Source organism: Zingiber officinale, chromosome 1B, assembly GCF_018446385.1.
Source record: "Zingiber officinale cultivar Zhangliang chromosome 1B, Zo_v1.1, whole genome shotgun sequence".
In the NCBI taxonomy this organism is placed as follows: domain Eukaryota; kingdom Viridiplantae; phylum Streptophyta; class Magnoliopsida; order Zingiberales; family Zingiberaceae; genus Zingiber; species Zingiber officinale.
The window spans coordinates 40,558,236-40,630,324 of NC_055986.1; the positions used below are offsets into that span (position 1 = coordinate 40,558,236).

A 72,089-nucleotide genomic window follows, 5' to 3' on the forward strand; every position below is an offset into this window, starting at 1 on the left:
GAAGCTATGTGAAAGTCCTGGTGAGTGAAGTCAGGCAGATGAGAAATCCCAATGAGTCAAGATACGCAGAGTGAAAGTCCTGGTGAGTGAAACCAGGCAGGGGAAAGTCCCAGCGAGTGAAGCCGGGCAGTTGAAAGACCTAGTGATTAAAGTCAGGCATGAAGAAATCCAGATAGGTCAAGGGTGACCGGACATCTGGTGGAAGGAAGTCCAAGTGGGTCATGGAGGACCGAACACTTGGTACAATATGGTAAATCCAAGTGGGCCAAGGTTGACCGGACACTTGGCGTGAGGAGAAAAAGTCTAGATAGGTCAAAATTTGATCGAACACTTAGCGGTCGTAAGTCCAATAGAAAGTTGGCATGGAACTAGAAAGTTCGGACGTAGTAAACTTCCGAAGGCCATAATTTTTGACTCGGATATTGAAATGAGGTGATCTCAGATGCGAAATGAAGCTCATTTCAAGTTCTATACATTTTTATACTTGCCAATCAATTGGCCAATTGATTAAGGGGTTCAATCCATTGGCTGACGCGATTTTGTGTAAAAATGGTTTGGATCGATTGGGTAATCGATCAAAACTTCCCCAATCGATTGGTCAATCAATTGGGAGAGTTTCTGAGTGAACAGTGAGCTTCTAAATCGATCAGTTGATCGATTGAAATCTCCAATCGATTGGTCGATGATTGGGGGTTGGAAATCACACGATAAAGGCTGAATCGATCGGGCAATGGATTCAGGCGCTTTCCAGAGGGCACAGAGGCGCTCTGAATCGATCAGCCGATCGATTCAAAGCCTCCCCAATCGATTGAGAGTCATTCAATCAATTGAGATCCGATCGTTGCGCAGGTTATAGTCGTTGGAGAGAGTCTTCTTCGCAGAGTTCCTCTCCTGCGCTCATGATTCTTCATCGATTCTTCTCCACCGAGCTCAGTGACACGTACCAGTCCTTGGAAGCTTAGAGATGAGTGTTGTTTCATTCCCAAGCATCTCAAGAGGTGTACTCAAGCAAGAAGAAGAGGAAGCTAAGGTTTCATTGTGTAATCTTGTAAGATTTCTTATGTATTAGCTTCTTGTTTCTCTCTTCTTGTATTTCTTGTGTGTGAGCTTGTACGAGGCTTCTCCGCCTCTGGCTATGACCGAAAAGGAGATATTTTCTTAGTGGAGAAGTGCATCGTGTGTGGATCCTTAGATTAGTCACCTCATCTTGAGGTGGATACCAAGTAAATCTATATGTTAGCATTGGAGCTTGCTTTGAGAGTATTCCGTTGCACATCATCATTGACGAAGCAAGCAACGAGCGTGTGACGAGCTATTCACCCCCCCCCCCCCTCTAGCTACAAATCGACCCTAATAGTGATAACCCTAGGTTATGGAAAGTCCTAGCTGCGGTTAGGCAACAAAGTCCTGGTTCAGGGGACTGGGCGAAGTCTTGGCGGGTCAAAGCCTTTGGGCGAAATCCTAGAGTCGAGAACTCTAGGTGAAAATCCTAGGGGGCGTGAACCAGGTGAAAGTCTGAATAGGTCATGAAGTGGATGTTCAGCATGAAGTCCTGAAGTCTCAGATGCAAAAGGTCAGACAGTCTGGAGGACCGGTTTGGCAAAAGGTAAACTCTCCTAAAAGGAGTAGGTGAGGACATGTTTCCCAAAGAGAAAATAGTATGCATCAATCTGACCTAGAGTTTTAGTGAAACTCAATGTCAGGATCGGGTAGTCCGAAGGCTGTCAAAGATAATCTTTATATATTGTTTTGTCTTTTATTCTAACTCTATTTTGTAGGAAGACTAACATTTGTGCAGGGTTGAATTATGCTGTGTTCGGTCGACGAACTCCTAAGCCAGAAGAGCATATTTCAACTCGCGTTGAAGTGTAGACCGAGGGTTCGATCGACCAAACAGGGAGGTTCAATCAACCAAACAGGGGATAAACTTCAGTTCGGGTTGATCAAACCAAATAAGCCAAGGAGCGTCGAGGGTTCAGTCGACTGAACAACAGGATCGGTCGACTGAACGAAGATCCTATCCGAAACAGCAGCATTTGGATGAGATGCTGGGCAGGTTCAAAAGGTTCGGTTGATCGATCAAAGTCAAATGAAACCTAATCCCGAGACCAGTGAATATGGATCAGGATCAATGTCACGCCCCAGAGGAGTCCCTGCCAAACAAAAATCTGGCAACATCTCCCCTTTACCGGTGACAATCTGAATCATACATACATCCACAAGAATACATCAGCCCACACGACTGGAATATACACAACCACGCAGTTATATACTCAGCCTACTCGGCTGGAACAAAATATCACAACCACGTAGTTATATATATTAAACAACTCACTCGGCTGTACTAAAAACATACAGCGAAAAAACAAAACGAAAGAAAACCCATACAAACCAAACAACAAAGACTGTTAGCCGGCTAGGCTTACACAACACAATAAAATAATACCCGATACCACATAGCAACACTCCAGAACCAAAACTGAAATATACAATGCTAAATCCACCAAATACATAAACCAGATAAAACATAAATGAAACCGGAAACAGTCTTCGGATGTGACATAGGACCGGCAGACAGGATACTCCATGCGACTTTAACCTGAAATAAGAATAAATCAATAGAGTGAGTTCAAGAACTCAGTGGGTATCAATCAGACATGCATAGTAAGATATAACTATCAGTAATAATCATGCAGTATAGTCTCCTGAACAATAACAGATAATGCAAAACTGAACAACAGAAGAAACTGTACTCACTAGGACCTCCTATCCGAACATAAGAGTATGAACCATACCAGCAGATCTAGGGTCGTCAAACCAAATACATTATGTCTCTTGTATGCATGTCAATCATATGCAACTACCAAAATGTAGCATACAAAAATGCAGCAATCACAAGTAATAAATTCAATTCATGCAAATGATGCAAATGACATGGCCACCCCTGACACCAGTCAACCATCTTACACGCGATGGTGAGACCGAGTGGATAGGGTTATGACAACTGTACACTCTGCCATCACTACTCCTAAGTGACCGAATGGACAGGATGTTGTCGAAGTACACCTATCCTCCTACCCCAAACATAGTGGGGGAGCTTAAGCTCTCATCTCTCTGTGTCATAGTCAAGAGGAGGGATCTCTGCCCGCTACCATGCTGTAGTCACACTACCCATGAGCGGACCAGCGAAGCCCTGACAGAGCAAACTGCACACACCCTGCCTAATGTACCACTAACCCATGAGTAGTTGTGTGTGCAGATCATGTAACTGGTGATGTCCTCAACAACAATGGAGCTGACAATCTCTTAGCATGCAATCATGCAATATGGTGCATGACACTAAGTATGTAATTCCTGAAAATACCAGCCTCCTCATAATGTGTACCAAAAGGAAAAACCGAGTCCATAACAATGATTTAGGTACACATGTCAGATAGTAAACCTAGATACACATGCCAAGTAATAAACCTAGGTATACATGCCAAGTAATAACACTAGAGGTACACATGCCAAGTGTATCTAGTAGCTAGACTTGTATCCGATAATACATTGTATGTCACTACGTAAGTACACAATGCAAGATCAAGAGAACATAAGCAATAATGCAGAACAGACAATAATAAGGGTATACTACGGGTATCAAGTAGTGACATACCAAGACATATATAAACATAATCATTACTACTAGATATAACCTACTATGTATATCAAAATGACAATATCAAAAGAGATAAGTCAAAGGTACCTGCCTTTATATGTCGAACATGCTAAGGAATCCCACGTCGAGATGCTCGTCTCAAATTAAAGTCCTGTCAAATCATATAATGTCCAATTTAGCTAATCACATATATAACAACTAGCTAAACCAAAAATCTAGACTAATTAGAGAAAATCCTAATCGAACGATTAACCTCAATTCACCCACATCCATTGATTGAATTAGATTTTACTCATCATTACCAACTCCTTAATGGATCTATGTAACCATCCCGGTTAACATGCTTCAATTATCCAAACAAGATATAAACAAACAATCCAACAAATGAATTCAACTAAACAATGAATCCATAATTCCAATATTTCATCAAACCATTAATCACCTCTCCACCCATTAATTCGTATGTGGAAATCCACCTAATTAAACACAATATCAATTCAATGATTTTTTATTAACGTTCATGTAATCATCTAAATCACCTAAATCAAGCCAATCATCCAATCAACTATTAATCCACTAAATCCAATTAATAAAAGATTATCCCACAACTGAATCAATTTTGATTAACATAATCCACTCTAACAATTTCCCAAATAAATGATTACTAATGAATCCAAATCTACAACTAAATTCTGAATCCATCCATAACTGAAAGTGAAATCAAATCTCCATCATCAACAATTTATAAATTCCAAATCAATCCAAGGTTATCAACTACTAAGCATCACAAATCCTTCTAACTCCACTAATCAATAATTATCCAATCAATTACATATTACAAAATCTCCAATATAATCCGATACAAAACCGTATCCCCCAAATCCATCTCAAAAATGTAACCAAAACTCCATACATAACTTACCTTGAATCAAAGTCCCCAATCCAGATCTAAAACCTTCACATTTCACATGCCCAATGAATTTACAATCCAAGCACCCCTAAACAGAAGAATCTAACATAAGAACCAAAGAGGGCAACCTACAAAAGAAACTAAACCAACAAAGGAGCAATGATCGGATGCATATACCTCATTAGTGATCTGATGGAGCCGCTCCTTGTCAACCAGAGAACCAATCAAGGTAGAAGAGACGAGGTCAAGCTTACTGTCAAAGCAAAGGTAGGTGATCAATGGTATGTTGAAGCTCATTCCGTTAGGGCAGATGACGACAGGCGGAGGTAGGGAGGGAGAAGGGAGAGGAAGGGGAAGAGGTCTCGGTGTCGCAATGGAGAAGAAGCAAGGGGTCGGCTTCGGGTTGAGGAAGATGATTGGGTTGGCGGCGGTGGCTCGGCATCGCGAGAGGGGAGAAAGGAGAGGAAAATCGGGAGAAGAAGGAAGAGAAGTCGGCGTGAGGGAGAGGAGAAAATAAATAACTAAAAAAGATTTTATAATCCTAACTTAGGTTTAATTAATTAAACCCTAAGTTGACTCCTCAATTAACTCCCACTAAATAGATATTCCAAACAAACTTTTCCCAAGCCTATAAATTCATCCCCTTAAACTCGTCATACGAGCTCCAAAAAATTCTCAGAAAATTTCTAAAAATTTCGTTAAGGTTATTCGTCTATTAAAACTTATTATTTTATTATTATTTTATTACGATATTTTACAATCAATTTGGCTATAAAAGGAGCTCTTAACCCAGTACTTCGTAACAACGAATTCTGATAATCATTAGCTTCTGCGCGCTGCTCCGAGAACCTCAATGATGCCCGAACTCTGCTCTGACGACGGAAAGCTCGATCTTTCAGATCCTTAGAAGTTGTTGGTATACTTTTAATTAAGAGTACTTCAATTGTATTACTCTTGTACTTCATATCTGTATTTGTAATTTCTGAATTGATAGTGAATTGTCTAACGAAAGCGATCAATGATCGCGAGCCTTGGAGTAGGAGTCGCCAAAGGCTCCGAACCAAGTAACCAAAAGTGTTAGCACTTGCTTTATTCTATCTTCTTTTCCGCTATGTTTTATTCTATGGTTTGCGAATATGTAAAAAAGCCACGATTGATATTCACCTCCCTCCCCCCTCTAGCATGCATCAATCCTACACCGCCTCTCGATGTTGGGATGTATACTATAAGCCTAGCTTTTGTATGAATGTCTATTTTGAAATATTTTGAAATGAGAATCACTTTGGTCAAATGTTTGTATTTTATATTTATTTATATGTCAATGCAGTTGTCCATTTAATTTATATTATAGATAACATGGTGTGTCATGTCACACAAAAGATCATGTTATCGGTTCCTTATAAATTATAAATAGTAGCTCACAACCAAGATGGATTGGGATAAACCATTGGAATGGTTGTAGTGTAATTTGGTATTAGTCTGTCTTGACTATAAAATTACACTAGTACACTATGTGTGTATTAAACAGGACCATTTGAGGTTGTTTGATTTATACTGACTACATAAAAGAATAGAACCTCTGTTATTATGGATGTATGTCCGCTTAATCCCTATATAATAACAAGCACGTATACTTAGTATTTATTTCTTTAACTTATCAATGGGTGAGATTTATTCGTTAAATCAATAGGCCCGATGAGTTGGGAGATAGTATTATTTATATGGTGTGTTGTTGATTATAGAAGGAAACTGTGTCCTAATTATTTAGGTTGATGATGTCCCCTTAAGGAGCTCATAAGGATTATCATGTAAACCCTGCTGGTAGACTTAGTCCAGCATGATAATAAAGTTGAGGGGTACTACTCTTGGAATTATATGTTAATTAATTAGATTGTTAGTAACTCAATTAATTAACGGACATATGATATCTTAAACATAGGGAGATTAACGCACTCATGATTAGAAGGAGCTCATATTGTAATATGAGATTGGTGCGGTAGTTCAATAATAACCCTTTAGTGATATGGGTTATTATTGATGGACTTGGGTTGGGTGTTCGGGTCGAACACAGAAGCCCAAGCCTATCAGGAGGCCTAAATCAATTCCTTCTCTAGGCTCCTGTTGTAGCCTCTATATAAAGCCTCGCATCCACCCATCCATAACTTGGTTTGGTTTAATTGGGTTTGGTTTAACTGGGTTTGGTTTAACTTGGTTTAGTTTAACTTAACTTGGTTTGATTTAACTTAACTTAGTTTGGTTTAACTTAACTTGGTTTAGTTTAACTTAACTTGGTTTAACTTGGTTATAGAAATAAAGATTTTTTCTAAACAGAATTCGATTATAGAAAGAGAGATTTTTTCTAAACAGAATTCTGTTATTTTTCTTTCTTTGTAACCGACGACAAGCCTATAAAAAGGAGTAGGTGGTGGCTCCTAAAATCTAATTTTCTAATTCTCCACAATCCTCTTCTCTCCTTGTGGTCGGCGCCCCTCTTCCTTTGCTAGGGTCGGCACCCCTCCTCACCTTGCTAGGGTCGCCCCTCCTCACCTTGCTAGGGTCGCCCCTCCTCACCTTGCTAGGGTCGCCCCCCTCCTCTCCTTGCTTAGGGTCGGCGCCCCCCTTCCTCTCCTAGCTAGGGTCGGCGCCCCTTCCTAGCAATCCATTGGTGGTTGGGGCTTTAAGAAGAGGAAGAAGATTAGAATGTGCTCCGTCCTAGAGCCTCCTTATGTAGCCGGTGGTTTGGAAACCGAGAAGAGAAGGAGGGTGGTGTTGTCTTAGTAGATCGTCGCTCACACAATGTCCAAGAAGAGGAGAGGAATATGGCAAAAGATCAAGAGGTCTTTAGCTACAAAGAAAAGGTACAACTAGTTCTTTAATTCTGCTGCATATTTAGTTTTGTTTTCTTTGTATCATTTTTGGAATACCAACACAAGAGGCCAGTGATCTTGTACTTCGATCAAGGTATACTTTGATCATTTAAGAACTTACTTGATTGATCAAACACATGTTTGATCGAACATGTGGGTTGCTAAGAAAAGTTCTGTTCTTGTATAATTTTTTTGTACAGGGAAATTGAAATAGAACGGAATTCCAGCGCCTTCAAGTGGTATTAGAGCAAGTTTTCAGGTTCTGTATGATTGATTTTCGGTTAAATTATGCACTGCTCGTATATAAATTTAGGTCGGATAATAGTAGGATGTGCAAGATAGATTAACTCTGTTGTTGCAGGCATCCTAAGTCCAACTATTATGGCCTTGTGTGTTTGTGTATGATTTGAACCCTCGAGCATGTCGAGGTTGTTGTGTGTGCATGATTGTAATAATTAAATGCGGTCAGTTGCCATATTATTTTTTTACATTCTGTTCAATCTAGATTACATGTAAATTCCTTTGTGGAATATAGGATCGATAAATGTAAAATTTTATTTTTTTTGTTGCGGCTTGTATTCTTGCTATGCGTGGTGCTATTTTGAGGACCGGAGGCGCGGCAGAGAAGGAAGAGAGATAGACGCGACGGCTTGATCCATTTGCAGCACATTGGAGGACAGCGATCCATTGGCGGCATATTGGAGGACAACGTTGGATAAGGCCATAATAGTTGGAAATTTTATTTTCATATTTATTGCCTTTATATGTTGTTTGTGTGTGCTGTGATGTGTGTGTTGTGATGTGCGTGTTGTGATGTGTGTGCATGTTAAAATTCCTCAATTTAAATAACTAAGTAGGAGGAGGATTATTTAAATAAATCTCACGGTCTCCATTACTGGTTTGTAAGTGATGCATTCAAACTTGCGCATTGGCTTTAAGTGTCTTCCTCCATATCGGATGAGTTTATTTGCGGATCACTAGATCAAACTTCCTTTATGGATGATTATAAGAAATTATTTAGATATGTGTGATCTTCTCCATCTGAAGGAGAACAATCCTAATTAATGGACTAAGTATCAAGTAATGATATATACTTGCGCATTTAATAGTATACTCCCCATCAGAGTCACTGCTATTATTTGTGTGACCGAAGATTAACCAATTATTAATTTTATTTATCATAAAGTTAGGTTGACAAGATAATAAAATTAATGGCTAAAACCTCCTCTTATAAATGTTTGAATTAGTATACGTCCACACTATCATGGCATACGAAATTCACGGTGTTTTGAGATGTTGATGAATTTAAATTATATTATTTGAGGAATCAATATTATTTTAAATTCTAAAATTTTGACCAAATATTTTATTTTGTGATTCTTAGGCTTTCAAAATGGCTTTCAATCCTCTTGCTGTTATTTTAAAAGAAAATAAACTTACTGGTCCAAATTATATTGATCAGAAATGAAACTTGAACATTGTCTTAACTGCTGAAGAATACAAGTTTGTACTTCTTGAGGTCTGTCCTAGCATGCCTAATAAGGATTCTAGTGAAGAGGAGATAGAGAGACATAGGAAATGGGTCAAGGCAGATGAGATGGTGCGGTGTTACATTCTAGCTTCTATGTCAAATGTGCTGCAACATCAACATCAGGCCCTACCCACTACCTATGACATGATGCTCAATCTCAAGGAACTCTTCGGATACCAGAATCGGGCTGCCAGGCAGGAGAACAATAAAGGTGTATCTTATTCATTAGTTATTGAAACAAGTTTAGCGGTGTTATCTACTGGTACCTGGTGTGTAGATACAGGAGCCATTGATCATATCTGCAATTCATTGCAAGGGTTCCAGGAAACCCGACGACTATATGAAGGGGAAATCACTGTCTACATGAGAAATGCTACGAGAGTAGCGGCTGTTGCAATGGGAGATGTTTATTTATCTTTTGATAGGAATAAAACTTTGATTTTGAAAAAATATCTTTACGCACCATGTTTTAGAAAGAACTTGATTTCAGTTTCTGAACTATTTATGGATAGATATTCTATTTCTTTTGATGACAAAGTAGTTGTCAAGAAAAATAGGGTGGTTATTTGTTCTGGTGCGTTGGTTGGCAATTTGTATACTTTTAATCCAATAACTCCCACGATGCAACAAATGGAAATTAATAACACATCTTCTAATTCTAATAAGAGAAAGCAACTTTCGGAAATCAACCAAATATATCTTTGGCATCTAAGGTTGGGTCATATTAACTTGAGTAGGATTCAAAGGTTAATAGCCGATGGACCTTTGAGTTCATTGGTAGTGGAAAACTTTCCGACCTGCGAGTCTTTCTTGGAAGAAAAAATGACCAAGAGACCTTTTAAGGTAAAGGGGTATAGTGTCAAAGAAGTATTGGAATTGATTCATTCTGATTTGTGTGGGCCTATGACTATCCAGGCAAGAGGTGGTTTTGAATATTTTGTCTCTTTTATAGATGACTATTCGAGATATGGGTACATTTACTTGATGCGCCACAAGTCTAAGTGTTTTGATAAGTTCTAAGAGTACAATGTTGATGTGGAAAAATGTCATGGTAAAAGTATCAAGACATTACGGTCTGATCGTGGTGGAGAGTACCTCTTAGGAGAGTTTAGGAGTTACTTATCAGAGGTCAAGATTCAATCCCAATTGTCTGCACCTGGTACACCCTAACATAATGGTGTGGCGGAACAGAATGAAGGAATAGGACTCTTATAGAAATGGTTAGATCAATGATGAGTTATTTAGAATTACCAAATTCATTTTGGGGATATGCTCTGGAAATGGTGGAGTACATTCTGAACTTGGTACCTTCTAAGTTAGTACCCTCTACTCCCACAGAATTATGAAATGGGCGTAAGCCTAATTTGAAACACATTCGGATTTGGGGTAGTCCAGCACATGTGCTGAAGGGGGATGCTGATAAGTTAGAATCACGTACAGAAGTTTGCTTATTCGTGGGATATCCTAGAGGAACGAAAGGTGGTTTGTTTTATAGTCCTAAAAATCAGAAGGTCATTGTTAGCACCAATGCCCGATTTTTAGAAGAGGACTATGTAATAAACCACAAGCACATGAGTAAAATTATTCTTAAGGAAATAAGAGAGGACACTTCTACTTTAGTACCAACGGTACAAGATGAGACATCACAAGTAACTACAATACGTGTCACAAATTATGCACAATTACAGGTAGTGTCTCGTCATAGTGGGAGGGTTGTTAAACAACCTGAAAGATTCATGTTTTTGGGAGAGTCTTCAGACTTGATCCCTGGTGAACATGAAGATGATCCCTGGACATATGATGAAGCGCTCCAAGATAAAGATGCAGCATCTTGGCAAAGTGCAATGAACTCTGAAATAATATCTATGCATTCTAATCAGGTCTGGGAGCTTGTAGAACCATCAAATGGTGTAAAAGTCATTGGATGTAAATGGGTCTACAAAAGAAAAAGAGGAACAGACAGGAAGGTGAAAACCTTTAAAGCGAGGCTTGTTGCGAAGGGGTATACTCAGAAAGAGGGAATCGATTGTGAGGAAACCTTTTCATCGGTAGTCATGCTTAAGTCTATCCGGATTCTTTTATCTATTGTTACTTATATGGATTATGAGGTTTGGCAAATGGATGTTAAGACAACTTTTCTTAACTGAAGTCTTGAAGAAAACATCTATATGAAGCAACCAAAGGGATTCATTGCGAAGGGCAAAGAGCATCTTGTATGTAAGCTCAATCGGTCCATTTATGCACTGAAGCAAGCTTCGAGATCTTAGAACATCCGGTTTGATGAAGTGATCCAGTCTTATGGATTCATTTAGTGTCCGGATGAGTCTTGTGTATACAAGAAAAGTGACAGAAATGTGGTTGTATTTCTTGTACTATACTAGATGACATTTTGCTCATTGTCAACAATGTTAAAGTGTTGTCTGACGTAAGGGTCTGAATGTCCAAGCAATTTGATATGAAGGACTTGGGAGAATGTGGACATATTCTTGGGATCAATGTAATAAGGGATCGCAAGAAAAGGATGTTGTGCTTATCCCAAACTTCATATATCAATACTATCCTAGCTCGTTTTAGCATGCAAAACTCCAAGAAAGATTTTATACCTTTTCGGCATGGAGTACCTTTATCTAAAGAGATGTGTCCTAAAACATCAAAGGATATAGAGGAGATGAAGGTAGTTCCTTATGCTTCGGCTGTAGGAAGCTTAATGTATGCGATGCTATGTATGAGACCGGATATCTGTTTTGTCATGGGCATGGTTAGCAGATATCAAAGTAACCCAGGACTGGGACATTGGACTGTCGTAAAGCATATATTTAAGTACCTGAAAAGGACTAGAGATTATATGCTGGTTTACCAGGCAGATGATTTTCTCCCTATGGGTTACACGGATTTGAACTTCTAATCAAATAGGGACAGCAGTAAATCAACCTCGGGGTATGTGTTTACTTTGGGAGGTGGAGCCATAGCATGGAGGAGTATTAAGTAGAAATGTGTCTCAGACTCTACCATGGAAGTTGAGTGTGTGGCAGCCTCTGAGGCAGCTAAAGAAGTTGTATGACTCAGAAACTTCTTGATGGACTTAGATGTAATTCCTGGTTTGCCCAAAGTTATCACAATTTATTGTGACAACAGTGGTGCAGTAGCAAACTCGAAGGAACCATGAGCCCATAAGGCAAATAAACACATTGAGCTTAAGTACCACCTGATACGAGACATCATAAAACGAGGAGAGGTTGTTGTCGCCAAGATTACATCAGCAGATAACCTGGCAGATCCTTTCACTAAGGTCCTTCCGGCGAGAGCTTTTAATAGGCATGTTGAGGGGATGGGAATCAGATGTATGGCAGCATTTATGGTAGCATAGTCTTTTAGTATAAGTGGGAGATTGTTGGGATGTATACTTGGTTTGGTTTAACTGGGTTTGGTTTAACTTGGTTTAGTTTAACTTAACTTGGTTTGGTTTAACTTAACTTGGTTATAGAAAGAAAGATTTTTTCTAAACAGAATTCGATTATAGAAAGAGAGATTTTTTCTAAACAGAATTCTGTTATTTTTTTTTCTTTGTAACTGACGGCAAGCCTATAAAAAGGAGTAGGTGGTGGCTCATAAAACCTAATTTTCTAATTCTCCATATTCCTCTTCTCTCCATGTGGCCGGCGCCCCTCTTCCTTTGCTAGGGTCGCCGCCCCCCCTACATTGCTAGGGTCGCCCCTCCTCACCTTGCTAGGGCCACCCCTTCCTCTCCTTGCAAGGGTCGCCCCCCTCCTCTCCTTGCTTAGGGCCTGCGCCCCCCTTCCTCTCCTAGCTAGGGCTGGCGCCCCTTCCTAGCAATCCATTGGTGGTTGGCGGCTTAAAGAAGAGGAAGAAGATTAGAATGTGCCCCATCCTACAGCCTCCTTTTATAGTCGGCGGTTTGGAAACCGAGAAGAGAAGGAGGGTGGTGTTGTCTTGGTAGATCGTCGCCCACACGACGTCCAAGAAGAGGAAAGGAATACGGTAGAAGTCTTTAGCTACAAAGAAAAGGTACAACTAGTTATTTAATTCCGCTGCGTATCTAGTTTTGTTTTCTTTATATCGTTTTTTGAATACCAACACAAGAAGTCAGCAATCTTGTACTTAGATCAAGGTATGCTTTAATCATTCAAGAACTTGCTTGATTGATCAAACACATGTTTGATCGAACATGCAGGTTGCTAGAAAAAGTTCTGTTCTTGTATAATTTTTTTGTACAGGGAAATTGAAACAGAACGAAATTCCAGCGCCTTCACCCAAAGCCCTCCGGCCTCCGAACCCTCACTGCTCGACAGATCCAGTGCTCCATTCGACCCCACTGATCCAACGCATCTCCGTTCGACTTCGCCGACCCAGATCCAGCGCATCTCTATTCAGCTCCACCAACCCATATCTAGTGCTCCATTCGGCCACGTCGATCTAATGCTCTGCTCACCTCCAGTTAATCCACCTGACACCAGGGGCTCAGCTCCCAAATCCAATGTCTTGCTCATCCCCGCTTAGCCTCAACGACCCAACGCTTCTTCCAAACCCAAATATCCAGTTGCGCAACTCCACAAGATCTCCCACAGTACTAGATATGGATAATGTGACCCCTCTGATATGGTGATGGAATACCCTCCTTGTGAGGATGTAATATCCTGTCAGAACCACATTATCCCCTCTGATAGTCGTGGATGTGACATCCTACTTCTAAATGTTATAAAAGGAGTCCGCCCTTGCGGGCCAAGGTACGCGTACATTTTCACATGCATCGAACTCCTTTGCTCTTTTACTCCTCGTAGGTTCTCTAGACGATTCGGTCTCCCCTACAAGCTCGATGACTTCCTTCTACAATTTCACATGCATCTCCAACAGCCCCACCTTCTTCTCATTCATGATGATTTAGTCGACATTTAAGATAACTCATCGGTGACTCATTCAAGATGGAGTAGAAATGATTTTTATTTGAAGAATTATTAATTACTCAGTGAAAAAGCCAAAAGCTAAAATTTAATTCTCAAAAGTATTGACCATTGTTTAATTGAATAACGGATACAATTACATATTATTTTCAATTTGTTGGTTTTTGTTGTAAATTATTTGCTAAAATAGTTATTCCCCATCTCGTTCAAAATTTATTACCATTTTAAAAAGAATATTAAATATTACTGTAATTACAATAAAAATTAATTTTACAAATCTTAAATTATATTGGCAAAAAATCAAAAGGACGTACGTTTCGCTTTTGAAATTTATCTATGTACAAAATAACTCTAATGATGTTGCTTTGTATAAAAGAGATTCAAGGTGAAATAATTTTTTTTTAAATTATTTTTAACAAAACAGCCTTACATTTTACAAAACCGCTCCAAGGTGTTATTTCTTACACAAGAGGCCTAAGTTGCTGCAGTTTAATACAATGCAACTTTACGATAAAAGCAATTTTGATTAAAAAAAAAATCGAGTCAAAATAAGATGATTTTGTTAATCCCAAATATTCTTCATCGTTGCAAGGTGCAAAGACATAAATCATGTACCGAACCACTTCTACTTCTTAGATACGAGAACATTTAATCCTAAAAAAATAAATCCCGTAAAAATTAATTCTTATGTAATAAAATAATTTTATTATTCAAGTATTAACTCGGCTGTCTTAAATATTGCTCTAAGGCAGCTCCACCTTGGAGTTATTTTGACTCAGTTTTTGTCAAAATTGTTCCAAGACAGATCCACCTTGGAGCAAATTTAACCCAAATTTAATTCAAAGTAGCATCATCTTGGGTTTATTTGTGCCAAGTAAAACAATTTTAAGATGATGGTGTAAACAAGTCAAGTTTTATATTCAAGTTTGACCAATTTCATTTAATGGATCTAGAGAACTCGGAATGATATGAAACTTGATTTTATATATCCGTCGAGTTCTTATAATTATATGCATATTTTCAAACATCAATTTGATTCACTATATTGATCAGAGTAGTAATTTTTTAAACACGAATCAAATTTTCCGAACATATTCATGTTCAAAAAATCACCGCTCTCAATATAATATGTCAAATTGGTATTTGAAAGAATTAATATAATCAGGAGAATTAAAAGAACGCAGATAACCCATGAGCTTAAAATGATATGAAATCAGATTCTATGTATTCGTGTAATTCTCTTGATTATATTCATACCCTCAAATATCAATTTGATACACTATATTGAAAGCAATAATTTTTTAAATACGAATTAAATTTTTTAAAATATATTCGTGTTAAAAAAATTACTGCTCTACATATGAAAATTACCAATCATGAATCCAGATAAGAGCTATCTTGGGCTATAACTTAGTCATTTTTGGATCCGTCCCTGATTACCTCCACTCCATTGAGTGATCACCATATACAAAGAGTAAGCTGAGGGAGGATGAAAAAACAACGAAGTTTTCCTTCCTCCGAGTTTATGAAGTTTCGTTGGTTTTGCATTGCGATGCAAGGGAGAAGACAAATCGGAGAAAAATAGAAAATCAATAGGAAATTCCGCTGATTTGCAATGTGTCACGATAGTAAAAGACGAATACACGACGATGAAGAAGACGGAGGAGAAAGAACAAAAGGCAACCACAAAGGATACGAATTAATTAATTATTTATTTTAATTCAAAAGGATGATCTAGGAAAAGTTTCCACTGAAAATAATTTTAATTGGAGTTAAAAGATAATTAAAATGTAAATTTGAGTGGTCAAGTAATTAAAAGGGTAAGTTGTAAACGATTTAATAATAATAACATTTAATGATTTAAATTTATTAAACTATTTGATTAATTTAAATGGATTAATTATTCATTATAGAAAAGATGATTATATTCATCCAAGCGTTCATCACAATCTATCCCTAAGTTATATAAAGGAGATAAATCTAGAGATATAATCGAGCCGAGCCAAACTCTTGAATATTTGAATTTGGCTCGTTTATAATCAAGTCGAGTTTGAGGTTTATTTAACGAATATATTCATAACTCATGAGCTTATTTAAGCTTTTATCGAGCATAAACAAGCTTAATAAATATAAATTATAAATTTAAATATTTATTAAAAATTAAATTATATATTTAGATAAAATTATAATATTCTTATTAAAATTTATAATTTTATTCTAATAAATAAATTTAATATATTTATATATTTTTTTCATAAGTAGAGTGTAAAATTTATAAATTCAATATCAAAACTATTATTTTTTTCATTTAAAAGTTGATTTATAAGCTTACTAATGAACATGTTCATGAGTTAACGAGTCGAATATTGTGAAGCTTGAACTTGATTTATTTATCTTAATGAATCTCATTAAATGAGTTTAAATGAGTTTTTATCGAATCAAACTTCTAATAGTTCATGAATAGCTTAGTTCATTTATACCCCTAGATAAATTATAGAATAAATTTATAATCGATCCACAAATTAACTAGAAGGTGGGAAGGATTTAGTTTCCCAAAAATATGTTATTTAAGATTATAGTAAAATGTTAAGTTATTTTTTTTTATATAGATTCGGGTTCTCAACCAGCTCGGTATTAGACAAATCTTATAGCATAATTATGCACATAGGTGAGTACAATTGTCTTTTTCTATCTCCTTAAATTATTTTATGTATAAATAATTAAATGGCTTATAGCTAGTATCATTATTAAAAAAAAAGGGTATAAAATTGATATTAAATATTAAAATGAGCTAAAAGTTAAAATGGTTACTTTATAATTTCTTTCGTCACACTTTTAATGTTTAAAATCAAATATGGATACAGATTAAGACGATCCTAAATTATATTCAGTCCAACTCTAATTGTTACCTTCATTCTTGAAATGGCATTAGAAGCATTGGATGTAATCAGAAAAAATAATCATTCCGAGTCTATCAATCAATTTTAATTAATTTTCATCAAAATTGACTGATAGATATAGAGAACTTAGAATAATGATATGAAATTAAATTATATATGTTCGTCTAATTCACCTGATTTATACATGTTTTCAAATATCAATTTTGTTGGTGCAACCTTAGGTCAAGGTTGACTTGGTTGACCTGACTCGAGTTGACCTGACTCGAGTTGTGTTTTGATGTTTGACGAGAAGAGAGTTGTATTCTTGATATTTGACAAGAATAGGTGTTCGGGAGATTGTAGGTGCAACCTTAGGTCAAGGTTGACCTGGTTGACCTGATTCGGGAAAAGTCCAAGCAGGGAGCTTGGCATTGGAAAAGTCCAAGTATGGAGACTTGGCATTGGAAAAGTCCAAGCAGGGAGCTTGGCACGCGAAAAGTCCAAGTATGGAGACTTGGCACGGGAAAAGTCCTGGTGAGTGAAGCCAGGCAGTGGAAAAGTCCTAACTGGGATGTTAGGCAGTTGGAAAGTCCTGGTGAGTGAAGCCAGGCAGTGAGAAAGTCCTAACTGGGATGTTAGGCAGTGTGGAAAGTCCTGGTGAGTGAAACCAGGCAGTGGGAAAGTCCTAACTGGGATGTTAGGCAGTGGGAAAGTCCTAACTGAGATGTTAGGCAGTTGGAAAGTCCTGGTGAGTGAAACCAGGCAAGGAAAAATCCAGATGGATCAGGGATGATCGGACTTCTGGTGTTGAAAAGTCTAAGTGGGTCAAAGGGATTGACCGGACACTTAGCGGGGAGTGCTAGCAGGTCAAGGGAGTGACCGGATGCTAGACATGATGTACCAACAGGTCAAGGTTGATCGGATGTTGGTGTGGAAGCCTTAGGTTTAGGGCTGAAAAGTTTGGATCGGGCTGCAGACCGATCCAATGATACATGGCTCATCTGATCGGTCTGGTGACCGATCAGTGACCGATCAGTATGCTACTGATGGTTATCTGATCGGTCTGGAGACCGATCAGAAGGAGATCAGTGGCAGCGGAAAAAGAAGCCTGATCGGTCCGTAGACCGATCAGGAGGTTCCCTGATCGGTCTGTGGACCGATCAGGGACGGAACAGAAGCATAGGCTTCTTCCCTGATTGGTCTGCAGACCGATCAGGATGTTGCCTGATCGGTCCACAGACCGATCAGGGCTTCGATCGCGACACCTGATCGGTCTGGGGACCGATCAGGTGACAAACAGAAGCTTCATATGTCAAGGCTGATCGGTCTACAGACCGATCAGGGTTCTAGCCGTTGCGACGCAACGGCTAGTTTCTTCGTTGTTTCTTCTTCGCAGGTATAAAGGGGCTGAGGGCTTCTACAGGGCTCTTTCTTCTTCCTTCTGGAAGTTCTCTCCTGCCTGAAGCTTCTGCTTCTTCTGGTGCTCCGAGCTTTGCTGAGCTCAACCGCTGCTGAAGCTTCGCGTGAGCTTCCCCGACAGTTTTCTCGACTGGCTTGCTGTTGCATCTGTCCGTGGAGTTGCTACTTCATCCGGGACCTCAGTCGACGAGAAGGCAAGCTTGTTTGTTTTACATTCATTTTGTTCTTGCTATTCTCTTGTACTCTTAGCTTGCTGTTGCAAGTGATTGTGGCGAGGTTTCTCCACCCACAAGGAGTTGATATTAGCCGGTTCTCCGGGGACTCATCCACCGACGGATTGATAGGGCTCGTCCACCTTACGGACACGCCGAGGAGTAGGAGTATCATCTCCGAACCTCGTACATCGCTGTGTTAAGGTTTGATTTTCTTCTCTTTCGTTTCTTTGTTGTATTTTCCGCTGCGCTAACCTAATCGTAGGAAGAAACGCGATCGATTTGGGGCGGCTATTCACACCCCCCTCTCTAGCCGAGTACGAAGGATCCTAACAAGTGGTATCAGAGCGAGGCCGCTCTTCATCGGATCAACACCCGTGGGAGCAAAGCTAGAGAATGGATCTCTATGGAGAAGACGTCACCATTCCACCCTTCTACGAATGCGGCGACTTCGCGTATTGGAAGGTAAGGATGAAGTACTTTCTTATGACTAACATAATGAATTGGTTTTGTGTACAAGAAGGTTTTACCCCTCCGGTGGATAAGGAAGGAAAACCACTTGAGAAGAAGGAGTGGACCAAAGAACAAATTCACAAATCCGAAATCAACAATGGTCAAGACTTGATAATTTGGAAAAGGCTCTTAAAAACATGGAGAAGTCATCTCTAGGGTTTAAGGGTCAAAAACCAATGTCCAAGGACAAGAAAGGTTTGGGTCACAAACCTAAGTCCCAATTGGTCAAGCCCACTTATCATAATGTTCCATTCGATTATGGAACAAAACCTAGGGCTAGGAAGACCACCAAGGTCACAAGGGGAGTCACCCCTAGAGTTGATCTTGATGAGACCCAAATGACCAAGGCGTTAAAGCCTAAGAGGGTCATTAGGAGGGTTGCTAGGGAAGTTATCCCTAGTGAATTTTTAGTGAACCCAATGAGCTCAAGTAGGTATTGGGTTCCTAGGAGCATTTTCTCTACCCCATAGATGGGTTAGAGAGTGTCAACTCCAATAAGAAGGGTAGTTAACCCAACTTTGAGGAAATTGACACTCAAGGAGCATTTTCAAGGTTTTTGGGAACCTTTGAAAATGAAATGGAATAATCTTTATCATTCACTCCTTGGAAGAGTAAAGTGTGCCAAAGTGAGAATATATTAATCTTACTTTAAATTGACACAATTTGGAAAAACCTAGAGAAATATCAAATTGGGATTTTGATATTCTCTTAGGTAATCAAGGCAATCCGGGCCTTAATTTAGAAGTGCTACTCTTGTAAAATTTTAAATGATATAAATCAAACAAGAGATCAAGAAATGCCAATTTGGGTTTTGACATTTTCTTGGAGCACTTTGGGCAATCTAGGATTAGAATTTAAGTTAACTAAGTAATTAAGGATACTTAGAGAGGTAATCTAGGTATATTATTTGTGTTAACTTACCATGGTTGTTTGCCATATGCCATGTCATGACATCATATTTAATTTATGATCATTTGAAATGTCATGATAATGCTTAGGTTATTATATGTCATGCTCTAGTCAAGTTTCATACTTTATGCCATGACATCATGACATTGGCACATGTTTTTACTTATGATATCATTATATGCCATGTCATCATCTCTTGCATTATAAGCAATGAAATTGATTTAAGGACAAACATATAATTTGATATTGAGATCAAATTGATGTTTAGAAAATGCATGAGAACTTAGCCTAAGTTGACCTTAACCCATATCTCACATCAAATTGACTTGAATGTGGTTTGATACACCTTAGATGTGTGTGAGATATTAGGATCATGAGTTAGGATCAAGGTGCATAGTCATTGTACCTAGATGACCCTAATTCAAGAAATTAAGGATCATAGGGAAAGCTTGTGTACAAGTCATGTACATCTAGCCCTAAGATTATGGTCCTAAATTCAAATGGTTTTAAAAGCATTTTAAAATTGATTTGAAAAACCTTGATGAAGCTTTCCTAGTGATAGCATTCATCATTGAACATTATGATACAAAGTTGAGTTAAACTTGAACTATTTCAAAGTTTTTGAACTTTGTATCAAGATTGAAAAATGGAAGTTATTTTCATAGAAAACTATTTTTCCATGATAGTGTATGATATGAGGGATGTATCCTCAAAATTTTGCGATTTTTGGAATTTTCTGGAGTTTATTAGGAGTTTCTGAATTTCCGGAAAAGGGAAATCAGAAATCTCTGATTTCAGAGTGTGGATCGGTCACTGGACCGATCCAGGGAAGTCCTGATCGGTCTGGTGACCGATCAGTGACGATCCAGAAAGCCTGGATCGGTCTGGGGACCGATCCAGGGGGTTTCTGATCGGTCTGGGGACCGATCAGGGCGTGCCAAAATTTCTGATTTTTCAGCTGTTGGTCTGAAATTTCAGCTGGAAGTTGGGTTTTGTGGATTTAGGTTTGAAACTCTCCAAGACATTGTTGGTGCAATGGTCAAGGGGGAGTTGACCTTTAGGGGGAGTTTTTACCTAATTGTCAAGGGGGAGTTGACTTTTAGGGGGAGTTTTTACTCCTTAAGACTTTTGAGGATTAGTGATATGGGATTATCACTAAGTTGATTTGTTGAGTATAGTATCAAAGGGAAAATTAAGAGTTTCAATGAAAGGTATGGGACTTTCATTAGGAAGAAACTCTTGACCTTGATACCCTCCTTTTCCTTTTTGATGTGTGTCAAAAAGGGGAGAATGTTCATTGGAGAGTTATTGGAGAACCCAAGTTAGGTTATCGGGTTAACCTAAGCTAGGGGAAGAATGTCAAGGAATGTTCAAGGAAGAACATTGGAATTCTTTTTGATGTGTGTCAAAAAGGGGGAGAATTATTGAAGAACCCAAGTTAGGTTATCGGGTTAACCTAAGGGGAGAATGTCCGGAGAATGTTCAAGAAAAGAACATTGGACATTGGAAGATGGTTGGAAAACCCAAGTTAGGTTATCGGGTTAACCTAAGGGGAGAATGTCCGGAGAATGTTCAAGAAAAGAACATTGGACATTGGAAGATGGTTGGAAAACCTAAGTTAGGTTATCGGGTTAACCTAACTTGATTTTGGATTTTGTCAAACATCAAAAAGGGGGAGATTGTTGGTGCAACCTTAGGTCAAGGTTGACTTGGTTGACCTGACTCGAGTTGACCTGACTCGAGTTGTGTTTTGATGTTTGACGATGTTTGACGAGAAGAGAGTTGTATTCTTGATGTTTGACAAGAATAGGTGTTCGGGAGATTGTAGGTGCAACCTTAGGTCAAGGTTGACCTGGTTGACCTTGTTGGTGCAACCTTAGGTCAAGGTTGACACTGGTTGACCTGACTCGAGTTGACTTGACTCGAGTTGTATTTTGATGTTTGACTTAGGAAGATTGTTGGTGCAACCTTAGGTCAAGATTGACCTAGTTGAGTTGTAGTTTGATGTTTGACACTCGTGGAAAGAGTTGTATTCTTGATATGGGACAAGAATAGATGTTTGGGAGATTATTGGTGCAACCGTAGGTCAAGGTTGACCTGGTTGACCTGATTCGGGAAAAAGTCCAAGTATGGAGACTTGGCAACAGAAAAGTCCAAACAGGGAGCTTGGCACTGGAAAAGTCCAAGTATGGAGACTTGGCACTGGAAAAGTCCAAGCAGGGAGCTTGGCACAATGGGAAAGTCCTAACTGGGATGTTAGGCAGTTGGAAAGTCCTGGTGAGTGAAGCCAGGCAGTGGGAAAGTCCTAACTGGGATGTTAGGCAGTGTGGAAAGTCCTGGTGAGTGAAGCCAGGCAGTGGGAAAGTCCTAACTGGGATGTTAGGCAGTGTGGAAATCCTGGTGAGTGAAGCCAGGTGAGAGTCCTGGTGAGTGAAGCCAGGCAAGGGAAAATCCAGATGGATCAGGGATGATCGAACTTCTGGTGTTGGAAAATCCAAGTAGGTCAAAGGAATTGACCGGACACTTGGTGGGGAGTCTTAGCAGGTCAAGGGAGTGACCAGATGCTAAGCATGATGAACCAATAGGTCAAGGTTGACCGGATATTGGTTTGGACTTGGTTTGGGCAAAAACCAAGCTCTGGATCGGTCTTCCTGATCGGTCTGGTGACCGATCAGATTCCACTCAGTAGCATATTGTGGAGTTCCTGATCGGTCCACAGACCGATCAGGCAATGATCAGAAGCGGAGAAAAGAAGCTCCTGATCGGTCCAGGGACCGATCAGGTGTATGCCTGATCGGTCTCCACGACCGATCAGGAGACGAGTGCGATAGAGCTGGGAGAGCTGGGATCGGTCTGGGGACCGATCAGGACAGAGCCTGATCGGTCCACAGACCGATCAGTGACGATCCACTCTTCCCTGATCGGTCTGCAGACCGATCAGGGTTCTAGCCGTTGCGACGCAACGGCTAGTTTCTTCGCTGTTTCTTCTTCGCAGGTATAAAGGATCGAGGGCATCTTCTGTGCGTTGTCTTCCTTCTTCCTTCTTCCTGTTCTAAGTGCTGCTGTGCTTGAGCTTTGTTGAGCTCCTCCGAAGCTTCGCGTGAGCTTCATTCCACGACTGGATCAGCTACTGCTGAGTTGCTTGTTGGCATCCGTCCGTGAAGTTGTTGCTTCATCTAGGACTTCAGTCGACGACGAGAAGGCAAGCTAGTGTTGTTGCATTCATATTGTCTTGTATTTCTTGTTGTATCTCGTGTACTCTTTGCTTGCTGTTGCAAGATCTTGTGGCGAGGTTTCTCCACCCACAAGGAGTTGATATTAGCCGGTTCTCCGGGGACTCATCCACCGACGGATTGATAGGGCTCGTCCACCTTACGGACACGCCGAGGAGTAGGAGTATCATCTCCGAACCTCGTTACATCCTTGCGTTTGAGGTATGTTTTCTTCTCCTTAGTTTCTTCCTTGTATTTCCGCTGCAACTAACCTAATCGTAGGAAGAAACGCGAAAGTTTGGGGTCGGCTATTCACACCCCCCTCTCTAGCCGTACAAAGGATCCTAACAGACCTGATTCGGGAAAAGTCCAAGCAGGGAGCTTGGCATTGGAAAAGTCCAAGTATGGAGACTTGGCATTGGAAAAGTCCAAGCAGGGAGCTTGGCACGCGAAAAGTCCAAGTATGGAGACTTGGCACGGGAAAAGTCCTGGTGAGTGAAGCCAGGCAGTGGAAAAGTCCTAACTGGGATGTTAGGCAGTTGGAAAGTCCTGGTGAGTGAAGCCAGGCAGTGAGAAAGTCCTAACTGGGATGTTAGGCAGTGTGGAAAGTCCTGGTGAGTGAAACCAGGCAGTGGGAAAGTCCTAACTGGGATGTTAGGCAGTGGGAAAGTCCTAACTGAGATGTTAGGCAGTTGGAAAGTCCTGGTGAGTGAAACCAGGCAAGGAAAAATCCAGATGGATCAGGGATGATCGGACTTCTGGTGTTGAAAAGTCTAAGTGGGTCAAAGGGATTGACCGGACACTTAGCGGGGAGTGCTAGCGGGGAGTGCCAGCAGGTCAAGGTTGATCGGATGTTGGTGTGGAAGCCTTAGGTTTAGGGCTGAAAAGTTCGGCGCCGAACGAGATGGGATGAGGCGTCCTTGCAGTGACCGTCGTCGATCATGTTGCTGGCGATCTCCAGCGAAGAGCGTGAGAAGGAGAGATCGATGGCGGCGGAAAGAAGCCCGATCGGCCGTCCTCTCTGGCGCTGCGAACGATGCTTTCGATAAGCACCAACAACCCTGATTGGTCTCAGATGTCCAAGATGCCCTCCCCTTTCCTCCAAATCGCTCCTCTGCCCCTTAATGACATCCGCATCGTCGAGGATGATCGGTGCCCGATCGAGGTTCTAACCGTTGCGGCGCGGCTAGTTTCTTCGTTGTTTCTTCTTCGCGGTATAAAGGGGAGGGCTTCTGCAGGCTCTTTCTTCTTCCTTCGAAGTTCTCTCTGCAAGCTATCGCTTCTGCTGCTCTAGAGCTTTGTTGAGCTCGCTGCCGAAGCTTCGCGTGAGCTTCCCGACTCGAACGGCTTGCTGTTGCATCTGTCCGTGGAGTTGCTACTTCATCCGGGACCTCAGTCGACGAGAAGGCAAGCTTGTTTGTTTTACATTCATTTTGTTCTTGCTATTCTCTTGTACTCTTAGCTTGCTGTTGCAAGTGATTGTGGCGAGGTTTCTCCACCCACAAGGAGTTGATATTAACCGGTTCTCCGGGGACTCATCCACCGACGGATTGATAGGGCTCGTCCACCTTACGGACACGCCGAGGAGTAGGAGTATCATCTCCGAACCTCGTACATCGCTGTGTTAAGGTTTGATTTTCTTCTCTTTCGTTTCTTTGTTGTATTTTCCGCTGCGCTAACCTAATCGTAGGAAGAAACGCGATCGATTTGGGGCGGCTATTCACACCCCCCTCTCTAGCCGAGTACGAAGGATCCTAACAAATTTAACCCACTACATTGAGAGTAAAAAATTTTAAAGCTGAATCATAGTCATTGATAAAAAAAATTTAACCCACTAATTAAATGGATTATATATAGTATCATTATTTAAAAAAAGGGTATAAAATTGATATTAAATATGAGTTAATATTGAGATTTACTATTAAAATGAGCTAAAAGTTAAAATGGTTACTTTATAATTTCTTTCGTCACACTTTAGATGTTTAAAACCAAATATGGATTCAGATTAAGGCAGCCCTAAGTTATATTCAGTTGAAATAACATTGGAGGCATTGGATATAATCAGAAAAAATAATCATTCCGAGTCTATCAATCAATTTTAACAAATTTTGATCGAAATTAACTGATAAATATAAAGAATTTAGAATAATGATATGAAATTATATTATATGTGTTCATCTAATTCTTCTGATTTATTTATGTTCTCAAATATCAATTTAATTCACTATATTAAAAGTAAAAAATTTTAAAGTTGATTCATAGATATTGATAAAAAAAAATAAACATTCAATCATAATCATGGATAAAAAAATAATCAAATAATCTCAACTATTAAAAATAAAAAAAAAATACTCATTTATCCTCAACGAATAGAACCGTTGGCCGATGGTTCCAACTGTCGGAACCACTCGTTTCCAACATTCAAAAGAAAAAAAAAAACAAAACTTGAACCGGCGTTTAATTGTCGGTTCGGCAATTATTTTAAACTAGAACTATAACCATCCAGGCAAAGAGCCGGGCCGGTTACGATTTTTGACTCAAAACTGAGTCAACAAATGCCCAACCCGTGGATCCGGTTACGGGCTAGGAATGGTCTAATTTTAGGTAAAAATTATGGACAAGATATTACTTTGATAGATTAAAAAGTAGTTCCTTTTAACGATAGAGCTAAATAAGGATATTTTTTTTATTTTCTTCTAATTATATTAAACATAGCTCCGTTATTGGTTTTCTGCTGCTGCTGCTTTTAACTTGTTGTGTTATCCTAACCTGTAAAATGAGGTGATTAAGTTGGGCATGACTCGAGAGTATAGATATAAAATATACCATATCCATAGTTGATTCTAATAATATTTCTATACTGATGTAGTGTTGTTGTATCTATCACAAAAAATGTAATATTTCTATATTCTATGTTCCTTATCTAAAGTTAATTCTAACAATAGTTGGTTTTCGTCTGGACAAAATCCAGAAGGGCCTTTTTATAACGTATAAGGGACGTCTTAATTTATTATCAAAACAAGATGTCCCATCTCTGAAAAATAATATAACTGTTATTCACTAATTTCACTATACATGCGGTTTATTCCTATTATTATACTCGTAACCCATTATTATAACAATTATACCAACTATAATTTTATAATTATTATATAATTATAATAACTATATTTTCATAACTAATATAAACTACAAAATCATAGTTATTATAACTAAGAATGACGAGTTAAGATGTGATGAAGAATTTTTAGATTTATACTCGTAGTGTCTTTTATTAATTATACTAAACTAGACATTTCTAATATATAAATATCCTTTTGTCAAACTCTCTAAGTTATTAATACAAAGAGCTCTTTAATCAAGTCTTATTTTTCATTTTAAAAGAATTACATAAAAATCAAATTAACTTTTTGGGAAAATTTTCATTGGATTACTTTCACGAACCGAACTCAGATTAATTTTAATTTATCAGAAACAAACTTAAAAATACACACGCCAAATTAATTTCTCAACCCAAACTCGAATTAGTTTATGAGAAACAACCACAAAAATGCACAAGCCTTAGATTAAAAAAACATCAATTAAAGCCTTTTTGAAGGTTACAAAGAACTTAATCCTCTTTATGAAAGTTTTTTTTCTATGTTGTACCAACTGTGGCTATTATAATTGTGTAACCATTAGGATGACGCAACTACTACAACGCGACCCCTACTACGCGATCCCGATTGAAGATTTACACAAAATTATAAGAGAGAGATGAGTGTCAAATGCATGCATCCGAAGCAGGATAAATGTACAAGAGTTGGGTACCCTTTTATAATAAATCAAAATAAGACGCCCTTCGCCGACGTTGAAAACAGAGTGTCCTTTTGATTTTGATTTTTGACCTTTTCTTTTCCTACTAGGACACATACTTCTCTCAAATCATCCTTCTTCAGTGACATCGACCTCACGGCTCATCCAAATGATAAATAATGATATTTTTATCACATGAGGTCGTGACATTGAACCGCAAGACTATCGGGACATAAATCCCCGGACCCTGTGCAACTCACCCCACCACCATTTATCCTCTCGGCTGCCGTGATTTACCCCCCTCGTGATGACCGGAGGTCGGGTGCGGCGGAGACGAGCGATTTTGCCTTTTGCCACGTCATTCTTCAGTGACATCGTACATTAAGGAAGGAATCCGGACATGGCCTCTAAAAGTTGAATGAGCAAAAGGGTGGGTAGACTGATACACCTCAAACCATGTCTTCAACTAATGTAAGACTTAGTATTTAGCAGAAGCTTAATGACTATTGAAACCAACAGCAATCTCCCTCTACTATTAGAGTAGCACTTTTATGGTTTAACCAGAATAGCTTCTGCAGATTAGCCAAAACCTTCACCACATTGCCTAGTCAGCAAGGAGAGGAAGATAGATTGTCTTGCCATGAAGCATCTATGGGTTCTCCAAATGAGACGGGGTATATATATGCTGGTTCGAATATGTGACTCATTTGCGGAATTACTGAGTAAACAGGATAGAGTTTATGAGTAGAAGCCCAAATTTCCCCAAAAACTTAGTCACTTATAGATTGTGCTCAAGGCAAGACTATAATCTAGGATGAGATAGAACATTAATCATCAAAGATCATCATATCGGTAGGACATGAGCTATTTTAGTTCACAGTCTCCAGGTGCAATGCTCAGTTAGAGGTTTATGACTTGGTTAGAATTTGCTCACTGGAATGAAAAATTATAGAAAGGACCCCTTCTTGAACCTCTATGAGTCCATCTATGACTGTTCATCTTCACTTGTGCATTTCACTCTTTGATTTGTTAATTGATTTTCACAATCAAACCATATGAATGCGATGCACTAAAATTGAAAATGAGCAATTATGGATCAGACAAATCTAACAATTCACCAATGATTGGTTAGACACAACGATTTTAGAAAATAAATGGAGAGAAAAATAATAATTGATAATCCTGACTTTTCAATGCAAGAACGGGCAATGAAGTTAATGCAAAGCAACTGATGATTAAACGACACACCTTACTACACAATTCCACAGTTCAAAGTCATCTACCACTTAATCATTCTACATAGGGGAACAAGGATTCAAATGCATAAGAAAGACAATGAGGCATAAGCATGAGCCAGAAAATTGGGGGGAAAGAGCTAAAATTTTCATTTTGGTACCGTCATCGCTGACTTTACTTCTCGGACGAGTTTGGACCCCTCTTCTTCCCGAATCCAACAACTGCAATCAACAGAAAGAATAACAAGAAAACATCAGGATCTACCCCAATGTCAAAAGGTGAAGGCGGGAGAAAACATTCCATGGAAAAAGATAAGATTACCGGCAGTCACGAAGCGGCGGTTGTACTGCATGCGCTTGTGGGCTCTTCCACGGGGCTTCTTCTTCTTGTCCTGCTTCGCCACCTTCGGCGTCTGACCTCGGACCTTCCCCGCGCGAGCCAAAGAACCGTGCACCTTACCTAAATCCCATAAAAATAAACGCGACCAGTCGTATCCAAGAGGGAGGAAACGAATTGCAATTGGACAGAGAAATTTTGATAACTAACCCATGGCGGCGTGCGGCGAACTGGAGGCGGCAGCGACGGCAACGAAGAATCCTCCTCTCCCACGATCCAAAACTAGGGTTTCGGGAAGATTGTGCCGCGTGCTATTTATACCCTCCACGATACGGGCCGGCCCATTTTGTTCGCTGTGCTCGGTTCGATCCAACCAGAAGGCGAAGCACTTAATTAAATTCCTTAATTTTTAAAAAAATATATATATAAAATCTTATAATTATTTTTATTTTATTCAGCTTGTGGGAATCAGATTCACTCCTGCTCAAAGTTATCAACATTCGGAGAACTTTTAATATTGATTATTAAAAAAATAATTTAAAATAATAATTTAAAAAAAAATTGAGTTGATTCCATATCTTCCTTACAATTTGTAATGATGTGAAATAAGATAAATTATATGATTAATTTATAGCCAATTGTTAACTAATTAGAAGATGGAAAGAATTTTTTTCTTGAGAATATCTTACTATTTTATTAAAAATCTTCCTCCTTTACAAACTAACTTTGTGAAGCCTAAAATAAATTTATGTTAATATCCTTTTTTCTATTTACACTAAAAATAATTTCAAGATTTATTAGTAATTCCACAAGCGAAACAATCAGTGATCGAGAGTTCGAGACTCAGCTGCGACATATTATTATGAATTTTTCTCATCATTAATTTTCTTTGGTTGATTTATATAAAAAAAATATAGTTCTCTTTAGTCCTGTATCTTAGAATTGACAACACTATGATCAAAGAAACTTCTATAAATATTTTTAAAAAATATACTTTTTTTAATTTTTTTACTAAGATAAGTATAATATTAAATTAAATTATTTTTTTCATAGGGAAGTCGTAAGGATGACACTCGACACTCAAAAATCCAAAAAGTCAGGTACTTTACCCTAATGACTCTACTTTAGTATTTTAATGTGCAAAATTGATCACTAGTGTGTGTAGAGTGTGTGTAGAAAATTGATATCTATTATATTATAGTAAATATGTCACCTTCTAATTAACTAGGCATCTTGAAAACTACTTTTAATATTTTTTTTAGTTGATATATATATATTTATATGTCGATTAATTCTAGAGACGATCAACTAGACTCTAGATGATTCATCAATCCAATATTCTTAGATCAATAAATCATTAAAAAAATCATCTATTAATTCATCATCTAACCAAAGATTCAATTCGTAATATCTAAAAAATTAGTAAACATCCTCTCATTGGAACTCTATCCGCGTTTTGTTCTTCTTTGGAGCGGTGGTTAACACATCAACATCTTATCTCAAGCAAATGCTAAAATTATCCTAATAAAGATTTCTAAGTTCCTCTCCACCTCTCATTTGAAAATTCAGCTTAGGTCTCCCATTGTACAAGAACTATTTATCGAAATAATTTGTCTACATTGGCAAGTTCATTAACCATTTAAAAGAAAAACATCCTCAAATTATAAATCTCACACTTGAAATTCTCCGTTACTAAGAATTATTTTAGTTGTTCTTTCTATTTTAGGGATACAGTGGAGTGGATGGGGGTGGGGGCAAAGAAGAGGAAACATCCTTTTTCGTACCACTTGATTTAAGCACCATTGTCGTCAAAATTTTTGTCGTACATACGGGTAACTTTCACATTTTGAGTGCCATGTAACCTTGCTTTTACTTGCAACTTGATCATCAAACATAAACGATCAAACTAACCATAACACTCGATGAACTATTGGGTATCTAATCAATCATCTTGTTTGAGCAAAGAGAGTTAAAATTTATGATTTGTCTTTTTTCATGTGATCCAGAGACAAACTGTGAGGTACGTCAGAGATCAAAGGAAAGTTAAAGTTTTGGTCCACATGAGTTAAATCTTAGGGGGTGTTTGGTTGATGGGTTTGGGAACAAGGGAATGGAATGATAGTAAAAGATAGTATTTGGATTGTGGGTTTGGAAATGACATTTTGGGAATGATTACTAGATTTATGGGAATCAACCAAACTCATATAACTGATGGATTTCATTTCCATTCCTATTCTCATTCCATTCTATTATCAAACTCATACCCATAGTCATTTCCATCATTTAACCAAACGCCCCCTTAATTTATGGGTACAAAAATCAAACGAGCATCTTTTTTTATTTGAATCGTCGAAGGATTGTCTTCTTTGATATTTTTTTTTAATCAAAAGGACGCTCTTTCTCATCAGTTCCCTTTAAAAAATTATATAGGCATTTATCAAGTATCGATTTTGACTTTTTAATAAGTCGATTTTAAATTTAAACTACAAATCGGTAAATCAATTGTGTGAATATTATAAGTTTGTATTATAGTAATTATAATTTCGTAACTGTTAAAAAATTATAGTAGTTACGATTTTATAACTGTAACAACGTTAATATTATTTAATAGGATAAGTTCGTGTTGAAACAACTAGAATTTCATAGTTATTATAATGTGAATGTTAAGTGAATTAGTTAAGTCCGAGCCGAGCTCGAGCTTTATTTAACAAATATATTCATGACTCACGAGCTTATTCGAGCTTTTATCGAGCCTAAATGAGTTTAATAAATATAAATTATAAATTTAAATATTGATTAAAAATTAAATTATATATTTATAGAAAATTATAATATTCTTATAAAAATTTATAATTTTATTCTAATAAATAAATTTAATATATTTGTCTATATATTTTATAAGTAGGGTGTAAAATCTATAAATTCAATATCAAAATTATTTTTTTTATTTAAGAGTTGATTTGTTAGGAGCATGTTCACGAGTCAACGAGTCGAATATTGTGAATTTTGAACTTGGTTTGTTTATCTTAATGAGCCTCATTAAACGAGCTCAAACGAGCTTTTATCGAATCGAGTTTCGAATAGCTCATGAGCGATTTGATTCATTTATATCCCTAATATCAACTATGATTGTGTAACTATTACAACTAGAGGTTTAAATGAACCAAATGTTCGTGAATAAGCTTACTATTCAGTTTGATAAGAGTTTATTTATGTTCGTTCAATATAAACAAGATCAATTAAATAAACAAGCTTGAACAACTCATTAAACTAAACAAACAAACTTGAACACATATGTGTTCAGCTCGTTAATATTAGTAAACAACGTTCGTGAACAATATTCATGAACCATATTTATAATAAAACTCATGCTAAATAAATAAATAAATTTGAATTATCAAACTCAATAACCAATCAAGCAAGTAAAAATTTAAAACAATCACATAATTTTGAATTGAGAGCTCGATAACATCTAAATGAACCAAGTTCAAGCCAAGCTTGAATTGAGAGCTCGATAACATCTAAATAAACCAAGCTTAAGCTAAATTTCAAACAAGCTCAAGCTTATAAAAAAATAATCAAGCCAAATTTGAACAATCATTTCAAAGGCTTAATTCATTTTAAGCTCAATTCGGCTTGGTTCGATTACTTTATTAAAGAAGTTTGAACATCCGAAAACTTAGCTAGGCTTGTTTTCTACCCTAGTTACAATACGAATTATAGCAATATAAAAATATAACTACTACAACATGAATATTATTGAACATACTAAGTCTGTCTAATGGATTCTGAATTTAAATTTGAAATCCATCCATAAAAAAAATAAAAATAGGTTAGGATAATTATATAATTTCATAGAGGGATTGATGAGGTGAGGATGTTTTTTTGATAACAAAAATGATGATTCTATTTTTTTTTAAAAAAAAGGATATTTCTTTGAGTTTGGCCCTAATTTATAAGTACATGTGGGTTCACTAGGAAGAGAATGTTATTTGGAGCTTGTGAAAAACAGAGAGCTTGTGTTGCTCCACCCAATCATTGTAACCTAATCTCAAGCCCATCAATAATTTAGTGTCATCAATTGTAGAGACACATCAATTTGTGAATTCCCTTCCTTACACGCACAAAGGAAGGGAGTGAGTTATTATTAGGTTGAATTATTTTATGAACACATTTTAAATAATATAAAAAATATATTTAAAAAATAAAAATTATTTTGAGCTCCTTTGTCTACCTACCTTGTTTCTTGTTCTTCATGTGCAGCCAAAGACAATGAGAACATGTTCGTGGACAAATGCTGAGAAGTTTGCCTGGTTTTTCCACATGATCCACACTGCATTCCACGCCTTGTATCAACCACCGCTTCCTCCTACTCCCCTTCCTCCCACTTCTTCGACAAGCGGAGAGAGAGGGAGAGAGTGAGAGAGAGAGCCATGAGGCAGGAGCTCGGCAAGGCCTCGTCCAATGCTCTGCCTGCATCTAGAACAAGAATCTCCGCAACGGAGTCCAGGAATCCGAGAGCAGACTCCGCGAACAGGGCCTTGCCCCGTCCGAAGCCGGCTGCGAAGACAGTGAGCCGAAGCAGCGCCGACAGAGACAGAAGAGGTTCAGCATTCGGCGGCGGGGGAACTGGAGCTAATGGCGACGCCGGGGTGGAAGAGTTGGAGAGGAGACTTGGTGAGCGCGAGAAGTTGCTGGGGGACTCGCGGGCAGAGGTGCTGGCGCTCAGAGCTCAGGTCGAGAAGTTGCAGGTTTTGAATGCTGAATTGAAGTTGGAGAACAAGAATTTGGCTGATGGCCTGACTGTTGCTGAAGCAAAGATCAAATCTTTGGAGCACAAGTGTGATCAGGTTTGTAGAAAGATCTCATTTTCTTTTCCACCGAGGGTGTAATTGATGTGTCTGTTCCTTGTTCCCAACGAGTGCAGGCAAATTCAATCACCATATCTGGTGTCGCTAGACAGCCGCCGCCGCCGCCGCCACCACCACCGCCACCACCAGCAGGGGTTCAGTGTGGCTTGGGAAAGGCGAAGACAGTGCACAAGGCTTCTGCACTAGTTGAACTGTACAATTCATTAACCAAGAGAGATGGAAAGCAAGGCTCCATGGCTACAGATATCGCGCGCATCAGCATTGTCGGGGAGCTTCGAAATCGATCGGCTTATCTACTAGCTGTAAGTGCCTTCCTTATTTGAAGGACTTATGTGAAAGTAATGAAACACCAAGTGTTTGCTTTTATGTTTCCACAGATTAAATCAGATGTTGAAACAAAAAGGCACCTCATCAACCATCTCATAGAGAAGGTGCAATCAGCCTCTTTCACTAATATGGAAGAAGCCCTATCTTTCGTTGATTGGTTTGATGGGCAGCTTTCTACTTTGGTATTGCTCGTAAACAAATTCGTATTCACATTAGCTAGATTAGACGAATGTGTAAAGTTGCCAACTTTGCCATACCATTTGTAATGGTTTCAGGCTGATGAGAGTGCTGTTCTGAAGCATTTTGACTGGCCTGAAAAGAAAGCCGATGCTCTGAGAGAAGCAGCATATGAGTTCCGTGCTCTAAAGTCGCTCGAAGACGAAGCTTCTTGTTTCAAGGATGATGACTCCTTAGCATGTGAGACCACCCTAAAAAGGATTTCAAGCTTTCTAGTTAAGTGAGTATTCAATCTTTAAGTTTATTGATGTTTTTAATGTTTGTGTCCATTGCAACTGATCTAATCTCATCCATGATTTCCCCGAAAGGTTGGAGCGAAACACTAGTAGGTTGATTAAGTTGAGAGCTACAAGTATGCTTTTGTATAGGGAGTGCAAAATTCCAACAGATTGGATGCTTGATTCCGGGATGGTTAGCAAGGTAGACTATATATTGCATCTATCGCTTGGAGTTCTATGTATTTATGATACTTCATTACGATGAATTCTAGTCGATTGGCGAGTTATATTTTTTCTTTTGCGAATCATTGTTAAGTCCATAAACAGGCAAATTGAAGAGATGCTATGCAGGAAGTATAATGTGCTGTTTGTTACAGATGAAGCAAGTTTCTGTAATGCTTGCAAAAGTCTACATGAGGAAAGTGTCACTGGAGCTAGAATCGACTCGACATGCTGAAAGGGAATCAGCACAGGAGGCACTTCTCTTTGAAGGGGTGCGTTTTGCTTATCGAGCACATCAGGCAAGTCATTCGACTTCGAACTCTATCTGTTGTTATATGTGATTCCTCAAAATAAACAGGTTGATTGATAACGGTCTTCACGGTTCCTTGTGTTGCTCAACAGTTTGCAGGAGGTCTGGACTCGGAAACCATGCTCATCTTCGAGGAGTTAAAAAAGCGAGTCGAATCGCAAGGTAGAGGACATTAGATCGACCTGATTCAAGTCTGATAGTGAAAAGAGAAGTTGCAGAGGTTCCTCTGTGAGAACAATCTTCATCCAATTTCATGTATGAACTTGTAGTTAAGTGTGTATATTGACTTCGACCAAGAAAGACTGTAGTATCTATCGAATTGCATCGTTAAAAATTTCATTGAAAGTGATATTGATGCAGAAATCATCAACAAGGATGATAGCATCTATCCAATCAAGGATCAACCAATTGAAGATGAAGAGTGGTAGTCATTTTAGTACCTTTATTACACAAAAGGCAAAAGAGGAAATTTGAAGCTAGAACGGTTGTAATGATCCATATATTTAGAGAAATCCACTGATTTAGATCGATCACATCGCGGTTTCTTCGCTAAGATCCGTTTCAATAGATCAAAGCTCAAAATAGCAACGCTGCAACGCAGAGCTCGCGCCGTTAAATGGATGGAGCCGCCGGGGACGCTGACGGTCTCCACGGCGGAGCGATGCGGGCAAAAGCTCGGAGCTTGAACAGCCGGCGGTGGCCGGAGACTGAGGGGAGCTGGGAAGGTGAAAACTCGCTGGCGCCAAGTATGGCCCAGGAAGAGCTTCAATCTCGCCGTCCATTAAGCAGGTGGTTCCGCTTTGAGATCGGCGGGGTGCGTGATGAACGGTCGATGGACGGCGCGGATGCGCACCCAACCGTCGCCCGTCCGACGCCGAGGTGCTAATTAATATTTTGCCGAAAGCAAGGGATTCTATGATTGACCAATAAAAATCGTTTTTTTTTTAAACTTCCTCCTCGTTTTCTCCCCCCTCTTCTCGCAGTCGCTACTTGGACTGGGAATCGAGATCGCAGCATGATCAAAGAAGAAGAAGGTACTCTCGTCAGCGATTTGATCGGTTTCCTCATCAAAGATTTGCATTCTCCTCTTTCTCCTTGTCCTAATCTGTTCCTCTCTCGTCTTCGCCTCTTCTGCTTCCGGTAATCTCGTGCAAGAAATCTCCACCGTGCTCAAACCCTAGCCTGGATATCCCTCGATCCGCTCTTTTCCTAGGTTTGTCCTAGTCGATCTTCGTTTAGTTGAGGCCGAGGTCGTACCATGGGGTCAGTGACTTCCTGAACAACAAGTTTCATTTGAGAGCTCAATTTGGCTATCGTCAAGGTTATTGCTACTGTTATCCAATACTCGGTTCAGTTTTCTTGGATGCATATGCTTCAATCTATGGTTCATGATTTCAGGTTCACTTCTTGCTGCTGTTCATCTTTCGATGGCTCCTGCCCTATTTGTCATCGCTTCATTTCCATGCACAATTGGAGCCATAGCGCTCGCGGTGCTGCACATATACAGACACCTCTTGAATTATACCAAGCCTGTTTACCAACGGTACATAGTGCGCATCATCTTCATGGTACCGGTATGCTGTTTGATAAATTGTTTCTCAATTGCTGTTGTGATAGGTCATATTGATGATATGAAAATTCGTCTCCTTCGATTCCTTGTTTCTTCTCTTTTATATGGCGTTTTGAGGAAACAGTGATGGACTTTCCTCTTAAACTCAGGTTCTGCTGCATTTCAGTTTTCATGAATTTTACCATATCACATATAGGTCGCCAAGCACAGTTGATGTAGAACTGTGAAATTTGGATATTGTGATTCTACTGTTCCTTTTTTCTTTATGTACTCTGCATTTATTCATTCTAAAACCTTTACAAATGAGGGATGCGGCCTAGATCAATCATCTGAGAATGTTAATTTGAATTTAAGAATTACTTGATGCATAAATGCTTGATTCTATTGTTTTCTTAAATATAGAATCATTGTTCTCCTAGTTTTCTACTGCCCTATACAGAAGCAGGTTGCCATTATATATGTTCTTGTTTGTCCTTTGAGCCATGAATTTAAATTCCACATGCCTTAAACGAGTAATGTGCCCATGGTCATATGTACAAGACTGGTAGTGTAGGAAGGCATATCAGTGTATGAATGTTTTTGTGGAGGCTGTGATTGAGTGGTAGGACATAACTAGAACTGAAGTTGGGGTTTGATAGTCATATTTATATCTTTTATGCCTATTGATTTAGAATGTTTTTGTAGCTATATGGTGATATGCACAACTTCACTTCATCTCACAATATAAGCGTTGTTTAGTGGTTTGTTGAAAACAATTTGAAGTAGGTTTTCATATAATTATTAGTATTATGAAAAGGCATGTCAACTTTAATGGATGTCAAGCTCATACACCCATGCACATGTGAATCTAACTATTTCCCGTTAAGTGCATGTGAACTAAATGTTCAATTCGATTTGGTAATCAAAGCATATTAAAGTTTCAGTGTTATTTTGTCTTGGTTAAATTGTAAATCAAAACAAACCAAACCAAACCAGAAAACCAATTTGTCTTTTTAAATTAGTAAAAGTTAATAAAAATATATTTGTTATTGTAATTTATTTTGGAAAAAAAAAAACTAGTTTTATAAAGTGCATGTCAAAAATTGATAATATGAAAACTAAAGTTACTATATTGTTTTTATGGAAAAATAATCTGGCCCATGAAGAGTTAAAATTCAATATAAAAGATTTAAAAATGTTATGTTTGGATGCAAATTAGATTCAATCCCAAGTCACCCAAACTGATCCACCAATTTTTGTCCAGTTTCAATCACTTTACATGTCAATTCAGTTCGATGGAATGAACAAGCCTACTGTTAATGTTCAATTAGTTCACCTAGAATAAGTATATTGGGTTCGAACCAAGTTTATATTTTTATGAATTGATTCGGTGACATTTAAAGAAATATTGAACTTTTGGAGAAGATAATACGGTATTGTTTGTATAGTGAAATTATGAAGAATTATAAAATGAGAAATCTAGAGATCCCATGGTCACACACACACACACACAAACCATACTTAAGTTTTTATTAGCAGTTCAAAACAAAGAAGAGATCACATCTCAATCAGGCATAACAAAGAATTTTATTCCAAAAACTTGAGCTACAAGTTGAGCTAGATAAAAAAAGATTGAAAATCAGATTACAAGTTAATAACTACAAAGAGACGTGTTTAAGATGGTATGAACATAAATTTAGATGACCAATAAATACTTCAGTTAAGTGATGTGAATTATAACAATACTCACATTAAACGAGGATGACCAAATAAGACTTGGTTAGCAATGATAAAATAGGATAAAATTTATTTAAATATTGAAGACATGGTTAACAATGATAAGATATGATGCAATTTATTTAAATATAGATGATGATATAAAACTCCGCCCATGACAAAAGGGTTGATTTATAGACGTAATATAGAGAATGAGGAGCAATGGACGATGGTCTATGCCGGAATCAACCCTCGCCGCTACTAAGTGGAGGCGAAGAGGGGTGGTGGTGAAAAGGTGAAGAAATGTTAGCGAAGAGAGGACAGCGATAAAGAATGGAGAAATAAAAAATTGGGAAAACGAGGTCACTGGAAGGACGCTATTGGTCGTCAACGATGAAGATGGAAGAAGCCGGTAGCGGGCGGGGCTGGAGAGAAGATGGTCGCTTGGCTTCCATTAGGACTATTGGAGAACAAATTGTATTTGGACACTAGAATTTATTTTTCATAATTTATGGGCCAAACATCCCGTGCAAGTGATGATTAGGATGTTATTTGTTAGGTAGCTGGAGAAAAAAAATAGTAGAAGACAAAGGTAGAAAAAAAAATAGATTTTATACGTTGAAAGAAAAGAGAGAAAAAAAAAGATTATTATCCAATCTAGTCTATCTAGATGAAGTAAAATTTAACTAAAAATAAATCATAAAAAGAGAAGTAGGATTTTGTGTTAGGTAACATCTACGATTGCATTTTTACATGCGTTATATTTTTACTTGAAACTAAGCACTAAAGTAGCGGCAACAAATTAAAATGAAAGTGATTGAAAAACTTAAAAATAGATAATTAAATTATACCTTTTTTAATTTCATATTTAAGTATTATCTTAAAATACCTTCGACATTCGCATTTATTATAAATTCATTGCGTCTTCTACCAACATCTGACTTATCCATTAAAATAAAATAAAATAAAATAATAATAAAAAAATAAAATAATAATAAAAAAATAAAATAATAAAAAAATAAAATAAGGACACTAAATTTTTTTTTTAACTTCTAACTTATCCATATACATTATGAACTTCCATTATTGAGCTTTATTTAATTTATTAAATAAAAATCTCAAACGATCATATATATGCTTTTAATCTTTAACACATTTATGAAAAATCTACTGAGAACAAGTAATCAAACACGAGCAATATCAATGGGTCGTAGTTAAATGAATATTATGATTTTTTATTTTATCTTATGATAGAAGACCAATGAATATTAAGTAGAGATGGCAACGGGTTCGGATTGGGGTGGGTTTGGCCAAACCCGTGACCCGCACCGCCTCCCTTTGGACCTGCCTAGCCCCGCCTTGTGAACCCTGCGGGGCGGGTCCGGGTTAGACCCTCTAGACCCGCCATATTTTTTTTTGAAATACAAAATAAATTTTTTTAAAAAAGAATCAAACATTAAATTTATTTTCAACATTTATATTAATAATATTTTGTAACCAAAAAATATTATCACAAATTAAAATCTATCAATTTTGATTCAATTAAAAATTAATTATCAATTTTTATTCAATTAATAATTAATAAAAAATTATACGGGGTGGGTCCGGGGCGGGTCTGGTTAAACCCGTGACCTGCCCCGGACCCACCTGAGACCCGTTTAGGTGGGTTTAAACTTGCCCCGTTGGGAGGAGTTTACTATGGGTCCGGGTTTCAACCCGGCCCATTGCCATCCCTAATATTAAGAAATTCAATATGCGTCTGGTTTTTGAGATAACACAAGTGTAGTGTGTACAATTTTGTTGACATGTCTCACAAAAGTTAAAACCTCTTTGCATTGGAGATGCCTTAGAACCCTAGTTTTTGAGATAGCATAAGTGCAGTGTATACAGTGCTATGTCCAACTACCTAATCCATGCCTACGTACGACGCTACACACAATCCACATCAAACTTGGGTTTGAACCAATTTATATTTTTTATGAATTGATTAAGTGATAGTTAAAGAAATATTGATCTTTTGGAGAAGATAACACAATATTGTTTATATAGTGAAATTATGAAGAATTATAAAATGAGAAATCTAGAGAACCCATGGGGGCACACACACAAAAAAAAACCATACTTAAATTTTTATTAGTAGTTCAAAACAAGAAGACATCACATCTCAATCAAGCATAACAAAGAATTTTGTTACAAAAACTTTGCAATCTAATAAGTTATTGGAAATGAACAAGCCACAAGTTGATCTAGATAAACAAGATTGAACTCGTAACCAAGGATTATAAAGAATCAGATTATAAGTTAATAATTACAATGATATTGGTACGCATTGGAATTTTATGTCATTTTTAGGTAAATCTCCAAGAGACGTATTTAAGATGATATAAACATATATTTACATAACTAATAAATGCTCATGATGTGAAACTATAATAAATACTCACATGAAACGAGGAAGACCAAAGAAGATTTGGTTAGCAATGATAAAATAGGATAAAATTTATTTAGATATAGAAGACTTGGTTAGTAATTATAAAATATAATAAAATTTATTTAAATATAGATAAAAATATAAAACTCCGTCCATGCCAGAAGGATTCATTATAGACGTAATATAGAGAATGGGGAGCAAAGGACGATGGTCCATGCTAGAATCAACCCTAGCCGCCACTAAGTGGAGGAGAAGAGGGGTGGTGGTAAAAAGGTGAAGAAATGTTAGTGAAGAGGAAAGCGATAAAGAATGAAGAAACACAAACCTGGGAAAACGAGGTCACCGGAAGGACGCTATTGTTCATCGGCGATGAAGCTGTGGGAAGCCGGCAACCGACGGAGTTGGACAGAAGATGGTTGCTTGGCTTCCACTAGGACTACTGGAGAACAAACTGACTTTAGACTCTAGAGTTTAATTTTTATAATTTATGGTTCAAACATATTGTGCGAGCAATGATTAGGATGTTATTTGTTTGGTAGCTTAGCTGGAGAAAAAAGTAGTAGATGATAAAGGAAAAATTAGAAAAAAAACTAGATTTTATACGTTGAAAGAAAAGACAGAGATTATTCGATCCGGATAAATTTCACTAAAAATAAATTAGAAAAAGAAAATTAGAATTTTGTGTTGTGTAACATCTACGATTGCATTTTTATATGTGTTATATTTTTACAAAAAAACCTAGCTCTAAAGTAGTGGCGACATATTAAAATGAAATTGATTGAAAAGCTTAAAAATAAATAATTAAATTATACCTTTTTAAATTCATATTTTAGTAATATCTTTAAAAAACTTTCAACATTTGCATTTATTATAAATTCATTTCACCTTCCACCAACATTTGACTTATCCATAAACATAAAATAAAATAAAATAGGGACACTGAAGTTTATTATTATTTTTCACTTCAGACTTATCCCATATACATTATGAACTTTCATTATTGAGCTTTATTTAATTTGTTAAATAAAAATCTCAAACAATTATATGTATGCTTTTAATCTTAACACATTTATAGAAATCTACTCAAGAACAAGTAATCAAACACAAGCAATATCAACGTTCGGGTCGCAGTTAAATGAATATTATGATTTTTATTTTATGATAGAAGACTAATGAATATTAAGAAATTCAATATGCATATGGTTTTTGAGATAACACAAGTGTAGTTTGTACAATGGGAGTTTACATGCCAACATTTTTGTTAACATGCATATAAAACCTCTCTGCATTAGAGTTTCCTTTAGAACCCATGCCTACATACAACGCTATACACAATCCACATCAAACTTGGATTCGAACCAAGTTTATATTTTTATGAACTGATTCAGTGATAGTTAAAGAAATATTGATCTTTTTTGGAGAAGATAATACAATATTGTTCATATAGTGAAATTATGAAGAATATAAAATGAGAAATCTCGAGATCTCATGGCCACACACACAAAAATTACTAGACTTAAATTTTTATTAGTAGTTCAAAACAGGAAGAGATCACATCTTAATAAGGCATAACAAAGAATTTTATTCTAAAAACTTTGTAACCTAATAAGTTATAGGAAATGAATGAGCCAAAAGTTGATCTAGATAAAAAAAAGATTGAATTGGTAACTAAGGATCATAAGAAATCGGACTATAAGTTAATAGTACAATGATATTGATATGCGCTGAAATTTATGTCATTTTTAAAGGTAAAACTTTGAGAGACATGTTTAAGATGGGATGAATATGTATTTAGATGAGCAATAAATACTTTAGTTAGGTAATGTGAAACTATAACAAATATTCACATTAAACAAGAAAGACCAAAGAAGACTTGGTTAGTAATGATAAAATAGGATAAAATTTATTTAAATATAGAAGACTTGGTTAACAATGATAAAATATGATATATTTTTTTTAAATATAGATGATGATATAAAACTCTGCTCATGAGAGAAGGGTTGATTTATAGACATAATATAGAAAATGAGGAGTAGAGGACTATGGTCCGTGCCGGAATCAACTTCGGCCGCCACTAAGTGAAGGCGAAGAGGTGCGGTGGTGAAAAGGTGAAGAAATGTTAGCGAAGAGAGGAAAGCGATAAAGAATGAAGAAATAGAAACCTGGGAAAATGAGGTCACCAGAAGGACACCATTGTTCGTCGGTGATGAAGCTGCAGGAAGCCGGTAGCGAGCGGAGTTGGAGAGAAGATGGTCGCTTGGCTTCCACTAGGACTATAGGAGAAGGAGAACAAACTGTACTTCGAACACTAGAGTTTAATTTTTATAATTTATGAGTCAAACATCCTGTGTGAGCGATGATTAGGATGTTATATGTTAGGTAGCTTAGTTAGAGAAAAAAAGTTGTAGAAGACAAAGGAAAAATTAGAAAAAAATAGATTTTATAAGTTGAAAGAAAAGAGAAAGAGAAAAGATTTCTATCAAATCGGCTAAATCAGAAAAAGAAAAGAAGAATTTTATATTAGATAACATCTATGATTGCATTTTTATATGCGTTATATTTTTACCTTAAACTGAGCACTAAAGTAGCAACGACATATTAAAATGAAATTGATTGAAAAGCTTAAAAATAAATAATTAAATTATATCTTTTTTAATTTTGTATTATCTTAAAAGAACTTTGACATTTGCATTTATCATAAATTCATTGCACCTTCCGCCAACATTGGACTTATCCATAAAAATAAAATAAAATAGGGACACTAAAGTCTAATTTTATTTTTTAATTTAATTTTTATTTTTTAACTTGTGGCTTATCCATATACATTATGAGCTCCCATTATTGAGCTTTATTTAATCTATTAATTCAAATCTCGAATGATCATATATATGCTTTTAATCATAACACATTTAGGAAAATCTACTCACGAATAAGTAATCAAACACATGCAATATCAACAATCTCGAACGATCGTATATATGCTTTTAATCATAACACATTTAGGAAAATCTACTCACGAATAAGTAATCAAACACAAGCAATATCAACGGTCAGGTCGCAGCTAAATGAATATTATGATTTTTATTTTATTATAGAAGATCAATAATATTAAGAAATTCAATATGTGCTTGTTTTTTGAGATAGCACAAGTGTAGTGTGTACAATGGGAGGTGACATGTCAACATGTTTGTTGACATGTCACACAACAATTAAAGCCTCTCTAATGCCCTTAGAATCCTAGTTTTTGAGATAGCACAAGTGCAGTGTGTATAGTGTTATGCCAAACTACCTAATCCATGCGTACGTACGACACTACACACAATCCACATCAAACTTGGGTTCAAGCCAAGTTTATATTTTTATGAATTGATTTAGTGACAGTTAAAGAAATATTGAGCTTTTGGAGAAGATAATACAATATTGTTTATATTTTGAAATTATGAAGAATTATAAAATGAGAAATCTAGAGAACCCATGGGCACACACACGCACACAAAACCCATACTTAAATTTTTATTAGTAGTTCAAAACAAGAAGAGATCACATCTCAATCAGGCATCACAGAGAATTTTATTCCAAAAACTTTGTAATTTAATAAGTTTTAGGAAATGAATGAGCCACAAGTTGATCTAGATAAAAAAGATTAACTTGTAACCCAGGATCATAAGGAATCAGATTATAATTTAATAACTACTCTGATATTGGTATGCGCTAGAAATTTGTCATTTTTGAGGTAAAACTCCGAGAGTTGTGTTTAATATGGTACAAATATGTATTTAGATAATCAATAAATGTTCTAGTTAGTTGATGTAAAACTATAACAAATAATCACATTAAACGAGAAAGACCATAGAAGACTTGGTTAACAATAATAAAATAGGATACAATTTATTTAAATATAGATGATAATATAAAATCCTGCCCATGATGAATTACCTCATCATGGCCGGTCCCAAGCCCGAATAAAGGAAGAGGGTTCCGTTAGGTTGCTAGCTATCGTTAAACTAAGATCAATGTTCCATGAAAGGATCTATTAAACTATTATTCTAATGTTAGGTTATTTCTTGGAAGGAACGTGTTGCAGGGTAATGCCTCGGCGAGGACCGCTACATCTCCACAACCGGGTGTAGTGTTAAATATGTAAGAGTTTGCATTGCAAAGTCCGATTGTAACATATCGGCAAGGATCGCTATATCTTTATAAGAACTTGGGATTGTGTTAAATAGGCAAGAGTTCTCATACTATAGGTTGAATAAGAACAAATATTATATAAAAACTAATAGTCTAAGATTTGCAACATGGAACATAGGAACTCTCACTGGTAAAAAAAATGGAAGTAGTATATATGATGATTAGGAGAAAAATTATTATTTTGTGCGTACAAGAGACAAAATGGATAGGCGAAAAGATAAAGATGATAGAGAACTCGGGTTTTAAGTTATGATACACATGAAAATTAAATAAAAAATAGAGTGGGTATTGTTGTAGATAGGTCGTTAAAGGATAAAGTTGTAGGAGTAGTTAGAAAAAGAGATAGAATTATAGCTCTATAGTAGTGGCGAAAGAAACTATGAATATAATTAGCATATATGCACCTCAAGTAATATTAAATAAAGATATCAAATTAAGATTTTGGGACAACCTAGATTAAGTATTACAAAACATTCCACAAAATTAAATGATTTTAATAAGAGATGATCTAAATGAGCATGTCAGAGTAAAATGAGGAACATGAGAGGGGGCATGAGGGTTATAAGTTTAGAACAAGAAATGAAAAAAGAAAAACTATATTGGATTTTGTGATAGCAAAGGACCTTATACTTGCTAATATGTTTTTTAAGAAAAGAGAACACTTGGTCACATTCAAAAGTGGAAATAATAAATTGCAAATTGACTTTCTTATAGTTAGGAAGAGGGATAGAAAGATTTATAAAGATTGTAAGGTCATCCCGTAAGAAAGTTTAACTATCCAATATAAGTTAGTAGTGTTGGATATACGCATCAATCATAATATCAATAAAAGGAAAATATACATGGCTCCTAAAATTAAGCTGTGTAAGTTAAAGGATAGGAAACAAAACATATTTAAGGAGAGGTAGGAGTACAAGCATTAGGTGAAATATATGGTGACTCTAATATGACATGAGATAAGATGGTATGTATCAAAATTGAAAATAGTAGCCAAGAGTGTGCTTGGTAAGTCAAAGGGGCATGCACCACCAAGTAAGGAATCTTAGTAGTGGAATGAGAAAGTGTAGGAGAAAGTGAAGGAAAAATGAACATCCAATAAAAAATTATATATTTGTAAGAACGAGGAAAACTTAAAAAAATATATTATAGTCAAGAAAGAGGCTAAGAAAATAGTGAATAAATAAAAGAATGAAATTTTGAATGGTTATATCGAAAATTAAATACAAAAGAAGGGGAAAGAAATATTTATAGAATATCTTAAGTGAGAGAGAGGAAGACAATAGATCTTATCCAAATAAGATGTATTAAAGATGAATATAATATGCTACTGAGAAATAAAAGAGTGGTGAAAGAAGTATTTTCTTCAACTTTTAAATGATGGTTTAAGTGACAAACTTAGTTAATTTAAGTAGGTAAAATGAGTATAGAAATTTAAATTTTTTTCGTAAAATTCAAACTTCAATAGTAGAACAAGCTTTAAATAAGATGCAAAATGGAAAAGCCGTTGGACCAGATGATATTTCGATAGAGGTATGGAAGTGCGTAGGGAAATAAGGTATTGAATTACTTACAAATTATTTAACTAGATATTGAAAACGAAAAAAATGTGTGATCAATGGAGGGTTAGTACTTTAGTTCCCTTATATAAGAACAAAGGAGATTTATAAAATTGTACAAACTATAGGGGTATTAAACTAATGAGTCATACTATGAAACTTTAGGACAGAGTATTAGAAATAAAATTAAGGTGACTACGATGATTGAAAATTAATTTGTGTTCATATCTGGAAGGTCGACGATAGAAGTTATATATCTTCTTAGGCAACTAATTGAAATTATTGGAAGCAAAAGCAAGATCTACACATGGTATTTATTGATTTAGAAAAAGCTTATGATATAGTCCCAAGAGAAATTATACAGAGAATTCTAGTAAAGAGAGGTGTTAGCGTAACATATATTGAACTAATAAAGGATATGTATGAAAATGTAATGACCAGATTGAAAACTTCAAGCAGATTAACTGAAGCATTTCCCATAAAGATAGGATTACATCAAGAATCAACTCTAAGTCCCTATCTTTGTACATTATTCATAGACGAACTCACTTGATACATTTAAGACTAAGTACCGTGGTGTATGTTATTTGCAAATGATATTGTTTGGTAGATGAGACACATGAAGGAGTAAATGCTAAACTAAAATCTTTGTGGAAAACACTAGAAGTGAAAGATTTTAAGCTTAGTAGAGTAAAGATAGAATATGAAATTTAAGTTTAGTAATATTAGACGTAATGAGATAATCGTTAATATAGGAGATGACGAGTTATTTGGAACTAAGAGCTTTAAGTATTTAGGATCATTTTTGTAAAATGATGGAGGGATTGAGGGAAATGTCTTACATAAAAGACAAGCAGGATGGTTGAAATGAAGGAGAGCGTTTGATGTTTTATGTGATTGAAAAGTATCTCAGACTACAAAACGACGGTTAGACCTGTTATGTTATATGACACTGAATGTTGGAATATGATTCGAGCACATGAGCAGAAGATGAGAGTTGCAGAGATGAAGATATTAAGATGGATGTTTGGACATACGAGGATGAGCAGAATAAATGAGAGCATTAGAGAGAAAGTCAAAATTGCATCTATTGAGTGAAACTATGAGAGATGTATTTAAGATGGTACAAACATATACTCAGATGACCAATAAATGATCCAGTAAGGCGATGTGAAACTTGACAAATACATACATCAAATGAGGATGAGGAAGACCAAAAACTTAATTAGCAACAATACAACAAGATAAAATTTATTTAAGTATAGATGATAATATAGTAGGGAATAGAACCGAATGACGTAGAAGAATCCATATAGCTGACCCACCTAGCGGGATAAAACTTGGTTCTTGTTGTTGTATAAATGATGATATAATAGGGGATAGAGCCTAATGACGTAGAAGGATCCATAAAGTTGATTCCACTTAGTGAGATAAGACTTGGTGGTTGTTATTGTTGTATTAAATAAGTAAGACCAAAGAAAATTTGGTGAGCAACGATAAAACAGAAATGATGATATAATAGGGGATAAAGTTCAATAATATAGAAGGATCCATATAGTTGATCCCACCTAGTGAGATAAGGTTTGATTTGGTGGTTGTAGTATTCATTTAATGTTTGACGTAAACTGCTTTTCAACAACTTATTAATTATGGTTTTCTAATTATAATTAATTTTAAATTACTTTTCTTATGAAGTTGCATAAGCACCCCACATATTTCTCATACCAAATGTATACACATTTTAATGTTTCCCCCTCAATTTAGTATAGTTTGGTGGTCTTTTTCTCTGTTATGGAGTCTATACACATGAGGTGTTTGAGTTCATGGTTACACAAACCAAGGAAATGCAATGGAAGACCAACGTGTTCAACTAAGTTGGCAAAAAAAGTTCTTGAGAAAAAACATACAAAAATGATTTAATAGATTTAATGTTTTTTGCGACATCAACATATGTTTCTTTGTCATTTATTATAGCAAATGTACTGTTCTTTAACTAACTTGCCCAATCTCATCTTGGCAGATCTATGCTCTGATGTCATTCTTGTCTCTAGTCCTTCCTGATAATTCCATTTACTTCAATTCTATTCGAGAAGTGTAAGTAAATAGGTTTTTAAAACTGTCTTTAAAGCTAAGTAGAAGTTAAATGAATTGTGATTGCATTATAGTACTGTGATAATATTTCATTCAGATCAGCTTTTTTTTAGATACAAAACTTATTTTAGCGATATGGAGTTGGTAAAATTTTGTTTTAACTATAATCAAATGTTACAGATACGAAGCTTGGGTCATATATAACTTCCTGTCACTCTGTTTAGCATGGGTGGGAGGTCCTGGTGCAGTCGTTTCAAGTTTAAGTGGTCAATCTTTAAAGCCATCATGGTGCCTCATGACATGTTGTTTCCATGCTATTCCTCTCGATGGGTCTGTTCTCTGTGTCTGTCATTTATGTAATGTTCATTTTAAAAAAGTTCAGATAACTTATCAAGTTGATAAATCTTCTTCATGGCACTATACTAAACTTCTCTTTTTCAAGTTGAAAATGTAATTTGCTCATTTCTTTTGTTATTCATCCTCGAACAAACTTTGTTCAACAGCCGTTTTATAAGAAGGTGCAAGCAAGGTGGTTTGCAGTTTGTGATCTTGAAGCCTATTCTAGTTGTAATTACATTCATGCTCTATGCAAAAGGAAAATACGAAGATGGAAACTTCAGTGTGGATCAGTCTTACCTTTACATTACAATAATCTACACTGTATCATACTCTATGGCACTGTATGCCCTAGCGTTGTTCTATGTCGCGTGTAGAGATCTGCTGTGGCGTTTCAATCCAGTTCCAAAGTTCATCATAATCAAGTCTGTCGTTTTCCTCACTTACTGGCAGGTAGGTTGTATTATTCTCTTTTAATGATCTACTACTATAAATGAACTTATCGATATATCCTTTGTGCAGGGTGTCTTGGTGTTTCTAGCGGCGAAGTCTGGGTTCATAAAGAGTGCTGAAGAAGCTGCAGATCTTCAGAACTTTGTGTTATGTGTCGAGATGCTTGCAGCCGCTGTTGGTCACTTCTATGCATTTCCTTGCAAAGAATATGCAGGTGCTGACGTTGGTGTTTCTGGTGATTTCATGGCGAACCTTTTTCATGCCCTCAAGTTCAACGACTTCTATCATGACACAGTTCACCAGGTAATTTCTCATGAAACTTTATGGTTTGTTAACCTTAATCTTGGTTTCACATATCACAACCCGATGCTGCATGATATTCTGATCAATTTTTCTTTATGCAGTTTGCCCCTACGTATCATGAGTATGTCCTGTATAATCACACCGAGGGCGATGAAGAACCAAAAAAATTTCAATCGCATACATTTGTCCCGACAGAGCCAGAGATGGATGTCTCCAAAAAGAACAAACAAATTTACCCAGAGAAGTTGGAGGTTATTGAGTTGTCAGCTAGCCCTGCAATATCAAGTTCATTGCAAGATCGAATCGACTTGGAAGCAATCAAATCCTCATTGCACGAAGAAAATGCTGCTTCTTCTGCATCCCTATGATCTTTCAGTCTTACTTGATACCGAGTCGTCGGATTGCCCTGCCAATGTTCCCGCAGCCAGTAACCCAAACCATCAGTGATTCGTAGAACATGTGAAAGCTGAAACTTATCAAATTGAAAGTTCTGGAGTGAGCTTTCAAAGATGGAGCAGGCATCGCTTTACTCCTCGAATGATTCCATACTTGTAATGGTGCTTGAGATTACTTTGCAATCGACCCTAGTTAGGGTTGCGAACGCCAAACTGACTACAGCTTCCATACGTTTCTCTTATTCTTTTCGCCCCGAAAGTTTTTCCATGATCTATAGAATTTTATTTTGATGGAAATTAGATGATTAATGAAGTGAGATGATAATTCTCATGTGAAATGTGAGATGACATTATAATCTTTCCTTACAGATTAGTTAAATATTTTATATAATGACATTTATGAGGCTTGCCTCGGAGAAGCCCTGTGCCGTCGAGTATCTCTGGGCTCCTTACGACCTCTACCAGTCCTCGTCGTCTGTCTTGGAAGAGTGAGTAATCAAGCACGGAGCAGCGATTGCCGGAGGAGGAAAGCAAGTACGTGAGAAAGAACATATCAGAAGAGCAGAACAAAACAAAAACAGAGCAGAACGGAGTAAAGTATATGATCTTTAGATATGTAAAAGGAAGGAAATTGAATTTCCTTTTTTTTTCCTTTTATTTGTTTTCCTTAACAAATGACATTAGAGCTGTATCTAATTTGCAAGATATACGAAGCAAAATAAAATTAATCATCTTTAACTTAAATAAACAAGTTAACTAAGTTTTCGAGTGTTTAAGTTTGTTGGACAAAATAGTCGAGCTAAGCCAAATTTAAAAGAACTAACTTATTAAAATAATTGTTTAACTTTGGCTTGAATTATATTTTTTATAATCTTAAGTTTGGTTCAGAGTTAATTTAAACTTGATTCGTTTAAAAATTATCGAGCTCTGCATTGAAATTTATTTGATTATTTGAAACTTTTAAATTTGATAATTTAAAATTATTTATAAATATTAATAAATTGAACATATATCTTTTCAAATTTATTTAATTATTTATTTGATTATTTGAAAATTTTAAATTTGATAATTTAAAATTATTTATGAATATTAATAAATTGAACATATATCTTTTCAAATTTATTTATTTAATTTAATGAGTTATTTAAATTTATTTATTTAATTTTATATTACAAAGACGAACATTAAATTTCATTTATTTACGGCCTTATATGTATATATATTTGAAAATACAAGTACTAAAGATTTTCTTCGCAGTACCTCAAAGTCTCAAACAATAAGCAGCTTCATCCCGCCACAATTTTTTACATTCCCAAATCATTGAGGTTCTTGTTGTAGCTTACTGGTGTTTTTTTCCCTTGTGATACTCGTCAAAGGCACTCTCCTCCATTCAAGGCGGCACTCTCCTCCATTCAAGACGTTAGAGAGAGAGAGAGAGAGAGAGAGAGTGTGCATGTTCATTGATTGTAGCTATAAATGGTAGCATAGGCTGTCAAGGCAGGCAGAGAGGTGCAAAGAGGAAGGTGAATTTATTGCATATTTCCCTTCAAGGCAGCAGTAATTCCAAGGAATGTATGATTCTCCAATAAATCTCTCTAAACCCACAAAACTTCCATCAGAATCAATCTTCCTCATCACCATGGAGATTGCTAACTCGCAAAGGCGATATGTGGACTTCACCTCGACTCTCTTCAACGAGGTGTGCACCTTTGCTTTCTTCTAGTTTCTTTTGAGGTTTGATTTGCTGGTAAACCCTAAAGTTTAGGGTTTTGGTGTGTGGGAACAACAACAACAACAAAAAGGGTTATTTGGACAGCCAGTTCACTCAGCTACAACAGCTGCAGGACGAGAGCAACCCTGAGTTTGTCCTTGAGGTCGTGACTCTCTTCTTCGAGGACTCTGAGAAGCTCCTCGATGAGCTAACCAGGACCCTGTGAGTCACCTGCTCTGAAACCCTAGTCCTGTTCCATGAGCTTGGTGCTCAAACTCACCCTTGTTCAATCTTCTCTTCTCTCCAGAGACCAGAAGACTGTGGACTTCAAGAAAGTGGATGCCCATGTTCACCAGTTGAAAGGCAGCAGTGCCAGGTTATCATCTAACTTGTTCCTTTCCCTCTGCTTGACATGCATATTGGCCATGCACCTGAGTGACAGATCTGGATTTGAACTTGTAGCATTGGTGCTCAAAGAGTCAAAAATGTGTGTGTGGCCTTTCGAAACTTTTGCGAGGAGATGAACAGGGAAGGGTTAGTATCCATGGTGTCTCAATTTGGTCCATCTACATGTTGTTGATGCTTCTTTACTTATCACTCTGCTGCAGATGCCTCAGGTGCCTGAGGCAAGTGAAGAATGAGTACTTCCTGGTGAAGAGCAAGCTGAAAACCTTCTTCGCGGTACGACCTGAAACTCTTTGTTCGCAGCCGGCCAGCATATGTATCATACTGATAATTTGGCCTAAACTGTTTCTTGAATTGCAGTTGGAGCAGAAGATTGTGGCTGTTGGTGGATCAATCCCAATGATGTGGTAGTGGAAGTAGAAATAGAAGAAGAAGAAGAAAATGGCAAGCGAGTTGTTGAGATGTGTTTCCTTGTGGTGTTATGTGTGATCGCTTTGCTCTTTTGTAGTTTTCATTTGGGCCACTATTGTGAGTCCTTGAAACATCTTCTCCTTTGAGAGGAACTTTATTATTTTATTGTTCCTTGAGTACTTTACTACTGCATCACACCTGAGAGGGTGTCATTTTGATTTGAAACTATATGATGCATCTTAGTTTTGGTGTTTTCATATTCATTTAATGATGTTCTTGCACGAGAGAAGCAATGGAGATTGCTTGAATCTCGTAATTTGTTGTTGAAGAACAGGTTGATGTCCCTCTTATTAATATAAGTGGGATGTTGGATTCATTGCATGCTTGTTTAACTCGCTATCGTATCTTGAGATTGTTTGCGATAGATTGATGCAATGACTTTGGGTGGAGAATCAATAGATACTATAAATGATAACTTTTGTTTGCGAGTTGTTGGCGACAATTGTCCTCTGACATCGTAGCGAAGCCTTGGTCCTTGTCGATGTTTGCACTTGACCAATTCTTCCCACCTCAATACTCTATTTGCCTCAAAAATAATATTCATTATGTAGGATCGTAGACACACGAGAGGAAGGTAAATTATGTGTATTTTAAAAATTAATTTTTTCCATTTTATAAAAATTAAGTGTACAACGGAATAAAACTTAATAAAAAAAATATAACTAAAAAAGTGAAAGCAATACGGTCGATTTATTTGATTTGGAGTTTTCGGTGACTCATATTCCAAAACTCAGGTCCCTTAGATCTATCGATGGGTAATCAGTTAATATTCTCTATCGGTAAACTCCCGGTAGCGTAATTGACGATGGAGAGGAAGACGAAAAGCGCGAGAATGACGATGGTGAAAAGAACCAAGAGCTTGAGGTTAGGATTCGGGAATAAAGAGTTTCGTATAAGAATTTCTACGGAGGAAATATTTTCGCAGCCAATTCAAAATTCGTGACAAAATTTATCACGAATTCAAACGAATTCAAAATTCGTGCCAAAATTTGTCATGAATTTTTAAATTTGTGATAAATTTTATCGTGCTTACTGTGAATTACAAATTCATAGCAAAATTTAGAGATGTTGAAATTATAATAAATTTTGAAATTAAACGGACATGCTACATCCCATATTTTTCCCCTTAGGAAGGAATATGAGGTCAAGCGCTTTAGGCCCGACCGACCTTTTACCTGGTCAGCCATATGATAGATTGTCCAGCGGAATGGAGCTGCACTCTGATAGTTTTGATCAGTACTCGATTGTCTGTATAATAATTGGTAGGAAATTGAATCCTAAAATCTGGAAGCCCGATCGGGTTTGTTCAGAGATTTGTAAGAATTAGGGTGGTCGACCCTTATGCTAACCAAACCTATGGTTGTTTGATTGTGAGGTAGATTAGATATCCCTTAAACTCGGTCCTGTTAAATAATTAGACATGTTATCTTTCCAGTTCAAGAGTAAAACCCTAAAACTCATTTCTTTTGACCGACTTAAGGGTTGGTCAACCTTTTTCCGAAGACTTGTAATCTAGTCGAGCTAACCTTGAGAGGCTCAATACTGGGCTAGTTAACAAAGCCAGGTAGGGCTCATTCTCTCCCCGTGATTTTGACTGTCACGCCACCTTGACTTTGACCGTCACGTTATTTTCTAAGTCGGCTCGTTATATCTTGTATCACCAACTAAGGATCTTCTCTTTACTTATTTCACAATTAGATTTCTCTTGCATTTTAATACATCCACGTGTATAATATGATGCCCCAAGAATTAATGTTCGTCCATTGCTTGGAATATGAGGAGAAACTACAGAAAGGATTTTATCATCTTACTGGATTGAATTATTGTTTGTTTGTTTTCAAGAACCACATGAAAATACGATATACCAAGAAGCATTCATTTAGTCCTTCCAGTTATCCAAATAATTATAGAAGACCACACAATGTTGAAGAATCTCGTATCTCATACAGGGAAAGTCGAGATTTTCAATTCATCTTGGACCTAGGTAATGGTTCGACCCTTCTACCTCAAGTGCGCTAAACTGGACAGATCTTTCACCTTCGACATTCCAGTCTCTGCTTTCTTCACTCCTAGCCTCAAGTTCTATGCACTCCTTGAGCCCGTTCACAACGTCGACTATCATTGGCCTATCGACAGAGGTATCTGCTGTGGACTGCATTGCAAGATCTGTTGTTACTGAATGCTCCGCGAAATCTATTGTCAACTACAGCATCGATGTGCCCTGTGGCAATATAGATGCCATATATTGAACAATGTGAACCTTACTTCTGATGGACTGTATGGCTCGTTGGCCAGTGATTAGCTCCAAGACCAAAAGGACACCACTCCAAAGCTATATATGTCACTCTTCTCCGTAAGCTGGTGAGTTATATGGAACCTCATACAATGACTAACAGTAAGTCTCGAATATTCGAAGATGATCATAAAGATCTTATATTGTCAAAGAATCGCCAAAACCAAACAAATTAAGGTATGAAAATGCTCAAACTGTTTTGCCTCCAACGTAGTTACAATAATGTAAAAAAAGCCAATCTCTGTAACAGTTCGTTCTGAAACCAAGTAGTATTTTGCTACAATTTGAATGAATTTTATCTCTTTATTGTATTACAATAATGAAGTGAAATTGAATGGTTGAAAACGTAACAAAAGGGACAAATTTCAAGCAATTCTTGCTAGTTGACAAAATATCTAGTACTTCTATAGCAGAATTGTAAGAATTCAGAGTTTATCTACAAATTTGAAAGCCTACCCTAGTGCATGTGTTGCCATTTGTTAGAAATATCTACACAATTTGTAATCAAACAAAACAATTCGAATTTATCATGGACATGGATATGTCAAATTCATAATGACGAATGAAAGTTTGGATATACTGGATGACTGCCCTAAGATACAAATGACTGCATTTCCATCAAGAATGATTGTCAAGTGTGCTGAATAGTTTTGTTCCCACTTGGGACCCTTGAGAATAAAGGGTTGTTATAGAAAGAAAAGACAAGTGGTTGTAAAAGAATATCTAAAGATCCAAAGATTTTTCCCTTTCATAATTCAACTTTAATTTAAAATCTGAAAAAAAAAAAAGAAGGCCTTATTAGAACTTCTCTACCTCCGTTGGAAAATTTTATGATTTTCAATCAAAGAAAAAGTGTAAGAACATCGCTATTTTTAATCGATCATTAATTCAAGGCGGGCGACATCTGTGCTATGGCTGAATGATTTAGACATCTCATGGTTTGTTAGTTTGACCTCAAGGTTTTCACCTAAAAGAATATTGTAGGTCTTCAAATCTCTATGTATTATAGGTGACAGGCATCCTCGGTGGAGAGAGTTAAGTCCTGTATTATTTTTGAAGCAAAAAAGAAACAAGGACATCATAAAAGTTGTCCGAAGATATATATAAAGACAGAGAAGAATAATATCATTGAAGACCTTGAGCAACTTCCAATGCAATCATTAGAGTCACCCATATCTTGACCATTTGCACTAATAATTAGTAGTCATCCATGATTTATTTCTTTCGTGTTGGCCTAGGGACGGATTGGTAGGGCCGCTGAGGGTGAGTGAATCACCTTTTGCCATATTAGAGGCTCTTCAACTCGTCCCCTCGGATGAGTATATTGGCTAGCGCATGAGGTGTTGTCACAATGAGGTCTAGGGTTCAAATCTCGATAAAGCCGAGGTAAATATCTCTCTTATGTGCTAGTCACTATTCCAAAGGCTAGTAGTCGCCCGTGATTTATCTTCTCCGTGTTGACCTTGGGATGGATTGACGAGAACACTGGGGATAAATGTATTCATCTTTTACCACAATTAGAGGCTCTCCAACTTGGTTCTAGATAAATTGTCCCTTCACGTGTCATATCATCACCAAAATCCACATCATGTTGAGAGAGAAGATCCAAGTGCCTAGTCACTAAATGCTATTATACTTCGTCTTATTGCTACAACATTTGAGAATTTTTAGCATCTTTTGCAGAGGAAAACCTAGTTGGAAAGGTTGGTCAAAATAAAGATTTTTTGTCTTTAGTTGTCTCCCGAGGTCATAGGTTCACAGATTCACATGACCATATTAAAAATAATGATGATAGAAAATGTTCCAACATGATGTTATAATGTAATGAGACAAGTTACCACTTCCATGGTATAACTCTCCATATTTCTGATCAATGCCTGTTTTACCTAGATAAAAACCATCCATGTCAAGACATAATAAAAACATAAAATCTTCAGAAACGTTTTTTGTAATTTAATTTATGCATGCAATGTTCTTGGATATTCAATTTGCATATTCAAAATCCATCCACTTTTCTAATAGAATCAATTGCTTCTATTCTACCAAAGCATAATACTTCTACATCAATCTTTAAGCTCGAATTCACAATCTGACCAGTTAATATTACCTTCAATTACGAGGTCGTAAGCCAGAGAACTGGTATGGTAAGTTAGAGAACTGGTATGATATGCAGCTTCCTACTTTTAACCTTCATTAGTTTGTGTTTGCTAACTTTACCTGTTATTTACTTCTGAAGTTGATGCTCTTGTTATGCATATTTATTTTGTACTTCTGAGATTGGAGGAACTAATCTGTTAGAGTCTAGGTAAGTGATGCATCACCAAATGCATACATAAAAGTGGCAGAACCAACCTAGCTAATTTATGTTATATATGATACATAAGGGGGGCAATTATGATTCTTCCTATAATAATAATATTTAGAGATCTCTATGGGGGAAAATTCTATGGAAGGTGTCTTCTTTACCTTCAAGTTACACGCATGTTCATCACATGACTCAGAGGCATCAAGCAAAGCAAAAGAATCTGATATGTTTCCAATCAATCCACTAGAAGACATGTTTCTGCAGTAAAAAGGTGCAGCTTGGCTAGCAAACTAATAACAAAAAACTCATATTCCCATTCTGTGTGTTCAAGAATGTTTTGTTTTAGTTCTCAAATCTCAATGCATTTTGACTCACATGAATATGACCACATATGCAGCTAGGTTGGTAAAATAATATCAAGAAACTCATATTACCATTTTGGCGTATATTCGAGAAAGTTTTGGTAGTTTCAATGCATTTTGACATGAATACGACCTTTAGGCCTTAAAGGTGGATCGCCCTGCCAATTTTTCTTAACCAGATATTCTACTTTGATTCCTATCATGGCCTCAAGTAGTTACCCCCAAATCTAATGGTTAGGACTCAATCAAAATTTCATATTGAAAAGATTTAAAAAAGATCATAGATTTAAAAGGATATAAGTTATCTCCATTGGCATGAGGTCTTTTGGAAAAAAAATTCAAAAGCAAAGTCATGAAGGCCTAGACCCAAAGTAAATAATATCATATCATTGTGCAGATATATGAATATCCTTTTACACAACAAATGGTATTAGAGTCATGGTCCAAACCAGATACTATGTGAGACGGCCTTGAACGAAGTTGAGGGTAAGTCCAGAGCAAGTCAGGATGACCAGACGCGGATGTTTGCGGGGAGGCCCAGAGTGGGCTAGGGACACCGGATGCAGATGCTCGTAGAGAGGCTCGGAGCAGGTTAGGGTGACCGGATGTGGATGCTCATAAGGAGATCCGGAGCAGATCAGGGTGACCGGAGGGGAGAGCCTAAAAGTAAAGTCATGAGAGTCTAGACCCAAAGCGGACAATATCATCCCATTGTGGAGATATGTGGGCATCCTTTGGGCACAACAAATGATATCAGAGCTATGGTCCATACCAGATGTTATGTGGGGCACCCTTGAACGAAGTTGAGGGTAAGTCCGGATCAGGTCAGGTTGACCGGATGCTTGTAGGAAGGCTCGGAGCAAGGTCAGGATGACCGGATGCTCGCGGGGAGGCTCAGACTAGGCTAAGGTGACTAGATGCTCGTGGGGAGGTCCGAAGCGGGTCAAAAGTGACCGGATGTTCCCAGAGAGGTTCGGAGCAGGTTAGGGTGATCGGATGCTCGCGAGAGGTTCGAACCATGAGAATAATTGTGGTCCTTCGTTTGAGGGGAGGATTGTTGGGATTCAATTAAAGTTTCATGTTGGAAATATTAAAAAAGATCCTAGGTTTAAAAAGGATGTAAGTTGTCTCCATTGGCATGAGGCCTTTTAGGGAGAGCCCAAGAACAAAGACATGAGGGTCTAGGCCCAAAGTGAACAATATCATGTCATTATGGAGATATGTGGACATCCTTTGGGCACAAAAAATGATATCAGAGTCATGGTCTAGACCAGATGCTATGTGGGGGGCCTTGAATGAAGTTGAGGGTAAGTCCGGACAAGGTCAGGTTGACCGGATGCTCGCGGGGTGGCCCGGAGTAGGTCAAGGTAATCGAATGCTCATGGGGAGGTCTGTAGTAGGTCAAGAGTGACTAGATACTCACTAGGAGCCTCAGAGTGGGTCAGGGTGACCTGATGCGGATGCTTGCGGGGAGGCCTAGAGCAGGTCAGGGTGACCAGATACTCACGGGGAGGCTTAAAGCAGGTCAAGAGTGACCGGATGCTCGCGGGAGACCTGGACCATGAGAGTAATTATGATCCTTCATTTGAGGGGAGGATTGCTGGGATTCAATTAAAGTCCCACATTGGAAAAATTTGAAAAAGATCATGGGTTTAAAAGGATGTAAGTTATCTCCATTGGCACGAAATCTTTTGGGGAGAGCCCAAGAGCAAAGTCATGAGGGCCTAGGTGTAACACCCACCCTTCTCACTACTCCCTAAGGGTGACCGTTACTTAACTACTATAGATTCTTACTTACTAATATAAAAATCTGTACTTAATTTTTACCAGAAAATTTAAAATTTCGGCAGAGTATATGCAGTACAACAGGACTAAAGAACAATACAATACTCAAAACATGAACATGCACATATATCTCACAATAACAGAAACATATAAAACTATAACTCCATGCAAACACCAAACGTACATACTTACTATACTGAATTCATCTAAGCATACAATTTAACACAAAAATAATCTCAAATGACATGGAACTTAAAATACAATCTCCAATGTTTCTAAATCACTAAAACACGGAAACTTAATGATGCCCCAAGTCTCTCCCATAGTCCTGACATCACACATCCATCTGCACCTCCTTGTCGCCTTCCTTTGCTATAAGTTTCCTTTTTCTTTATCTGCAGTAAGAGGAAATGCAAACTATAAGTAAAATTGCTTAGTAAGCGCTATCTATCTCACAAAACATGAGTATGCATGTAAACTGAAAGAAATCTAGAAACTGAATGCTCAAAAAGTATAGAACGTGCATACAGGTTTCCAACAATTTTGTACCAGTGTCATCCTAGGCATGCATCCATATTGCTTCATGAAAATCAAAATGTTACTGCTTGAACACGAAAACAATAACAACAATTGTCATATCGTTACTTGCTTAATTAATTTACACTACCTCATATTCATTGCCTAATAGCTCAGAATGCCCGGATTTCATAGCAACTCAAGGGAAAACTACTCATGTCCTTCCACAGCATAAAAGAAAGATCCGAATTGCACATAAAGGTCCAAAATCTCGGGCTTGAATCACACAACAAGACTTAAGCCGAAATACCAAAGCTTTAAATCTGAAAACTAGGGTTCTATGGCTACTCCAATCTTTACAGCAATAAGGGAGAAAATCACGGAACAACTCTTACTGCAGGTGAGGAAGCTACTTACATTCGTGTTCTTGAACTCATCACCCGGAGAAGAAGGCCTCTAGGGTTTGCGGAGAGCTTGGAAACCAAACCTCCTCCTCGTGCCTACGAATTCGCTCGACGAGAGGATCACGACGGTGAAGAAGATCCTCGGAGATCACCCTCGCCGGCCGCCGGAGACGTGCTTGCTTCCTGCTGCGTTTTCGCCCGAGACGAGAAGCGCCGATGCGCTGCGAGAGAGAAAGGTGAGGTAATTAGGTCACGGGAATAAACTAAGCTCTCCCTTAATAACTCTCATATCCTATTACCAACTACTTCTTAAATAAAAGTCGCTCTTTCCTTAATCAGCAACGTTCGCTTGGACACTTGGTCAGCCGGATTCGCTTAAGATTTGGTTCGGCCAGAGGTCTCGGGTTCGAACCTCGGCCAAACCTATTTATTTTTTGAAACTTCCTCCTTTTGGTAAAAATACCAAACGAACTTCAAAAATTGCATAAAAATACTCTAAAAATTTCTAAAAATCTCTAGAATATTTCTATAATATTTCTAAGTATTAATAAGGACTTTTAAAACTTAAGAACAGGAAATTTTGGGTCGTTACAATCCCCCATACCTTATAAAAAGTTCATCCTCGAACTTAGAATAATTCTACATATTTCTGTCTCATACTGTCCTCATGCTCCCAAGTGACTTCCTCATACTTCTAGTTCTGCCAGATGACCTTCACTAGTGACACTTCTTTGTTTCTTAGTCTCTTGACTGCTCTGTCCACTATCTGTGTAGGTCTACTCTCATAGCAAAGATCCTCTTGGATTTGCACTGTCTGAGGCTGAATCACTTGGCCAGGGTCGTGAATATACTTCTTTAGCATAGAGACATGAAACACGTTATGTATTGCTGACATGTCTTGTGGTAAGTCCAGCTTGTAAGCTATTTTCCCAATTCTTTCCATGATCAGGTAAGGTCCTACGTAGCGAGGAATTAATTTGTCATTCTTGTCAAATCTCATCACTCCCTTCATAGGAGCGACTTTGAGAAAAACTGAATCCCCTACTTGGAACTCAAGTGGCCTACGGCGTATGTCAGCATAACTTTTCTGTCTACTCTGGGCAGTCTCAATCCTCTGTCTGATCTTCTGGATAGCCTGAGTGGTCTCATCTATCATCTCTGTCTGGATGCCCAGCTCTACTTCCATTTCTTTTCTTTCACCTGCTTCTTGTCAGTAAATGGGTGATATACACTTCCTGCCATACAACGCCTCATAAGGTGTCATCTTGATGGTGGCCTGATAGCTATTGTTGTAGGTAAACTTAGCTAAGCATAGATACTTGCACCAATTTCCCTTGAAATCTAGTGCACAAGCCCTGAGCATATCCTCTAAGATCTGATTTACTCGCTCTGTCTGTCCATCAGTCTGAGGATGGAAGGCTGTGCTGAACTTGAGTTTGGTGCCTAGTGCGTTCTGAACACACCCCCAAAAATGAGAGGTGAAACGCCCATCTCTATCAGAAATAATAGATTTAGAAACTCCGTGAAGTCTGATCATCTCCTTAACATATAGCTGTGCCAACTGCTCTATAGAGTGGGACACCTTGATGGCTAGAAAATGGGTAGACTTGGTCAATCTGTCTACTATTACCCATATTGCATCATATCCGTTCGTGGTTCTTGGAAGACCTATTATAAAGTCCATGGATATGTCTTCCCACTTCCATTCTGGTATAGGGAGAGGTTGTAACATTCCTCCTGGTCTCTGGTGCTCTGCCTTGACTCTTTGGCATGTCAGGCAGGTACTGACATACTTTGCAACATCTCTTTTGAGTCCAGACCACAAGAATCTCTGTTTCACATCCTGATACATCTTGGTGGAACCAGGATGCATGGAGTAAGGTGTACTATGAGCTTCTTCTAAAATTTTCTTTCTCAGTTCTTCATCATTAGGGACACAAAGGCGGCTCCCCTGATAAAGAATTCCACTGTCCGATATTCGAAATTCTGGATTTTTCCCTTTTTGTACCCCTTGCTCGATCTTTTGGATATCTGTATCTTCACTTTGCTTTCTCTGTATATCCTCAAGCAGGGTTGACTCTAAGGCCAATGCAGAGAGTTGCCCATAAATAATTTCCATTCCAAAATCTGACAACTCCTTCTGCAATGGCAGGGCTAATGATGACAAAGACATCAGGGATGCACTGGATTTTCTGCTTAGTGCATCTGCCACTTTGTTAGCTTTGCCTGGGTGGTAGAGGATTTCATAGTCATAGTCTTTGACCAACTCCAGCCACCTACGCTGTCTCATGTTTAAGTTTTTATGGGTGAAGAAATACTTTAAACTCTGATGGTCTGTGAAGATTCTGCACTGGAATCAGGGATGCACTGGATTTTCTGCTTAGTGCATCTGCCACTTTGTTAGCTTTGCCTGGGTGGTAGAGGATTTCATAGTCATAGTCTTTGACCAACTCCAGCCACCTACGCTGTCTCATGTTTAAGTTTTTATGGGTGAAGAAATACTTTAAACTCTGATGGTCTGTGAAGATTCTGCACTGGAATCCATACAAGTAGTGTCACCAGAGTTTCAGTGCAAAGACCACAGCTGCCAGCTCAAGATCATGAGTGGGGTAGTTCTTCTCATAGTCTTTGAGTTGTCTAGAAGCATAAGCTATAACTTTTCCTTCTTGTATGAGTACAGCTCCTAGGCCCATCTTGGAAGCATCACTGTAGATGTCAAAATTCTTGTCACTCTCTGGAACAGTCAGAATAGGAGCACTAGTCAATCTCTTCTTCAATACTTGGAAACTTTGCTCACATTTGTCTGACCATTCAAACTTCTTGTTCTTCCTGGTTAAGGCCGTTAGTGGAGAAACTATCCTGGAAAAGTCCTCCATGAATTTTCTGTAGTACCCAGCTAAACCAAGGAAGCTTCTGATCTCCCTGGCGTTCTTGGGTATATTCCAGTTGTTGACCGCTTCTATTTTGGTTGGATCTACTTGAATACCTTATTTAGAAATTATGTGACCTAGAAACGCCACCTGCTCTAACCAGAACTCACACTTTGAGAATTTAGCATACAGCTGTTTCTGCTGTAGGGTCTGCAGGACTATTTTCAAGTGCGTGTCATGCTCCTCTGGGGTTCTGGAGTAGACTAGAATGTCATCGATGAACACAATGACAAATTTGTCAAGGTATTCTCTGAACACTCTGTTCATCAAGTCCATGAAGACTGCAGGTGCATTAGTCACACCAAAAAGCATGACTACGAATTCATAGTGTCCGTATCTGGTCCTGAAAGCTGTTCTGAGTATATCACTTTCCTTCACTTTCAACTAATGGTACCCAGAGCGTAAGTCTATCTTGGAGAACACTGTTGCCCCTTTCAACTGATCAAATAAGTCGTCAATTCTGGGCAGTGGGTACTTGTTCTTGATTGTCACTTGATTCAGGCCCTATAATCTATGCACATCCGCATAGATCCATCCTTCTTCTTGACAAACAACACATGAGCTCCCCATGGTGAATGACTAGGGCGGATGAAGCCTTTGTCAAGCAGCTCCTGAAGTTGTTCTTGTAACTCTTTCAGCTCTGCTGGAGACATGCGGTATGGAGCTTTTGAATTTGGACCAATACCAGGAACTAATTCAATTTCAAACTCCACTTCTCTGTTGGGAGGTAGTCCCGGTAGCTCTTCTGGAAATACCTTTGGATACTCGCAGACTATCCGAACTTCCTCCTGCTTGGGTCGTTCTTGTTCTTCTGTACTCACAATGAATGCAAGAAAACCAGCACACACTTTAGCTAACATCTGGTGAGTTGTCAGAGAAGAGAGAAGCTTCTGGGTCCTCCTCCTTGGCACTCCTGTGAATTTAAAGGTTGATTCACCCTCTGGACTAAAGATCACTTTCCTTCTGCGGCAGTCCACTGAAGCACTGTACTTGCTGAGGAAATCTGTAAAATACCGAAAATATACGAATATTAATAAGGGATTTTTCCGGAATTTTTGGATATTTTTCGGGAATTTTTCGGAGCTCGTACGGACGGGTTGACGGGGATAAAAACGGGGTCCGGAAAAACCTGTTTAGGTTACCCTGTTTTAATGAGGAAAAGATTTATTTTCTTTTCCTTTTCCTTTTCTTTTTCTTATTATTTTTCATTATTTTTCGCCGTTTTCCTCCATTTCTTCTCCCCGAAACCGCCGCGCCTATCCTTGCCCTAATCTCCTCTGCGCCGACCCTAGCCGCCTCCTCCTCTTCTCCGAGACCAATTTTCTTCCCTCTTCTCATTTTATTCTTTTTCCCACGAGTCGAGTTTCTCTCCTTTTCTACCCTAGCTTTTGCACAGCGTCACCGCTGCCCTCTCTGGATCGAAGCAGCGCCGGCCACCGCGACTCCCTCTTTTCTTCTTCCCGAGACCTCGCCGGCCACTAGGTTTAACCTAGCGCCACCGCCCCTCTCCGATTCTCTGTGCCGGCGACCGAGCCTCCCTTCCTCCCCACGGCAGAGCACCATTTCTTCCTTTATTGTGCCGTGTCTAGTTTAAATTTGGCCGAGTCCTTTCTCCTATTATTCTCCTCCCCTACCGGTGCTCTTGGGTTTTTCCCCTCTGCCCTAGGACCTCTCACTGCCGTTGTGACCACTGCGCTGTTGCTTTACTCCGAGCCGACATCCCTTTGCTTGCATCAGATTCACCCTTTGTGCTGGTTGTGACCACCCCAAAGAGTTAGCCGTCAGCTATGGTGAGCGTCACCTCCTGATCAATTTGATTCGTCGCTACCTTTCTTTGTGCGAGATTAAATTTGGGATGTTGCAGCCACTGGAGAAGGATGTATGGGTAACGAATCTTTTAACCTAAACTTGTTGATAATCTTAGATATGAATTTTAGTCACCAAAGATTGCTTTCCATTTACAGAGAATGGCATATTCAGTGAGTAGCATTACTGCCCTGCTGCCATATTAGAGATATAGCTGTTTCTGTGAAGCTGGAAGCGTGAACAGAGTTAACAAGAACAGTTATTTAAGGTAAGGAACATGATTATGATACCTGTTGATTAGGGTTTTACCCTAATTTAGCCTTAAGGATTTTATTTAGCTATACATTTGAGTTAGCTAAATAAAATATATTTGTATTGGTGACACAAGACTTTGACACGAGACGAGTATCTCGACGTCGGATTTGGACCGATTGGACCACTTTATTGGAGGCGGGTACTTTGACTTATGTCTTTTGATATGCATAATAAAGTGTTTAACATATAGCAAGAATTGTGTTTTCCATTTGATTCGGTTGGTCACTACATGATCTGTTACATGTTGTTTGTTTATTTATTATGCACTGCATGTTATTATTGACCTGACCATACATGCTTTCGGTAGTGACCCAACCATATGATACATCATGTTCAGGACCTAGGGTTTATTTGATACCCTATCTGTTTGTGTACCTTCCATCTGATACATTGACTTGTGGTACATCTTTTATTTATGTATGGCTCTTACTATGCTATTCATGATATTGCCATGTTTAGAGTCATGCATCATCTAGCATGATTGCATGCTGTGCGGTTGTCGGCTCCACTATGGTTGAGCCCATCGCCAGTTACATGTACTGCACACACCACCACCACCCATGGGTTAGTGGTATATCAGACAGGTGTGTGGCGGTTCTGCTGTTTGGCTCCGTTGGGTTGAGGACTCAGCGTGGTAGCCGGCAGTCAGTTCCGCTCTGTTTGGCTCCGCTGGCATTTAGTGTAGCAGCGTAGTAACCGGCAGATGGTGGACTCTGTTTGGCTTCGTTGGTCAGATGGCTCAGCGTGGTAGCCGGCAGAGATATCCTTCCCGTCATCGTGTACCGGGAGATGAGAGCATTGAGCTCCCCCATTTATGATTTGGGGTGAGAGGACAGGAGTACTCCGACAGCATCCCGTCTACTCGGTCGCTCTGCAGGAGCAGTGATGTCAGAGTGCACGGTCACCATATGCATTTATTGCATTTATTGTTTGTGATTGCTGCATTTACTTGCTACATTTATATGGATGCATATGATTGACATGCATACAGGATTATGACTTCCCCGGTCTGACGACCCTGTTACCTTTGTACTTTGATCCCGGTTAGTACAGTTATCTCCTGATTTCGTTTCAGTTGCATTTATCCTTCTCGTATTCAGGAGACTGTACGCATGATTAGTGTTGTCTGTTATTTGTTTTATTATGCATATTTGTTGTACCTGCTGAGTGTTGGACTCACCCCGCCTCCATTATTGATATATTTTCAGGTTGAGGCTGTCCGGAGCAGTTCCAGTCGCTGGTCCCCACAGCACGTAGTGCTAGTCCATCTGCTGGTCTTTGAGTTGTTATTTTATTTTAGCTTTTCTCTATCAGACTTTGTTTTAGTCTTGTTTTGGATTTATTATATGGATATTGTATGAAATCCTTCCGTTTGATGGACTTTTGGTATGAATTGGATTTTTATTCTACTACATGCCTGCCTGGAGGGCAGAAGAGGTGAGTTCGTCGGATTTGAGTTTTACGAGTGTAGTTGAGTAGGGTGGATTTTGAGTCAGAGTATTATTGTTTGTGATTACTATTATTAACTGCGTGGTTGTGACAGCCAGAGGCTGAATATCTATATATACTGCGTGGTAATTGTTTTATTTGTGTTATTATTCCAGCCGCATGTGGCTGAGGTATATAGTGCTTGTAGAAAAGTTTCAGATTGTCCGCCGTACAGGGGAGATGCTGTCGAAATTTCTTCGGATAGAGACTCCTCTGGGGCGTGACAATTTAGTGGTATCAGAGCTTAAGTTTTACGATCGTTGTTTTCGTATTTTGGATATTTGAGATAACCTGATACCTGTTGATATGGTATCAGAGCGCCAAAGTTTGGCGATACTTGTTGGGTTTTCGTGTGTTGGATTTTTGAAATTTATCTGATACCAATTTATTGGTATTAGAGCAGGGTGTGATACCTGCTTTTAGTATTTTGGACATTTTTATACTAGCCCTAGTTGCGAGACATATTGGTCTAGGCAGTTATTTTGGGTTGCACGGATTTTTCCGTTTCGATTATGTTATGGACTTCCGTTTTGGATTTATATGGATTTCCGGTGTTTGTTCTTTCTCGTACGGAATTCCGAGGTTATTTTGGGGACTGGACAGCGACGGAACATCTCCAGACAGCAATTAGGTATGGTGTCATTTTGGTAATTGTTTATACCTGTAGTAATATCTGTAATATAATTTAACAGATATGAGGCGATCTACGCGTATTGCTGCGAGACGAGGTGCTGGACGAGCACGTACGAGGACCGCGAGATCTCTGGATACACCAGAGATGCCTTCTGTTGATGAGCCTGTTAGCCAGGGACAGACTCAGCATACTGTGGGTGCGTCGGGCTCTCAGACCCCGATGGCTCCCTTAGAGGTACCTACCTCAGTTGCACCTACAGTATCCACTGCTACTCTATTTCTGGTACCACCAGGGGTACCATTGGCATTCCCGACACCAGCTCCAGCCCAGCCTACGGTGTATCCGGCACCACCGCCACCTGGACCCACCGTGTATCCGGCACCAGCAGCCCCTGTGCCCCCAGTACATACAGTGTACTCAGCAGCACCTGCATTAGGGATACCGGCTACTCCACATTCGATACCATTGCCTACCGTACATTCAGCTGCGGCCACCTATGTACACCCTACAGTGCCACCGACAGCATATGCTCCTGTTTACCCAGCAGCACCGGGAGTACCTCCTCCGGTTTATGCACCGGTACCACCTGTAGCACCAGCTCCAGTGTTTCCGCCAGTCCCGATAGCCGTTCCGACACACCTCACTGACTTTGCCGCGGCACGAGCCAGGATTCCAGTGTTGGCAGAATCGATGAAGAGTCGATTCACTCTCTTCCAAGGAGACAGAGATCCGAGTGTGACCTTGTCTTGGATTGAGACCATGGAGCGGACTTTCTTCTATATTGCTTGCTCCCAGTGGGAGAAAGCAGAGCTGGCTGCTTTTCACTTACGGGACGCGGCCGACACTTGGTGGCTTACTCAGCGTTCCATCATCGGTGAGCAGAACATCACTTGGGCCAGATTCAGAGAGGCTTTTGAGAGCCGTTTCTTTCCACGAGCTTATCAGATGGCTCGTCGACAGGATTTCCTGAGTTTGCGACAGAATAATCGGACAGTGACTGAGTATAATGCAGAGTTTGACAGATTGGCCAGATTTTGTCTAGAGCTAGTTGCTGAGGACAGTTCACGTATGCAGCAGTTCATTCAGGGACTAGATGGACATTTGCAACTAAGACTTGTCGGTCTTAGTATCACATCTTATGCGGAGATGTTGGACAGAGCCCTCATTATTGAGTCAGCTCAGCAGAGAGTTTTTCCGGATAGGAAAAGGAAGCAGCCGAGTCAGACATCTGGTCAGATCCAGCAGCCTCAGGCTACACCACAGCAGAGCAGGCGTAGTCGATCAGATCAGGGTACATCTGGGGTATCACGTAAACCTAAGAAATCAGGGCAGTCTTCTTCGGGACGTTTCCGGTCTTCCCAGCAGAGCCGGAAACAACCCGCCAGCGACATTCGCTGTTTCAGATGTGGATCCAGAGATCATATCACTTCAGCCTGTTCTCTGGGACAGTCAGTTTGCTTTCATTGCAAACTGCCTGGGCACCAGAGCCGAGATTGTCCGCAGAAGACTTAGCATATGACTTCCGGAGGGTCTGATCAGGGAGGACAGTCCAATCAGTCCGGAACTTATCGAGGAGGGCGACGAGCCCAACCTTCGCATGGCCAGCAGCGGAGTACTTCACCTGCAGCAGCGGCATTTGGTATGTTTGGACAGGAGTACTCCAGTGCTTCCATAGCACCCCAGGGTTCTGTTCCAGGACCTTATTATCCGACGCAGGAGCAGTATCAGATGCAGCCTTAGCCTTTAGGCCAGTACCAGACTCAGTCCCAGCCAGCTGCACCGTATCAGACACCGTCCTCTCAGTCTTCTCTGGCGCAGTATCCAGCACTGCCTCAGTGGCAGGCTTCTGCCCAGCCGCAGCAGCCGCTGGCAGCGTTACCTCCTCCTCCTCCGCCAGAGACTGGACATGTTCATGTGATGACCAGAGAGGATGTGCAGCGAGCCGATGGATCCGTTTTCCGCGGTATGATTTCTATTTATGCCTTATTTGCAGATATACTGATAGATACTGGTCGCTTCATTTATATCTCGCACTTTTATGCGGGAGGTTGGTAGATTACCCACTTTCATACCCCAGCGATTGACCGTCTCCTTACTGTCCGGTGATTCATTGGACGTCACCTAGGAGGTCAGAGGTTGCCCGTTAGATTTTGGCAACCTAATACTTACAGTGGATCTTTTAGTATTAGAAATGGTCGATTTTGATATTATTCTTGGCATGGACTGTTTGTCAGAATATCATGCCACAGTTGATTGCCAGACGAGGGTGGTCACATTTCGGCCTCCGAACCAACCCTCGTGGGATTTCACTGGCATCAGAGACGACGGCTTATCGATCATTTCGGCGATACAGGCTCAGAAGTTGCTGTCACATGGCTGTTGATCAGTACTGAGGACAGCAGCAGTTCGCAGCTCTCCGACGTTCCTGTAGTCCGGGAGTACCCAGATGTATTTCCAGAGGAGCTGCCAGGTTTGCCTCCTAAAAGGCAAGTGTAGTTCGCTATTGAGCTGATTCTGGGAACCGCGCCGACATCGAAAGCTCCGTATCGTATGGCACCAAAAGAGTTGAACAAGTTGAAGGTTCAACTCCAGGAGCTTTTAGACAGGGGATTCATTCGCCCTAGTGTTTCCCCATGGGGTTCTCCGATATTATTTGTCAAGAAAAAAGACGGCACCATGAGGTTATGTATTGACTACAGACAGCTGAATGCAGTGACCGTCAGAAATAAATATCCTTTACCACGGATCGAGGATTTGTTTGATCAGCTCAGAGGTACATCAGTGTATTCTAAGATTGATCTACGATCCGGATATCATCAGCTGAGAGTCAGAGACTCAGATATTCAGAAGACAGCTTTCCGTACTCGATACGGTCATTATGAGTTTTTGGTAATGCCATTTGGGCTTACCAATGCTCCAGCGGTGTTTATGGATTTGATGAACCGCATATTTCTGGAGTATCTTGATCAGTTTGTTATCATCTTCATTGATGACATATTGGTCTACTCTTATTCCGAGGAGGAGCACGCACAGCATCTTCGCATAGTCTTGGAGATTCTTCAACGACATCAGCTGTACGCGAAGTTCAGCAAGTGTGCGTTCTGGCTATCCTCAGTCGATTTTCTGGGACACGTGGTTTCTAGTAGAGGTATTTCAGTTGATCCTCAGAAGATCGAGGCTGTCACCAGTTGGGAGCAGCCGAAGTCAGTTCAGGAGATCCGCAGTTTTCTGGGATTGGCCAGATATTACCGACGTTTTGTCGAGGGTTTCTCGCGTATTGCTATGCCGCTAACACGTCTTACCAGGAAAGGCGTGAAGTTTACGTGGACCGAGGATTGTGAGACCAGCTTTCAGGAGCTGAAGCGGAGATTAGTGTCGGCTCCAGTTTTGGTTTTACCTTCTGGAGAGGATGGATTTGTACTTTACACCAACGCATATCTTCAGGGTTTGGGCGCTGTTCTGATGCAGCACGGAAGAGTAGTCTCTTATGCTTCTCGTCAGTTGAAGGAGCATGAGAAGAACTACCCAGTTCATGACTTGGAGTTAGCTGCCATCATTTTTGCTCTGAAGTTTTGGCGACATCATTTATATGGTATCACATTTGAGATTCTCACTGATCATAAGAGTCTCAAATATATTTTCACTTAGAAGGAGCTTAATCTCCGACAGAGAAGATGGATGGAGTTCCTGAAGGACTACGATTGTACCATTAGCTACCACCCGGGGAAAGCTAATGTGGTTGCCGATGCACTCAGCAGGAAGTCCAGAGGGACTTTGGCTTGCCACCGGACTTCAGTCACGGACTTGATTCAGAGTTTTTCTGAGTTAGACCTTGAGGAGCAGGGATCTACAGAGCAGGGTATTCTGGTTACCATGGTTGCTCAGTCGTCGATCAGGACGAAGATCTGAGAGGCTCAGGCTGGTGATCAGCATTGTCAGTTCATTGGCAGTCAGATAGCTTCCGGGCAGCAGACCGAGTTTACACGAGACGAGGAGGGTGTTATATACTTCCGAGACAGATTATGCGAGTCTCATCCGGTCTTACAGGAGCTACTTCAGGAGGCTCACCGTTCTCGATTTACGATCCATCCAGGCGGGACCAGTATGTATCGAGATTTGAGACGTTCCTACTGGTGGAACGGCATGAAGAAAGACATCGCGGATTTCGTAGCTAGATGTCTTGTCTGTCAGCAGGTGAAGGCTGAGCATCAAAGACCTGCACGATTTCTTCAGCGGATTCCTATTCCTGAGTGGAAGTGGGATCACATCACTATGGACTTTGTGGTGGGTTTGCCGAGGACACGACGAGGCCATGACGCAATTTGGGTAGTCGTTGATCGATTAACCAAATCCGCGCATTTCTTAGCGATCCGGAGGACTGATTCCCTGGATCGATTGGCAGATCTGTATTGCCGAGAGATTATCAGACTACATGGTGTTCCGTTGAGTATCATTTCGGATAGAGATCCACGGTTCACGTCTCGTTTCTGGCAAAGTCTGCAGCAGGCCTTGGGCACACAGCTCCGTTTCAGTACAGCTTTCCATCCACAGACAGATGGACAGTCAGAGCGGACCATTCAGACTTTAGAGGACCTGCTGAGGTCATGTGTTATGGATTTCGGAGGCAGTTGGGAGGACCATCTGCCGTTGGTAGAGTTTGCCTACAACAACAGCTTCCATTCGGCTATCCAGATGGCACCGTTTGAGGCGTTGTATGGTAGACCTTGTCGGACACCCGTCCTTTGGGATGAGGTTGGAGAGGCTCAGTTGTTGGGACCTCATAGAGTTCAGCAGGATGCAGAGTTGGTCCGTACTATCAGACGGAGGATGTCAGAGGCGCAGGATCGTCAGAATAGTTATGCTGATCGGAGACGCAGACCACTAGAGTTTTCGATTGGTGACCATGTATTTCTACGAGTTTCACCCACGAAAGGGGTGAAGAGATTTGGCCTCAGAGGTAAGCTGGCTCCGCGGTACATTGGTCCTTTCGAGATCTTGGAGAGGATCGGAGCAGTAGCTTACCGACTGGCACTACCACCGTCCCTGTCAAGCATGCACGATG

General features: G+C 38.6%; 4 protein-coding genes and 1 pseudogene across 5 annotated transcripts; 4 read left to right on the forward strand and 1 right to left on the reverse strand.

The window, feature by feature from the left end:
* Positions 1-28,033: 28,033 nt before the first annotated feature.
* LOC122053233 (40S ribosomal protein S30) lies at positions 28,034-28,718 on the reverse strand. Its single transcript, XM_042615219.1, has 3 exons — positions 28,607-28,718; positions 28,382-28,519; positions 28,034-28,281 (listed from the first exon to the last, which is right to left on the reverse strand). Exons 1-3 carry the CDS (start codon positions 28,608-28,610, stop codon positions 28,235-28,237), a joined length of 189 nt encoding a protein of 62 aa, XP_042471153.1. The 5' UTR covers positions 28,611-28,718; the 3' UTR covers positions 28,034-28,234.
* A 3,932-nt stretch (positions 28,719-32,650) lies between these two features.
* Positions 32,651-34,920, forward strand: LOC122055444 (protein CHUP1, chloroplastic-like). Its single transcript, XM_042616893.1, has 7 exons — positions 32,651-33,246; positions 33,324-33,569; positions 33,645-33,776; positions 33,870-34,051; positions 34,140-34,251; positions 34,427-34,570; positions 34,674-34,920. Exons 1-7 carry the CDS (start codon positions 32,830-32,832, stop codon positions 34,755-34,757), a joined length of 1,317 nt encoding a protein of 438 aa, XP_042472827.1. The 5' UTR covers positions 32,651-32,829; the 3' UTR covers positions 34,758-34,920.
* Positions 34,921-35,030: 110 nt separating this feature from the next.
* On the forward strand, positions 35,031-35,739 carry LOC122055459. Its single transcript, XM_042616915.1, has 2 exons — positions 35,031-35,460; positions 35,565-35,739. The coding sequence occupies exons 1-2, from the start codon at positions 35,198-35,200 to the stop codon at positions 35,683-35,685; spliced, it is 384 nt and encodes a 127-aa protein (XP_042472849.1). The 5' UTR covers positions 35,031-35,197; the 3' UTR covers positions 35,686-35,739.
* Positions 35,740-35,762: 23 nt separating this feature from the next.
* On the forward strand, positions 35,763-49,927 carry LOC122055451 (annotated as a pseudogene).
* A 1,073-nt stretch (positions 49,928-51,000) lies between these two features.
* On the forward strand, positions 51,001-52,294 carry LOC122053305 (histidine-containing phosphotransfer protein 1-like). 2 transcript variants are annotated; one of them, XM_042615345.1, is made up of 6 exons: positions 51,044-51,301; positions 51,405-51,535; positions 51,621-51,689; positions 51,776-51,847; positions 51,922-51,994; positions 52,079-52,284. In XM_042615345.1, exons 1-6 carry the CDS (start codon positions 51,173-51,175, stop codon positions 52,127-52,129), a joined length of 525 nt encoding a protein of 174 aa, XP_042471279.1. In that variant the 5' UTR covers positions 51,044-51,172; the 3' UTR covers positions 52,130-52,284. The 2 variants fall into 2 exon arrangements, with proteins under 2 accessions (XP_042471352.1, XP_042471279.1); XM_042615418.1 differs by lacking the exon at positions 51,776-51,847 and having other exon boundaries at positions 51,001-51,301; positions 52,079-52,294.
* Positions 52,295-72,089: the final 19,795 nt, after the last annotated feature.

Bases quoted from the DNA above. Each gene is read 5' to 3' on its own strand.
- LOC122053233 (XM_042615219.1), bottom strand. The intron at 28,282-28,381 runs GTAATCTTATCT...TGTTGATTGCAG, and splicing joins CCGCCGCTTCGTGACTGCCG to TTGTTGGATTCGGGAAGAAG.
- LOC122055444 (XM_042616893.1), top strand. From the start codon at position 32,830: ATGAGGCAGGAGCTCGGCAAGGCCTCGTCCAATGCTCTGCCTGCATCT. The intron at 33,247-33,323 runs GTTTGTAGAAAG...CAACGAGTGCAG, and splicing joins TGGAGCACAAGTGTGATCAG to GCAAATTCAATCACCATATC. The intron at 34,571-34,673 runs GCAAGTCATTCG...GTTGCTCAACAG, and splicing joins TTGCTTATCGAGCACATCAG to TTTGCAGGAGGTCTGGACTC.
- LOC122055459 (XM_042616915.1), top strand. From the start codon at position 35,198: ATGGATGGAGCCGCCGGGGACGCTGACGGTCTCCACGGCGGAGCGATG. The intron at 35,461-35,564 runs GTGCTAATTAAT...CTCTTCTCGCAG, and splicing joins GTCGCCCGTCCGACGCCGAG to TCGCTACTTGGACTGGGAAT.
- LOC122053305 (XM_042615345.1), top strand. From the start codon at position 51,173: ATGTATGATTCTCCAATAAATCTCTCTAAACCCACAAAACTTCCATCA. The intron at 51,302-51,404 runs GTGTGCACCTTT...AACAACAAAAAG, and splicing joins CCTCGACTCTCTTCAACGAG to GGTTATTTGGACAGCCAGTT. The intron at 51,995-52,078 runs GTACGACCTGAA...CTTGAATTGCAG, and splicing joins AGCTGAAAACCTTCTTCGCG to TTGGAGCAGAAGATTGTGGC.